Source organism: Epinephelus lanceolatus, chromosome 19 (assembly GCF_041903045.1).
Source record: "Epinephelus lanceolatus isolate andai-2023 chromosome 19, ASM4190304v1, whole genome shotgun sequence".
Taxonomy (NCBI): domain Eukaryota; kingdom Metazoa; phylum Chordata; class Actinopteri; order Perciformes; family Serranidae; genus Epinephelus; species Epinephelus lanceolatus.
The window spans coordinates 41,894,994-41,967,082 of record NC_135752.1 but is presented as its reverse complement, the minus strand read 5'-3'; the positions used below and the strand labels follow the sequence as shown (position 1 = coordinate 41,967,082).

Here is a 72,089-nt window from a genome sequence, read left to right as displayed (position 1 = left end):
CTCAGTAGTACTAACAGTACTCTCAGTAGTACCTACAGCACTCTCAGTAGTACCTACAGTACTTTAAGTAGTACCTAGAGCACTTTCAGTAGTACCAACAGTACTCTCAGTTGTACCAACAGTACTCTCAGTAGTACCTACAGCACTCTCAGTAGTACCTACAGTACTTTAAGTAGTACCTAGAGCACTTTCAGTAGTACCAACAGTACTCTCAGTTGTACCAACAGTACTCTCAGCTGTACCAACAGTACTCTCAGTTGCACCAACAGTACTCTCAGCTGTACCAACAGTACTCTCAGTAGTACTAACAGTACTTTCAGTTGTACTAACAGTACTCTCAGTTGTACCTACAGCACTCTCAGTAGTACTAACAGTACTCTCAGTAGTACCTACAGTATTTTAAGTAGTACCTAGAGCACTCTCAGCAGTACTAACAGTACTCTCAGTAGTACCTACAGCACTCTCAGTAGTACCTACAGTACTTTAAGTAGTACCTAGAGCACTCTCAACAGTACTAACAGTACTCTCAGTAGTACCTACAGCGCTCTCAGTAGTACCTACAGTACTTTAAGTAGTACCTAGAGCACTCTCAGTAGTACTAACAGTACTCTCAGTAGTACTAACAGTACTCTCAGATGTACCAACAGTACTCTCAGTAGTACCTACAGTACTCTCGGTAGTACCAACAGTACTCTCAGTCGTACTAACAGTACTCTGAGTTGTACCAACAGTACTCTCAGTAGTACTAACAGTACTCTCAGCTGTACCAACAGTACTCTCAGTAGTACCTAGGATAGTGAAAGTAGTACTAACAGTACTCTCAGTAGTACCTACAGTACTCTCAGTAGTACTAACAGTACTCTCAGTAGTATTAACAGTACTCTCAGTAGTACCTCTCCTTCTCCAGCTCTTCCAGGCAGCGGTCATGGCTGTCTCTGCCTGCAGTCGGCAGCCCTCTTCTGGGCAAGCCGGTGGTGGTCGGGGGTCCTGGAGCTATGGAGCCTCCTGCTGCTCCTCCAGGAGCTCCTGAACCAGAAGAGGCCGAGCTGGAGGAGGATGAGGGGGGCAGAGGAGGCCTCGATCTGGGTTTAAACCCTGCAGAGTCCAGGCTCATCTCTGGAGGAGGAGACACACTCAGTGTTACAAGTTTATTTCCTCTGTTGGTTTTTAATGAAACACAAGCAACACAGTAACTAATAAACAAATAAAAAAACTTCTGTGTTGTGCTGCTTCTCCTGCGGTTGTTGTTAAGTAATAAATAGTGCTGCACGATTAATCTAATCGCAGTCGCAATCGCGATGTCAGGCTGTGCGATTACATAGCCGCATTAAAGGCTGCGATTTGCGATTTAATGTAGGCTAAATAAATGTTAACATGTGTGCCTGTGAACGTGACTGCCTCTCCTGTAGTGTGTGGAGTTTGTTGACATCACGCCCACAAGCTATCCTGGTGCGTGCAGCCGGCGTGCAGCAGTGACCAACACAGACGCTGAAGAAGAGCATGAGCTCGACCATGAACAGGCTGAGTTGGTGGCGAAAAAAACGTTTGTTACATGGCGATACTTTGGATTCAGGTACGACGACGTTGGACAGACTTTTAAACTTTTACACAGCACGTCTTTCTGTCCAACGTCGCCGTACCTGAAAGACGTGCTGTGTAAAGTTTAAAAGTTAAAGTCGCCACGTCCCGCGGCAACACGACCAATCTATATCAGCACTTGAGACAGCACAGGGAAAAGTAGGAAGAGTGCATGTGAGAGAAAGCCGAGCCGTGTAACGTTAAAGACAATGAGATAACTGAAAGCCGCCAGAGCCTCATAAAACAACATCCAAGCACAGTTACGCAAACATTTGTAAGTGTCACAGGGAAATCACGGACTCCATAACAAATGAAAAATTGAGCAACTCTGCTCGGTTTCAGCCCACTTAACATGCTGCTGTGTTGTGCTATGGCGCTGGAATTTGTCATTTACGTGACAACGCCTGAACGCAACACAGGCTCGCTCTGCTGTGTGTACAGTGTCGTGCTGCGCTGCTGTGTGAGCAGCGTGTTTGACTGTGCTCAGTCTGTTGATGGTCATTGACACACTGTCTGTCCATAACAATAACTCTGTCAGGTCAGTGCCCCCTGATATAATGTAGGGAAACACTGAGTCAAGCAACAAGACTCATGATACCATTTATTACATTTTATTGTAATTATATTGTAATCGCAATCGCAAATCGCAATATTGTCCACCATAATCACAATCGTACATTTTTACCAAATCATGCAGCACTAGTAATGAACAAAAAAGTTTGTTTTGTTTTTTTGGGGGAATAGGCAGCGACACTTACGTTACTGTGATTTAAAGAACCCTGATGTGTGTGTTCTCTGTGTGCGTTTGTTTTGTTCACCTTTCAGTCTCTCGATGAGCTCAAGCTGAGAGCCAGATGCCTCTCCAGACTCTTCTTCTATGGTACCCTGTAGCTGCTTCAGCACTTCCTGTTTCACATGAGTGGAAACAATAAAATGAACACATGATTAAATGAACACATGACTGATCACAGTGATTCTTACTCTGTCTCGCCCAGTTTGACTCACCACAATGAAACGACAGCGATCGTACAGCGACATGATGCAAACTAACAACACTCACACCGTCCATGTGTGTTTTCTGCTCATCCACAGTAAACAGGAAACAGGAAGTGTGTGTGTGTGTGTGTGTGTTAGCACGGGAAGGACAGGACAATAAAAAAACTAACTACAGGTACAAGAATGGACGACAAAAACATGAGGACACAGAAACAGAAATAAAAGATACAAAAGATCAGCCGTGAAAAAAAAAACAGGACGAAGGAAACAGGACGAAGGACACAGATCGAAGGACACAGGATGAAGGAAACAGGAGAAAGGAAACAGGATGAAGGACAGAGGACGAAGGTACTGTGTGTAGTGTGTCAGTGGTACTGTGTGTAATGTGTCAGTGGTACTGTGTGTAGTGTGTCAGTGGGACTGTGTGTAGTGTGTCAGTGCTACTGTGTGTAGTGTGTCAGTGGGACTGTGTGTCGTGTGTCAGTGCTACTGTCAATCAATCAATCAATCAATTTTATTTATAAAGCCCAATATCACAAATCACAATTTGCCTCACAGGGCTTTACAGCATACGACATCCCTCTGTCCTTATGACCCTCACAGCTGATCAGGAAAAACTCCCCAAAAAAAAACCTTTAACGGGGGAAAAAAACAGTAGAAACCTCAGGAAGAGCAACTGAGGAGGGATCCCTCTTCCAGGACGGACAGACGTGCAATAGATGTCGTACAGAACAGATCAGCATAATAAATTAACAGTAATCCGCATGACACAATGAGACAGAGAGAGAGAGACAGAGAGAGGGAGAGAGAGAGAGATGCAGGTAATGACAGTAGGTTACAACAACATTATTGAAAGTAATAATATTATAGTTATAGTTCTGGCTACTGTGGTACAATATGTTGAAAGTATGTATGTCAGTGTGTGTGTAGTGTGTCAGTGGGACTGTGTGGAGTGTGTCAGTGGGACTGTGTGTAGTGTGTATGTGGGACTGTGTGTAGTGTGTTAGTGCTACTGTGTGTAGTGTGTCAGTGGGACTGTGTGTAGTGTGTCAGTGGGACTGTGTGTAGTTTGTCAGTGGGACTGTGTGTAGTGTGTCAGTGCTACTGTGTGTAGTATATCAATAGGACTGTGTGTAGTGTGTCAGTGGGACTGTGTGTAGTGTGTCAGTGCTACTGTGTAGTGTGTCAGTGGGACTGTATGTAGTGTGTCAGTGGGACTGTATGTAGTTTGTCAGTGCTACTGTGTGTAGTTTGTCATGGGACTGTGTGTAGTGTGTCAGTGGTACTGTGTGTAGTGTGTCAGTGCTACTGTGTGTAGTATATCAACAGGACTGTGTATAGTGTGTCAGTGGGACTGTGTGTAGTGTGTCAGTGCTACTGTGTGTAGTGTGTCAGTGGAAGTGTATGTAGTTTGTCAGTGCTACTGTGTGTAGTGTGTCAGTGGGACTGTGTGTAGTGTGTCAGTGGGACTGTGTGTAGTTTGTCAGTGGGACTGTGTGTAGTGTGTCAGTGCTACTGTGTGTAGTATATCAATAGGACTGTGTGTAGTGTGTCAGTGGGACTGTGTGTAGTGTGTCAGTGCTACTGTGTGTAGTGGGTCAGTGGGACTGTATGTAGTTTGTCAGTGCTACTGTGTGTAGTTTGTCATGGGACTGTGTGTAGTGTGTCAGTGGTACTGTGTGTAGTGTGTCAGTGCTACTGTGTGTAGTATATCAACAGGACTGTGTATAGTGTGTCAGTGGGACTGTGTGTGTAGTGTGTCAGTGCTACTGTGTGTAGTGTGTCAGTGGGACTGTGTGTAGTGTGTCAGTGGGACTGTATGTAGTTTGTCAGTGCTACTGTGTGTAGTTTGTCAGTGCTACTGTGTGTAGTGTGTCAGTGCTACTGTGTGTAGTGTGTTAGTGCTACTGTGTGTAGTGTGTCAGTGCTACTGTGTGTAGTGTGTCAGTGCTACTGTGTGTAGTGTGTTAGTGCTACTGTGTGTAGTTTGTCAGTGCTACTGTGTGTAGTGTGTTAGTGCTACTGTGTGTAGTTTATCAGTGCTACTGTGTGTAGTGTGTTAGTGCTACTTTGTGTAGTGTGTCAGTGCTACTGTGTGTAGTGTGTCAGTGCTACTGTGTGTAGTTTGTCAGTGCTACTGTGTGTAGTGTGTCAGTGCTACTGTGTGTAGTGTGTTAGTGCTACTGTGTGTAGTGTGTCAGTGGGACTGTGTGTAGTGTGTTAGTGCTACTGTGTGTAGTGTGTCAGTGGGACTGTGTGTAGTGTTTCAGTGGGACTGTGTGTAGTGTGTTAGTGCTACTGTGTGTAGTGTGTCAGTGGGACTGTGTGTAGTGTGTCAGTGGGACTGTGTGTAGTGTCAGTCGGACTGTGTGTAGTGTGTCAGTGGGACTGTGTGTAGTGTGTTAGTGCTACTGTGTGTAGTGTGTCAGTGCTACTGTGTGTAGTGTGTCAGTGCTACTGTGTGTAGTGTGTCAGTGGGACTGTGTGTAGTGTGTCAGTGGGACTGTGTGTAGTGTGTCAGTGGGACTGTGTGTAGTGTGTCAGTGGGACTGTGTGTAGTGTGTCAGTGCTACTGTGTGTAGTGTGTCAGTGGGACTGTGTGTAGTGTGTCAGTGCTACTGTGTGTAGTATATCAATAGGACTGTGTGTCGTGTGTCAGTGGGACTGTGTGTAGTGTGTCAGTGCTACTGTGTGTCGTGTGTCAGTGGGACTGTGTGTAGTGTGTCAGTGGGACTGTGTGTAGTTTGTCAGTGGGACTGTGTGTAGTTTGTCAGTGGGACTGTGTGAAGTGTGTTAGTGGGACTGTGTGTAGTTTGTCAGTGGGACTGTGTGAAGTGTGTCAGTGGGACTGTGTGTAGTGTGTTAGTGGGACTGTGTGTAGTTTGTCAGTGGGACTGTGTGAAGTGTGTCAGTGGGACTGTGTGTAGTGTGTCAGTGGGACTGTGTGTAGTGTGTCAGTGGGACTGTGTGTAGTGTGTCAGTGCTACTGTGTGTAGTTTGTCAGTGGGACTGTGTGTAGTGTGTTAGTGGGACTGTGTGAAGTGTGTCAGTGGGACTGTGTGTAGTGTGTCAGTGCTACTGTGTGTAGTTTGTCAGTGGGACTGTGTGTAGTGTGTTAGTGGGACTGTGTGAAGTGTGTCAGTGGGACTGTGTATAGTTTGTCAGTGGGACTGTGTGTAGTTTGTCAGTGGGACTGTGTGTAGTTTGTCAGTGGGACTGTGTGTAGTTTGTCAGTGGGACTGTGTGTAGTGTGTCAGTGGGACTGTGTGTAGTGTGTCAGTGCTACTGTGTGTAGTGTGTTAGTGCTACTGTGTGTAGTGTGTCAGTGGGACTGTGTGTAGTGTGTCAGTGGGACTGTGTGTAGTGTGTCAATGGGACTGTGTGTAGTGTGTCAATGGGATGTGTGAAGTGTGTCAGTGGGACTGTGTGAAGTGTGTCAGTGCTACTGTGTGTAGTGTGTCAATAGGACTGTGTGTAGTGTGTCAGTGGGACTGTGTGTAGTGTGTCAGTGCTACTGTGTGTAGTGTGTCAGTGGGACTGTGTGTAGTGTGTCAGTGGGACATGTACAGACCTTCATGTTAGAGGCCTCAGTCTCCAGTTTGGTCAGGTGGTTGGAGTTGTCCTGCAACTCCTGTCTCAGGTTGGAGTTCTCCATCTTTAACACCTCCACCTGCCTCAACAGCTGGTCGTACGACGCTGCCGCCATATTGGAGGACCCACGTCTGACCTGCACCACACAAACAAACCAGGAACCATCACTCTGTAGTACTGGAAAACCTCGGTCATGTGACCATACTGTGGCGATGAGGTCATCCCTGACGGGTGAAGTTTGAAATTTTCTAAACATCAGATATGAAATAAAACCAGCTGTGTTTCTTTATATCTGAACTAGGCTTGTGCTGGTTTGAAAATTTTCCAACCGGTTTGATTTAAAGCCAAATATCTAACCGAACCGATATATCGAATTACATACCTAATTTTACCACTGGGGGTCGCATTTGAGCTATTTTTCCCAATAAAAGCCCATTATAGGTGTAATGCATTTCCAATCCACTAGGCGGCGATAATGCTGTATTAACTGCCAATACGCACAAGGTTACACAAGAAGAAGAAGACGCAGAAGGACACCTAAGGCTATTCAAGAGAAGGCTGAGACACGAGGTCAAACATGGGGGGATTGCACATGCGCAGTAAAATCTGGTCTGCACTTCCTCAAAGGCTCAGTAGATGGCGTGAGACCGCGAAATAAGGGAAATGTGCATGCATGTCATTTTCACAGCTTATTACTGGACTGTCACTGGTGGCCTGCGTTGTGGGTGAGAATGACAGAGATGCAATTCCGACAACTTCAGGCAGCCACCGTCCAAAAGTCCAAGCAGACCACACCAAGTGCACTCCTTGATCGCCTGAGAGGATCCTGCGCTTTTTATCTAGCGCCCCTGCTGTCACCCTCCAGCATCGCAGCTCAAGTTACACTGCGCATGTGCAATCCCCCCATGTTTGACCCTGTGTCTCAGCCTTCTCTTGAATAGCCTTGAGGACACCACGTTCCTGTAGCAGTTCCAGCCGCCCAAATAGTACCAGGAACTTCTTCAGTGGAAACGGGTTACTAGGGCAACAAACTGAATGACTGCTGACTCCCTAGTACTTTTCCCCGCCCCCAATGAAATTTGATCTCTCGCAGCAGCAGCAGACAGCTGAGCGGAGCGGAGCTGCGGACTCCCTCTGCAGCCTCTGAGACAAACTAAACAAAACACTTGTAGGCTCCTCCACTTCATTTATAAACAAACATAAACCTTATTAAGTTGTCATAATGCATGTTATAATGCAAGATAAGTTGAATATTGTCCCTTGACATGCCGCCGATATGAAAAGCTTTTTTTCCCCTCTGGTTTATCCGGTTGACGTGAATTAAACCAGGTGGAGCTCTTAAACCGGACCGAACCGGTTAAACCGGAAATCGGCACAAGCCTACTCTGAACATCCTGACTCCAGGTAAGGTGAACCTCTGAGCAGAGAACCAAGGCAACTGTCGACCATTCCCTGAAAATGTTGGTACAGACTGCAGTGTTTCCCATACATTGACGAGACTATGGGGGCCCGCCATAGTCTCCAAGAATCGGCCAGATATAAAATGCCTCTGGTAAATGGACGTCTCTCTGTAGCTCACCGGCTAGAACACCTACTGAGAATTCTTTGGCTCCCCAAAAACATCAGCAGAGCATTCAGTGGCTGTATTTAAGACAACTCTGAGCCTGCACGGCAACACACAACACCACTTAAGTAAGCTCTGAAAACTTATTCTTTCTCATTTGGCTCATGGTAGTTACGTTCCATTCCAGGTCAAAACTGATCTCCACAACAGGCTGCAGGGAGAGCACCTAGCTGCCTGCCGGATGTCCACTGGATCCATCGCGTGGACTCGCTCCATCCTGTGCCGAGCAAATGTCCACTGGAACTATAGCGACGAGCACGTGAGCAGCTGGAATTTGCGGATTGCGAGATCATAATGTCACGCAATAATCTGCGGAAATCTCCTGTCAGCCACTCTTCGTGTGTGACTTCAGGCCTGGGGCCACCCACTTTGACGTCATGTTGATGTAGCAATGCGAAATACGATCCGGAGTTTTCACGGATGTTTTATTTTGAAAATTAACAGGATACTCTCGTCTTCTCTTCGCCTAACTTCCTGTTTGACTCGGAGCGGAGCACCAAGACGCTTCTAGGACACGGCTAGGACATGCCGCGGCGCTTCTGGTGGCGCAGCTTACATTGACTTGAATGGCCGCGATTAGCTCTGGCACCCATAGCTGTATTTTGAGTGTAACCTTTCACCATAACATACTACTAGTGTGTTTATCAGTAAAAATACAACATTTCTCACACATAAAAAGCACAAAGATGTTGAAATCTAGGCATATTCTGCCACCATAACTTGGCTCTCAGAATTCACCAGATTGATGCCTTTAAATACTACATTTTCTCCCAGGAGAGCATGCCCTCAGACCCCCCTAGAGGATTCGGACACTACAACAACACAACACTACACTACAACAACACTAGAATAACACAATACTACACTACAACAACACTACAACACTCGATACAACACCACAATACTACACTACAACAACACTACAACACAATACTATACTACAACAACACTAGAACAACACAATACTACACTACAACAACAACACTACAACACTTGATACAACAACACAATACTACACTACAACAACAATAATACACTACAACACAATACTACACTACAACACTACAACAACACAATACTACACTACAACAACACTACAACACAATACTACACTACAACAACACTACAACACAATACTACACTACAACAACAACAACACTACAACAACACAATACTACACTACAACAACACTACAACACAATACTACACTACAACAACACCACAACACAATACTACACTACAACAACACTACAACACAATACTACACTACAACAACACCACAACACAATACTACACTACAACAACACAATATTACCCTACAACAACAATACAATACTACACTACAACAACACAATACTACACTACAACACAACAATACACTACAACAACACTACAACACAATACTACACTACAACAACACAATATTACACGACAACACCACAACACAATACTACACTACAACAACACAATACTACACTACAACAATGCTACACTACACTATTATAACAACAACAACACTACAACACTGCAACAACATTACACCACAACACTAAAACAAAACTACACTACAAGAACACTACAACAACACCACAACACTAAAACAACACCACAACACCACAATACTACAACAACACTACAGCACAAAACTACAATGCTACACTACAACACTACGGTATACTACAACAGTACAGTGCAATACTACACTACAACGCTATGCTTCAACAACGCTACACTTCAATGCCACACTACAACTAGGGCTGCTCAATTATGGAAAAAATCATAATCACGATTATTTTGTTCAAAATTGAAATCATGACTATGCAACATACTTGATGACTTATATTGTTTACATGGGCATGTCATTTCTGTCTCTAAACGGTCGTGTTTTTACAGTTCTCCTCTGCTCTCTGTATCGCGCACAGAGTTGGGCCCCATTGCGCACAAACACACACACAGACACGTGTGCGCACACACGTACACACACGTGCACGCACATGCACACACACACAAACACACACACAGACCAACCTCTCTTGCTCTCCCTCTGCCATTTTCTTCCGCAATCACCTGCCCCTCGCATTAGGGATGCACCGAATATATTCGGCCGAATATTGCAAAAAAAACACACATTCGGTATTCGGTGGAATAAGTTAAAAGCAAGGCCGAATAATAGCAGCGCGGATTTGATAACGCAATCAAACAGCGTGCCATGACAGGCGGATTAAAATGTCGGCAGTGTGGCGATCCATCCATCACCGCACTCGCATTTGCGACTAAAAATAGTTTTGAGCGAGCAAAATAGGCTTAAATCATTCAGCACGCTGTGCGAGCAGTCTACAGATTTCAACCACCAGCAGAAACGAAAGGCGAATCCCATCGGTTGTGGGTTGAACGGGGGTCACAGACACAGACAGTAATGTATTCCTGTCAAATACGGCGGCCATTGACTTGACATTGGAGAAGTCGGCTCCAATAATATCCTCTTCTTGGTGTCATGACTGCCCAGAAGTACCTGAACAGCCGAGCCAGCCTAACACAGGTATGTGACGTGTCAGAGGAGAAACGAGCCATTCACGGCCCACAAACCTCACCACACTTTAGGGACTGTTCTTTATTTGTCAGGGGAGGAGGGTGGCTGGTTGACTTTTATTTTATTTATTTATTTTATTTTGATCCCCCCCATGTTAATCACTTATTGATGCTGTTTTTTATGTATGAATAAGTCAATAAGTAATTTATTCCATTGAAATATCATTGATATATTATAGAAAAGTGATTTATCTTTTTATAAATGACAAAAGGCACATCTGCCTCATTTTCGCTGTGGTATCGTAATACTACTTAGAACCATGATATTTTCATTGGTACCGTACTGTGGGTCCCAATTTTGGTACAGTGACAACACTAATCTGGAGGGGGTTCATCTGCAAAAACTAATGAAAAACTAAACAACGATATTTGGTATTCGGTACTCGGTATTCGGCCAAGCGTTTAATAATATTCGGCTTCGGCCACAAATTTTCATTTTGGTGCATCTCTATTATTCATAGTTCAACTACTTGAATGGCTCATGGAGTGAATAGAGGAGAGGGGAGGGGGCAGCATTGCGCATGCTACAACACTACACTACAAGGCTACGATACACTACAACACTACACTACAACAGCACACTACAAGGCTACGATACACTACAGCAGTACACTTCAACAGTACGCTACAAGGCTACGATATACTACAACAGTACACTACAAGGCTACGATACACTACAACAGCACACTACAAGGCTACGATACACTACAACAGTACACTTCAACAGTACGCTACAAGGCTACGATATACTACAACAATACACTACAAGGCTACAATACACTACAACACTACACTACAAGGCTACGATACACTACACCAGTACACTATAACACTACACTACAAGGCTATGATACACTACACCAGTATACTACAAGGCTACGATACACTACAACAGTACAGTACAACAGTACACTACAAGGCTACGATACACTACAACACAACACTACAAGGCTACGATACACAACAGTACACTTCAACACTACACTACAAGGCTGCAATACATTACAACACAACACTACAAGGCTACGATACACTACAACACTACACTACAAGGCTACGATACACTACACCAGTACACTACAAGGCTACAATACACTACAACAGTACACTACAAGGCTATGATACACTACAACAGTACACTACAACACTACACTACAAGGCTACAATACACTACACCAGTACACTACAAGGTTACGATACACTACAACAGTACACTACAACACTACACTACAAGGCTACAATACACTACACCAGTACACTACAAGGCTACGATACACTACAACAGTACACTACAACACTACAATACACTACAACAGTACACTTCAACCGTACACTACAAGGCTACGATACACTACAACAGTACACTACAACACTACAATACACTACAACAGTACACTTCAACAGTACACTACAAGGCTACAATACACTACACCAGTACACTACAAGGCTACGATACACTACAACAGTACACTACAAGGCTACGATACACTACACCAGTACACTACAAGGCTATGATACACTACAACAGTACACTACAACACTACAATAAACTACAACAGTACACTTCAACAGTACACTACAAGGCTACGATATACTACACCAGTACACTACAAGGCTACGATACACTACAACGCTACGATACACTACAACAGTACACTTCAACAGTACACTACAAGGCTACGATACACTACAACAGTACACTAAAAGGCTACGATACACTACACCAGTACACTACAAGACTACGATACACTACAACAGTACACTACAACGCTACGATACACTACAACAGTACACTTCAACAGTACACTACAAGGCTACGATATACTACAACAGTACACTACAACACTACACTACAAGGCTACGATACGCTACACCAGTACACTACAAGGCTATGATACACTACAACAGTACACTACAACACTACACTACAAGGCTGCACTACACTTCAACACTACACTACAACGCTACGATACACTACAACAGTACACTACAACACTTTACTACAACGATGTTTCATTACACTAACACTACACTACAACAATACTACAATACAAGAGCTGCTGACAACATGTGGTATATGTCACACTAGAGGCCGACGCTGTTGTGTTACATGTCACGCCTCTTGATTCTGTGATGTCATCATGCTGTCTAATATCAAACACTGGAGCCACAAGATGCTGCCGTCATTTGGTTCCGTGAGAACATATAAAGGCAGTACATCTTTGTGGCTCTGAAGTGCCATCTCTGGAAAAGGCTTCAGACTTACCCCGGGTCTGCAGCTGCCTGAGACCTGGGTCTGCAGCATTGTAAGAGTCACCCTGGGTCTAAAGCTGACTCAGACTCACCCTGGGTCTAAAGCTGACTCAGATTCACTCAGACTCACCCTGAGTCTAAAGCTGACTCAGACTCACCCTGGGTGTAAAGCTGAATCAGACTCACCCTGAGTCTAAAGCTGACTCAGATTCACCCTGGGTGTAAAGCTGACTCAGATTCACTCAGACTCACCCTGAGTCTAAAGCTGACTCAGACTCACCCTGAGTCTAAAGCTGACTCAGACTCACCCTGGGTCTAAAGCTGACTCAGATTCACTCAGACTCACCCTGAGTCTAAAGCTGACTCAGACTCACCCTGAGTCTAAAGCTGACTCAGACTCACCCTGGGTCTAAAGCTGACTCAGATTCACTCAGACTCACCCTGGGTCTAAAGCTGACTCAGACTCACCCTGAGTCTAAAGCTGACTCAGATTCACTCAGATTCACCCTGGGTCTAAAGCTGACTCAGACTCACCCTGAGTCTAAAGCTGACTCAGACTCACCCTGAGTCTAAAGCTGACTCAGACTCACCCTGGGTCTAAAGCTGACTCAGATTCACTCAGACTCACCCTGAGTCTAAAGCTGACTCAGACTCACCCTGAGTCTAAAGCTGACTCAGACTCACCCTGAGTCTAAAGCTGACTCAGACTCACCCTGGGTCTAAAGCTGACTCAGATTCACTCAGACTCACCCTGGGTCTAAAGCTGACTCAGACTCACCCTGAGTCTAAAGCTGACTCAGATTCACTCAGATTCACCCTGGGTCTAAAGCTGACTCAGACTCACCCTGAGTCTAAAGCTGACTCAGACTCACCCTGAGTCTAAAGCTGACTCAGATTCACCCTGGGTCTAAAGCTGACTCAGACTCACCCTGAGTCTAAAGCTGACTCAGATTCACCCTGGGTCTAAAGCTGACTCAGACTCACCCTGAGTCTAAAGCTGACTCAGATTCACCCTGGGTCTAAAGCTGACTCAGACTCACCCTGAGTCTAAAGCTGACTCAGACTCACCCTGAGTCTAAAGCTGACTCAGAGTCACCCTGAGTCTAAAGCTGACTCAGAGTCACCCTGAGTCTAAAGCTGACTCAGACTCACCCTGAGTCTAAAGCTGACTCAGATTCACTCAGATTCACCCTGAGTCTAAAGCTGACTCAGACTCACCCTGAGTCTAAAGCTGACTCAGACTCACCCTGAGTCTAAAGCTGACTCAGATTCACCCTGAGTCTAAAGCTGACTCAGACTCACCCTGAGTCTAAAGCTGACTCAGATTCACCCTGGGTCTAAAGCTGACTCAGACTCACCCTGAGTCTAAAGCTGACTCAGACTCACCCTGAGTCTAAAGCTGACTCAGACTCACCCTGGGTCTAAAGCTGACTCAGACTCACCCTGGGTCTAAAGCTGACTCAGATTCACCCTGGGTCTAAAGCTGACTCAGAGTCACCCTGGGTCTCAAGCTGACTCAGACTCACCCTGAGTCTAAAGATGACTCAGACTCACCCTGGGTCTAAAGCTGCCACAGACTCACCCTGGGTCTGCAGCTGCCTGCACCAGAGAGCTGTTTAAAGAGGGGAGTGCTCACTCTGCAGTGTATTTCTGGGGACTGAAACATCCCCACATGTGGCTGCACACAGCTGACCCAGCAGACTGCTGGACTGGAACGAAGTCCCTGGACTGCGGGGTCTCCGACTGATGAAGTGAGTTGTTAAATTTCAGAGTGCAGCTCTATAATGGTGCTAACGAGGCAGCAACATGTTGCTTGGTTCATATTGCTCCTGATAGGACGAGAAGGAGCATGCTGTTGCTGTGGCCCGTCCAACCTGGTCTCTGTATTTTACGTCCTTGTGATGCATCACGTCATCATGGCGCTTTCAGACGCTCTGCAAGCCACTTCCTGCAGGCTCTGAAGGACCGCCACTACTGTGACGGCCCACCAAAATTTCTGACGTGAGGAATCTGTCCTCTCGCTCTGTCCTGAACACCGCACAGCAAACTACACCTAACAAAGCAGAAATTCGGTCGGACTCTAAAATCAGTTGTGTGGTTAAAAAATATATATATCAGAAACAGGCTGAAATGATAATGTTTATTAACAGATCAATAATCGATCAGCCCGCTGTGACTCATTTAACACAGTGAGGAGACAGCCTCTGCCCTGCTCACCGTCCTCTGCCTCCATCCTCCATCACCGCACCGCCATTTTCTCTCCCCCCATCATCCCTGACGCCCCCCCCCCCAAAACCACCACCCATCCTCCCTTACCCCCCCGCCCCCCCATCTCTGGAAACACACTAAATAGATCAGATCCACCACAGAAGAAGAAAACACACCCAAGAACAGACAATGGAAAAAGAAAAGATCAACCTCCCGCTCATCCTCCATCCTCCCTCCGTCCTCCACCCGTCCTCTCCCTCTCCGCCTACCTCCCCCTCCCCCATCTCAATAATCCGTGGACATGAAATAAAGCCAGGAGGAGAGGAGGACGGATGAATAGAGGATGAACAGATTGTGGATAAAGAAAGAGAAAATGGCAGCTCACCCCATTGCCGTCGCCTCCATCACCCTCCCTGTCTCTGCCTCTCTGTCTGACAGAGGGCAGTCAGCTGGGCCCGCCAGCAGCCAATCAGGAGGAAGGGAGGGGGAGGGGGCCACTCTCCCTCTGCCTCCTCCTCCCAGCATGCTTTGCAGCAGCTGCTGCAGGCAGAATGGGTTACTGAAGACACACACGCGCGCACTCTCACTCACTCACTCACTCTCACACACACTCACACACACACACTCACACACACACACACACACACACACACACACACCAGGGCTTGAAGCTAACTTTTTTCCCAAGGAGCACATGTGCTCCTAAGTTGAAAAAATAAGGAGCGCACAAAGAACTTTAGGGGCACAATGTAAATTGATCAAATGTGTTTTCCATAATAAACGTGATGCAAATAGACATTTACAAGCAAAATTATTTAATGAATTTGTATACAAAATGTACAGAAAGGTAAAATCATCAAGTTTTGAAAAAGTATTGCAATTTAATTTTGTTTTTAATGTTATTATCTTATATATATTATCTTTGCAATATGATTATTTTATATAACGTTATTACTATCCTAAAACATTCTCCAGGTCCTCTGAAACTCTGCAGGACTTATTTCCACCCTACCCAGCAGTGGTACCATGGCGAACGGTCCCTAACTGCGGGGAGAACGGGGCAGGCTTCCCCGGAGGTCCGCCGCTTTTCCCGGTCCCTCTTCTCCGCCACACTTTGACTTATTTCCACGCTGTCGACAGTGGGACTTATATTCATTGTGCCGACAGTGGCTTGGAAACCGCCCATAACCGTGTAACACAGGGAAGAGGGAAGGGGGAAGGCGGCTGGAGTTCCTCCAACATTTGCAGTTAGATTATCATATTTTTTTTATTGACAAAAATATAGGCTGCTTCGGCTGATTTTTTTATGCGCGCATGTGCCCCTAAATATTTTTTACAATTTGCACACACCTATTTTTAGTCGCAAATGCGAGTGAAACGCTCGCACTGTCGAGCGTTGCACACACACGCACGCGTGCACACACACACACACACACACGTGAAAAAAAGGCAGTCATTTCTACGGTCTTTAAATATCGTTAATGTTACTGATGAGCGATTACAGCTCACCACCCCTTCGTTATACGCAGAGATGTACCGGTACCACTTTTTCCTTCCTGATACCGATTCCGATCCCTGAACCTTAGGTATCTGCCGATACCGAGCACCGATCCGATACCAGCGCGTAAAATAAAAATGGATGGGATATGAATTGTTGTATGTCTCAACTCCTAAAACTCTGTGTAAAATATTAAGAAATAAATACATAATAGTAGAATGAATATCATAAAACTTTTTTATTATTATTATTATTATCCAGTGTTGACACAGATCAAGACACAGGTTAAAGTGCAGCCACACAATTTGGTAAAAAAGACATTTTAAAGGCTACAGTAGAATGCTTTTTAAACTCTGCTCCGTTTCCGTTTCGTGTGCCTGCAGCGTGTGTATGCGTAATGACGTGAGGCATTACGTGGTATCGGACTGGTCATAGGCTGCACTCGCCGATAACCGATACCGCATTTTAGGCATTATCGGAGGCATTTCTGATACTGGTATCGGTATCGGTACGACTCTAGTTATACGTGTGTGTGTGTGTGTGTGTGTGTGTGCGCGCACACCCAACACGTGTGTGTGTGTGTGTGTGTGTGTGCATCAGGGGTGTAACACCACACATATTGGTATTCATCCATTTAACATTACAAACTGAACGACTGGTTTAACTGCCCTGTTACATTTGGGAAATAAATTCTGTAACTTAAACTGTGTTTAATAAAATGTTGTTAACGAGGCGTCCCCCGCGAAGCTAACAGCACATAGTCTGTGGAACCCTCTGAACCAGAGACCGAGAGCTGCTGTTTGTTAGCAGCTAAAAGAAGCTTACAGAAGCTAAAAGCAGCTAACAGAAGCTAACAGCTGACGGGCCGGTAACGACTGCGAGGTTCGTCAGCTGATGATCTGATGTTTATCTGTGACATTCAACAGAGGTGTTTATTCATGTGTTCATCACATTGAGATCAGAATGACATCAGTGGCATCAGAGAGCTGCAGGGACATAACAGACTGAGTGCCCACACACAGTGGGGGGTCAGAGGACGGGTCAGAGGATAAATAAATTTAATAACATCTAATTAAAAACTTAAAACAATTTACAGTAAAGAAAATTGATCTTCTGGCATCTCTACCACCACAAACCACCGTGTCACATCCAACCAAACTGTGAAGTCAGACGGATGATTGGGTCATGTGATTAACAGGTGATCTGATCCTGGAGAGAAGACCTAAGACTGCATGATCCAAAAATCTGTTTTTTTACCTTCCTAAAGGGTTAATGTGTCATCTGCTTCATCACCATGACAATGACCTGATCAGTTGAGTTTTATAAGGTTCTGTTCCTGACGTCCATCCTGGGGTCAGCCTCATGTTTTGGATCAAAGTGTCTCAGTCAAAGTAAAAAGTGTTCTCCATCATCACCATCACCATCATCATCATCATCATCATCATCTGACTGGTCACATGATCTCATTTTGTCTCACAACAAACCACATTAAAGACCTGAGGTGATCAGCTGACCCAGAGACCAGGACGGGCAACAGTCTGAGACAGAGGACATGTCCACAGGTCAGAGGTCAGACTGACTCCAGGTCAACAGTAACGTTACAACCCACCATACAACAACCGCACCACAGCAGAAGAACACACACACTGCTGTCAGCTGACAACTAAGCCTCAACCGCACCACAGGAGAAGAAAAAAATGACATCTGAAAGTCTCAGTTAAGGTGGAGGAAAGGACCCATCTTGCTGTACAGTCACAGTGTGACTGTGGTACTGTCACTGTACAATGGTACTACAGTACTACAGCAGTACTACAGCAGTACTGCCGTAGCAATGAACAGTAAAGGTACTACAGTTGTAATGTAGTTTACTATTGTACAGTCACAGTACGACTGTAGTACTGTATAGAAGAGATGTACTGTAAAAGTACTACAATAGTACGACGGCAGTACTGTATTAGTACTATAATACAGTAACAGTGCTACAGTAGTGTCAGTGTGAGTCCTCTGGGACAATAGCAGCAGCAGCTCTGTTAGCTATTAGCTGTTAGCTCAACATGACAGTCCGGCTAACACTGACCCGTTACTTTAACGTTATTTTCCCAGAATCCATCCAGAAATATCGGCTGTCTGTCGATTGATCAAACACCGGGTTATTCTTCTGGTCTCCGGTAAAGCCGGTAGCCGTCACCGGTCGGTCCGCAGACCCGTCCAAACACTGACATTCAACATAAACAAACTGTTAACACGGAGCTAAGCTAACAGCACGGCCGTTCTTACCTTCCAAAGTCCGTTCAGACGGCGGAGATTCAAGGGAACATTACCGGGAAACACACAGCTGGTAAATGGACCGTCAGGGGCGGCGGGGGCCGCTCATGTCTCCGGTCAGAGCGGGAAAAGTAGAGTTTAACAAAGTCAAGAGAAGTTTTAACTACTCGGCCTTTTTGTTCTGGAGAAACTGCTACTGCTGCGGTCCGCCATCTTGTGTCTGTCTGTGACAAGTACTCACTGAAGTACGAGTACTCACTGAAATACAAGTCGTCACTGAAGTACGAGTACTCATTGATGTACAAGTACTCACTGAAATACTTTTACTCACTGAAATACAAGTACTCACTAAAATACAAGTACTCACTGATGTACGAGTATTCACTTAATTACGAGTACTCACTGAAATACAAGTACTCACTGAAATACTAGTACTCACTGAAATACAAGTACTCACTAAAATACAAGTACTCACTGAAATACAAGTACTCACTGAAGTACAAGTATTCCCTGAAGTACAAGTACTCTCTGAAATACAAGTAGGCTACATGTGTGCACAGTATGAGCAGGTGAAATGTCTGTCTAGCTTACATATGAGGTGTCTCAAGGTTCCATTTAGGAACATACAATTGTACTGAATATAATAAAAGTAAAAAGTCACTTGACATGCTGCTGTTTTGTGCTATGACCTGTTTAAGTGCTGGAAGTTATTTACGTGACAACGCCTGAACGCAACACAAGCTCAGCATGAGTGCCGTGCTACGCTGCTCGGAGTGCAGCGTGTTTGTCTGTGCGTAACAGCAATCTGATGGTTATTTACACACTGTCCATAACAATAACTTTGTCAGCTGACAAACTGCACCGGGCTCGGGGTCAGGTTTGGTCAGGAAAATGCGGCCCGAGCCACTCTAGCGTGCTCACCTGTGTGTGTGGCGGAACTCCGCCGAGCACGATACAGAGAGCAGAGGAGAATTGTTAACGCGTGACCATGTAGAGACAGAAATGACACGATGACATAACACCATAAATAGTATGTTGTTATGTTATTATATGAAGCGTCCGTCGCGCAAAATAATATCAATGGGGGCTGTGGGCAGGACATTGTTACACAGCTGTGCCTGTGACTTCAGGCAGAGAGACCGCTGCATCAGAGCCGAAGGAGCACGTTTTAAAATACATTTATTTTATCAAGTAGTTATTAACTTTTACTATTTTTAGCAACTTGCCCGGTCGGGCAAGTGAGTTGTTAGTTTACATGCCCGACCTTGAGTTTTACTTGCCCCGGGCAATCGGGCAATCCTTATTGTTGAGCCCTGAATTCTGTTACTCATATCAGAGTATTAATCAGAGTAATATTGTTACTCATATCAGAGTATTAATCAGAGTAATATTGTTACTCATATCAGAGTATTAATCAGAGTAATATTGTTACTTATATCAGAGTATTAATCAGAGTAATATTGTTACTCAAATCAGAGTATTAATCAGAGTAATGGGTCAATGACATGACGCCTAAATTTTCTGTCCAACTGCATTTATTTCAGTTAAAAAAAGGTCTAAATGCATAAAAAGATAACATATATGTAGTACTTCTATATATGCATTCACTTTGAATTTTCAAAAAACATTACTTATCTGTAATTTATTCTTTTATTTAAAGTGTCAAAATATCATGTGGTGCAACTGTCCAGCCACGACTGCTGTTTCAAAAACATCTTTAAAATGACTCTAAATCTATTCAAATTTATTTTCTGCCCTATTTGGCATAATTCTTTAAGTGTTTTGTAGTCCTGTATAAAATTTCAAAGTATTTCTATTTCTATTTCCATCATAATATTCATGCAAACTTTGTCCGATGATGCCCATTTTATGAAATATCATGCGGTGCCAAATTACCACTTTGGGACTTTTATTTTTGAAATATGTTCAAGGACAGGAAGTTGCATCATACACAAGATGGTCAAGGACCCATGGGAGCAGCTAGCAGGTTTGTTACTGTGCATTCACACCAAAACATTCAAAATCGCCAGCAGTCGCTCAGGTCGCTGGCATTGCGCTGCCTGGCAGCTCTGGCAGGGCTTGCAGAAGGCTGCCAAGAGGCGGGGCTTTAAAGCTGTGCTGCAGAAGATCTCTTTCTTTCCTTCATTCACTGTCCCGCCTTGAGAATATTCACGGTCTGCAACTGGCTGCTGCTCGCTGCTGCTTCGGCGGCGCTGCTCATTCGCATAAAGTTCAGCTTCTCTCAACTTCAGCTTGACGCTCTGGTCACTGGCATCGCGCTGCTCGCAGTCGCTTGCTGCAGCCGGCGTGAGTGATGCTCTTCGTCGCGAGTGTTCATTGAAAATGAATGGCTGCTGGCTGCTTATGACGCTCATGAATCTTTTGGTGGGAACGCACAGTTACTCTCTCTCAACTTTGGAAAAAAGGACCCTTGTAACAGTTCGTATGTAGTTTCCATATTTGGACATCATGCGGTATGACCTTAAAAAAACAATGAATATTACGTTTTTTCTACAAATATTGATTTTGATTATAAATTTCACAGTAACCTTTTGTGGGTAGCTAGCTTGTTTTGTTTAGGTGGCTAATTCTTAGCCTCTTAACTTTGATTTAACTTGAAAATGTCATGTGGAGCGACCAAACATCATGTGGTGCGACCATTGCAGAGAGCTTTCCCTGATAGATGTATGTCCTAAATTGGCCATTTTTGTGCTTTTATATTCAATTGATAATTTCTATAAATAATATACTTTATTTTGGTGTCATTTGTAATTTTTTTTTTTTTTTTTTTTGCAAATTGAGTATTTTTTTCCTAGTATTTCAAAAACTTAATTTTAGCTTAATTTTTGTACAATACGAGAAAAAATAAAAAATAATAATTTAGAGCATGTAATCTAACTTTGGTAATTATACATTTATTACTAATTTATTACTTATTTATAACTTTTAATCTATTTTACCAGATGCCGCTGTCAAGCAAAGTCAAAACCGTATTAATTCTGACAGAGCAGAGTACCTTTCAAAGAGAAGAAAAAGGTATCTGACAAATGAAAACTATACATAAAGCAACATGAAGTGTAAATTGCCCGTGTGTGTTTAATTTCCTGAGAGGAATTCATTTTTTGTTAACATATTCATCTGCTGTCATCATTAGTCCAAAATAAAATTGACTCCAGCACCAAATGGCATGATGCTATCATGTTACTTCTTCAGCTACCAGAGAAGAAAACAACAGGGAAAGATTCTATATGTGAAGTCAAGTGAGCTGCCAGAGAGAGAGAGAGAGAGAAGAAGAAAAAGAGAGAGAAATGGAAGGCTGCATCCTGTACCACAGAGAAAGGAAAACGATGGCAAATGCTGTCTTAGACATCACACCACCATCTATGGAGGACATCCCAGCAGTTCTGGTTGATGTAAATGTAGCACAAGAGCAGCCACAAGAGTAGCCAGAAAATGCAGGTCAAGCTGTGGTAGACCCCATAGCTCTGAATGAGGATTTTAATCCAACAGTGTCCTCCACACCAGACAGAGATCAGAGAAGGAATACATCTTCAGCTGAGACACGTTGCAAAAAACTGCAGGAAGAGAAGTGTCAACTGAAAAAGCAGGTCTTACTTCTGAGGAACCAGCTAGCAGAGATGAAGAAAGAAAAAGATAAGTTCAGAAAGAATGAGGAGAGGTTAAGGGCAAGACGAAGGGTAGGCCTAAGTGAAAAATTTAAGCAAAGGGGGACATTCACGCGGACATTCCAAATCATCAGCTTGATGATTAGATTTGATTAAATGTTAGTTAAGTTTGCTTAAATGTTTGTTAAGCTTGATTAAATGTTTGATTAAATGTTTGTTTTATTTAAAAAGTGTTCATGAAATGTTTGATTAAATAGCCTATTTGTTTTATTAAAAAACGTGTTTAAGAAATGTATGATTACATGTTTGTTTTATTTTAAAAAAAAAGTGTTTATGAAATGTTTGTGGACCAGAGAACATTTAATAAAATATGGTTTGAACTATTTTTGCTTGGAATTTATTGTGTTGATCTTTTTAAATGGATTTTCAAGGATATTCATAACCTTATGTCATATTTTTGTCATTTGGAGTGACCACTCATCATGTGGTGCAACCAATAACAGCAATAACTGTAATTAATTCAAAATAAAATATCTAATTTCTGTAGCAGAAATAATAATTTCTGATACACTATGTTTAAGTGAATGGTATTCTTAGAAGATTTTTATCAGTTTTATGCGATTTACAGAAAAAATAAGTCCGTGAACTACATTTAAGAGGGGGATTGTGACATTATAGAACAAAATGTGACATCATTACTAACATAAACTCAAAGAAATACAAATACTTTGTTTTTAAACACTTTAAATTACAGAGAACTTGTAAAATAAAATTTAAGTATATTAAGGAAATTAATTAATTTTAAGATAAATCACGGTCGCACCACATGACATTTTTTAAGGCCACAGCCAATTCATTGAGATGAAAAAACACTAAAATCATTTAATTTAAAGAATTCATATGAATTTATGGGTACAAAACATTCTTAATGTTTGAACAATTGCATTAGATATTCTTATTTTTTCTGTTTTAAAATTGGCCTGTTGAAAATCCTTATACGTCATTGATCCTAATATTGTTACTCAAATCAGAGTATTAATCAGAGTAATATTGTCACTCAAATCAGAGTATTAATCAGAGTAATATTATTAATCACTGTTTCACCCTCATTTGTTTGTTCAGGATTTTATTTAGTTAATTAATATATAAATAATTTAGAATTATGGGCTCTTTTGTTTAATAACCACTTGATGGTGCTGTTGTGGAACCGGAGCTTTATTTTGAAACAGCTTCCACAGGATTTTACTTCAGTGATCCAATACAAAAGAGCACAAGCATTAGTTCGGAAAACAATAAGATCAGCAAAACGGATATACTGGAGACAATACTGCAATAAAATTGGGGGAGAAACACAGTTGGCAGATGTATGGGGAATGATTAGGAAAATGAATGGCATAAAGAGTAACTTTGAAATACCAGCGATGCATTAGCGATAACATATGTACTGTAGAAAAGGCAGAGCTCCTAGTGAAGACGTTTGTGAAGGTTCACAGCTCAGATAATTTATCTATAAAAGCTAAGCAGTGTAGAAAATATATATACAATATATACAAAATACAGGAATTACAGAAAGAAGGGCATCATCAGGAGAAGACCTAGATTTACTGTTCACTGGATTTGAAATGAAGAGAGCAATATTAAATGCACGACAAAGGTCACCAGGGAAAGATGGTGTATGCTACAGTATGTTAGCTCATATGACAGACAGTGCGCTTGAAGCAGTGTTAAGACTGTTTAATAAAATATGGCACACAGGTAATCTCCCATCAATATGGAAGGAATCAGTTATAGTACCTATACTAAAACCAGGTAAAGACTCATCAAATCCCTCTAGTTACAGACCCATCGCTCTAACATTGCAGTTAGGGAAAACTTTGGAACGGATGGTGACAGAGAGACAAACACACTTTTTAGAGAGTAAAAAACTATTGTCAAATTATCAAAGTGGATTTCGTAGGGGAAGAGGGACGTTGGATAGTGTCTTATGTCTAGAATCAGCAATAAGGAAAGCTCAGACCAACAGAGAAATGGTGATTGCTGTATTTTTTTGATATTGAGAAAGCGTACAATATGTTATGGAAAGAGGGACTACTCATCAAACTCAATAAATTAGGTGTGAATGGGAAACTGTACAACTGGGTATCAGAGTTCATGTATGGGAGAACAATAGAAGTTAAACTATCAGTTGCAAAGACACAAGGAATATGTTTTTCCAGACATCACAAAGAGATCTCCTTGAAACTGTATGGCCAAACAATTGAGCAGGTCAGGGTCATTAGATTACTGGGTATGTGGCTGGATGAAAAGTTGACTTGGAAGTATCACATTGATAAAATAAGGGATAAGACAAGTCAACAACCTCTTACGATGCTTGTCAGGAAGAGACTGGGGAGCAACCAGAGTATCACTGTTAAATATATATCAGACTATTATGAGAGCAACACTAGGCTACGGGTGTATAGGGTATTTATCAGCAGCAGAAAGTCATCTTAAAAAGCTGGATGTACAGCAGGCACAGGGACTGAGGATATGTAGTGGAGCATTTAAATCCTCTCCAGTAGCAGCCATACAAGTGGAAATGGGGGAACAAACTTTACGGATCAGAAGAATGAAACTTATGTTAGCATACTGGGTCAGTCTTCAAGGGCATAGCATTTCCCACCCTGCTAAAGCCATCCTGGAGGACTGTTGGGAACATAATGACATAATGAAAAATGGATAGGGAACATAAAGGCAGAACAAGCAGGTTTAGGTCATATACAATTCAGTCCAACAATCCCTTATTCAAATACTTCTCCCTGGCTATTTGTAGAACCATCAGGAAACCTAGAAATACAGCAACAGCTGAAGAAAAGGAGTAAGCAAGTCTCTCCTGGGAGGGTAGCTCAGGGTTATCTGGAACAACACTTCTCAGACAAAACAATGATTTTCACTGATGGGTCAAAAGACCCTGATACTGGACGAACAGGAGCTGCAGTTTTCATTACATATCAAGAAAAGAACCACAGATCATTTATCAGTATATACAGTGGAGCTTTCAGCTATTAAATTAGGTTTGGAGTGGACAGAAGAAAACAACCATAACAACACACTAACAGCATCAGACAGCTGGGCAGCACTTACAAGTATCAAAACCATGAAGTCATGTAGGCAAGGTGTCATAATTGAAATACACAATCTGCTGTACAGAATACACAAGAGGGGTCTGATGGTCTGCTTTATTTGGGTTCCTGCCCATGTAGGAATAGAAGGAAATGTAGGGGTTGATATTCTGGACAAACAATCACTTAAATCACACACTGTAAATGCAGAAATTCTGCTAAGTAGGGCAGAGGGTAAATCAATAATTAAGAAACATGCGAGAAAAGTATGGCAAGAACACTGGGACATCCAAGACACGGGAAGACACGTATATAATATACAGAAACAGGTTGGGTTGGGAAGAAGGATGGGCAGGGGCCAGATGGAAGAGGCAGTCATCACACGACTTAGGATAGGGCACACAGGACTGAATAATACACTACATAAAATAGGTAAACACCCTGATGGCAAATGTAATCACTGTGGTCAGTCTGAATCTGTCCAGCATGTTGTGTAGAGCATATGAGGAGGAAAGGAGGGCACTGATAACAGCAGCAGAGAAGGCCAAGATATGTTCATGATAAGTGTAGGGAACCTGCTCGGAGTAGAGTCAAATAATATACTCAAACATTTAATCATATATATAAAAGATACAAGGCTGATGGAGAGGATTTAATTTCCCTTTTTTTTTTTGGTTTGGTTTTGTCTGCAAATCTACTGTCCCCCACTCCAGTCCAGTAGGTGGCGGTAATGCACCTTCAAGTTGGTTGCCAACCGTCAATAAAGAAGACGAAGAAGAAGAAGAAGGAAAAAGAAGAAGGGTACGTCCCAGGTCCCTTAAATTTACTGCTAACCACCTAACCTAGCCACCTTACCTAACTGTTTAGTCCCTCCCACTTAGGAAAACATTTAAGGAGTCAGGAGTTAGGAGTGACGAGCGAGGATTGCTGATTAGAGACATGAGACAGCCTTACTCTGAAGCGTCACGTAAAGTGACGTCCTTTTCTGGTGACGGCGGCACAGCTGGATCTGCTGCATAACGGAGCCAGCGTTTGGCGTACATCCCAAGTCACATTATATTCTGTTAATTTATTATGCTGATCTGTTCTGTACGACATCTATTGCACGTCTGTCCGTCCTGGAAGAGGGATCCCTCCTCAGTTGCTCTTCCTGAGGTTTCTACCGTTTTTTCCCCGTTAAAGGGGGGGTTACGGCTTTGATCAGCGAATATAATGTGACTTGGGATGTACGCCAAACGCTGGCTCCGTTATGCAGCAGATCCAGCTGTGCCGCCGTCACCAGAAAAGGACGTCGCTTTACGTGACGCTTCAGAGTAAGGCTGTCTCATGTCTCTAATCAGCAATCCTCGCTCGTCACTCCTAACTCCTTAAATGTTATCCTAAGTGGGAGGGACTAAACAGTTAGGTAAGGTGGCTAGTTTAGGTGGTTAGCAGTAATTTTAAGGGACTTGGGACGTACCCCAAGAGGAGGAGAGGAGAGAGGAGGAAAACAGTAAAAGAAAACAGTGTAGTGCAATTAACTGTAACAACTATCAGTGGAACACCCCGCACCTGGCCTTCCACCATTTCCCGAAGGATACCGACAGGTAAGAACTCCTGACGTGTAAGTTTTAAAGTGTTTTAATATCAATTTAATATGCCAGTTTTGTTTTGTTGTGTATATATATGTATGTGTGTATATACATATATATATATGTATATATACAGTACAGGCCAAAAGTTTGGACACACCTTCTCATTCAGTGCATTTTCTTTATTTTCATGACTATTTACATTGTAGATTCTCACTGAAGGCATCAAAACTATGAATGAACACATGTGGAGTTATGTACTTAACAAAAAAAGGTGAAATAACTGAAAACATGTTTTATATTCTAGTTTCTTCAAAATAGCCACCCTTTGCTCTGATTACTGCTTTGCACACTCTTGGCATTCTCTCCATGAGCTTCAAGAGGTAGTCACCTGAAATGGTTTTCCAACAGTCTTGAAGGAGTTCCCAGAGGTGTTTAGCACTTGTTGGCCCCTTTGCCTTCACTCTGCGGTCCAGCTCACCCCAAACCATCTGGATTGGGTTCAGGTCCGGTGACTGTGGAGGCCAGGTCATCTGCCGCAGCACTCCATCACTCTCCTTCTTGGTCAAATAGCCCTTACACAGCCTGGAGGTGTGTTTGGGGTCATTGTCCTGTTGAAAAATAAATGATCGTCCAACTAAACGCAAACCGGATGGGATGGCATGTCGCTGCAGGATGCTGTGGTAGCCATGCTGGTTCAGTGTGCCTTCAATTTTGAATAAATCCCCAACAGTGTCACCAGCAAAACACCCCCACACCATCACACCTCCTCCTCCATGCTTCACAGTGGGAACCAGGCATGTGGAATCCATCCGTTCACCTTTTCTGCGTCTCACAAAGACACGGCGGTTGGAACCAAAGATCTCAAATTTGGACTCATCAGACCAAAGCACAGATTTCCACTGGTCTAATGTCCATTCCTTGTGTTTCTTGGCCCAAACAAATCTCTTCTGCTTGTTGCCTCTCCTTAGCAGTGGTTTCCTAGCAGCTATTTGACCATGAAGGCCTGATTGGCGCAGTCTCCTCTTAACAGTTGTTCTAGAGATGGGTCTGCTGCTAGAACTCTGTGTGGCATTCATCTGGTCTCTGATCTGAGCTGCTGTTAACTTGCCATTTCTGAGGCTGGTGACTCGGATGAACTTATCCTCAGAAGCAGAGGTGACTCTTGGTCTTCCTTTCCTGGGTCGGTCCTCATGTGTGCCAGTTTGGTTGTAGCGCTTGATGGTTTTTGCGACTCCACTTGGGGGCACATTTAAAGTTTTTGCAATTTTCCGCACTGACTGACCTTCATTTCTTAAAGTAATGATGGCCACTGGTTTTTCTTTAGTTAGCTGATTGGTTCTTGCCATAATATGAATTTTAACAGTTGTCCAATAGGGCTGTCGGCTGTGTATTAACCTGACTTCTGCACAACACAACTGATGGTCCCAACCCCATTGATAAAGCAAGAAATTCCACTAATTAACCCTGATAAGGCACACCTGTGAAGTGGAAACCCATTTCAGGTGACTACCTCTTGAAGCTCATGGAGAGAATGCCAAGAGTGTGCAAAGCAGTAATCAGAGCAAAGGGTGGCTATTTTGAAGAAACTAGAATATAAAACATGTTTTCAGTTATTTCACCTTTTTTTGTTAAGTACATAACTCCACATGTGTTCATTCATAGTTTTGATGCCTTCAGTGAGAATCTACAATGTAAATAGTCATGAAAATAAAGAAAACGCATTGAATGAGAAGGTGTGTCCAAACTTTTGGCCTGTACTGTATATATATATATGTCTATAGTCTGTTGCTATGGCGTGGTGGTTGGTGACAAATTCTGTCTTAATAACAAGGTAAAAGAAGTTTCGTTTAAAATTTTACATCAAATCTACCCTGCAAAAAAAACACTAGAAAGATTTAAACTGGACATTGAATATGTGTGTGATTTCTGTGGATGAAACCATCTCTCACTTATTTTATCAGTGTACTTACAGTAGAACTTTTTGGAAAAATGTTCAATATTTTGTGCAAGAGAAAACAGGAAGAACGATCAGTTTCCAGGAAAAACACATTTTTATTTATTTTGATGACCAAGACAAAGATTTGTGTTTTTTCTGTCAGCTGATCTTGAGTTTGGGGAAATTTCACATCCATAAAAATGGGTCAAATCTAAACCAAACATTGTACCCTTTCGACAAGAACTGCACCATTATGCTGCCACAATTAAGGACCTTAGAAATAAGAAAGCCGCAAAAACATAATCTATTATGGAGAAATTTTGTGGAAGTGACCTGTAAAGGCCTCTGGCTGTCTTTTGTTTTTTGTTGTTTTTTTTACCCTTGCTTTGTGTGTATCTCTGCACCCCATGTAGGTTTGTAAGTATCTATGAGTGTATGTCTGTATGTAAGGTTTTGTGTGTCGCACAATAAAAAAAAATAAATAAATAAAAAAGTCTGTTGCTATGGGGCGTTCTATTGAGTTTCGCCTCTTGTTATCCATGCTTTTTGATTTTACTTCGAAAGTCCCCGCAGGAAGCGGTCATTTCAAAGATGGCGCCGGTTATTGTCGCTGCTGACAGCTCGGAGTTTTTCGCGTCGTTGTTCAGTTTTTCCGCCGTTAGTCCCGAACACAGAGTTCCGGTTTGGGTGTCATGAGGAACCGGTTACCGTGCAGTGTTACCGGATGCCTCGTGTGAACCGGACGGCCGTCTTATCGCTGCTGATCGTCAGTAGCTCCGTGTTCCTGCTGTTCCAGTTGTATTACTACCGGAAGTACGTCAGTAAGGTGAGCCACACGTCAACAACACAGCACGCCACAACCAAGGATTTCGATACATTTATTTGGATTCATGTTTTTATCATCATTTACACTTTCCAACATGTCCACTGATGAATAATGACATTCATAAAATAACCTGATTTAGATCAAACAGAAAAGTTTTAAATGACGTCACAGGTCATCTGTGTCAGAATTCAACCACTCAGAGACGATGTGGCTCAGTAGGCTCGTTAGAGATGAACTGCGCCTGGACAGTAGATGAGATCAGCAGGAGGCGGTGACACAAAGCTGCCTCAGGTCAGACAGTTTCCCGACAGTTGCCTGCAGCCTTCAGTCCGTATAGGAAGTCACAGAGATTTTTTTTATTTATTTTTTAATAGCTTTATGTACATATTAAGGTACAATCAAAAACTGTTTATGCCAGGGGATTAAAAAAACAACAGAATACAAAAAAACAGACAATTAAAGGATAATAGATCAATAAACGTACACAGTCATCAATCTTTATAGTACTTACCAAAAACAGAAGTAAACGAGAGCAGGCGGCTGCAGCAGGAGGCGGTGACAAAAAGGTGAAGTTGGACAGTTTCCCAACAGTTTCCAGCAGCCTTCAGTCCGTACAGGAAGTCACAGACACACTAACATCCTGTCTGGAATGATGTCAATTCATTAAAGAAGTGATCAGACCCATATATCAGTTTGTTTTCAGTCTCCAGTTGTTTTAATTATGATAGATTAATTCATTAAAATGCTTTACAGGTGATCTGTAGTTTATGTTCATGGTTTATCCTCCATTTGATATGAACTCTCCTGTAAATCAGCATCATAACAGTCTGACCTGTCCCCTCAACTACACAGGCTGAATAAACTGTGTTTGACTATAAGCTTCATATTTTATACAAGACAACAGCTTTCATTAAGGCTCAGTCAGATACAGTCAGGGTTTCACATCTGTACACATGTTAGTTTAAGAGTCCTCACATCCCACTGACCACCAGTCTCTGTGTTGCTAAATACTTCAATAATTAAAACAGTCCAGTGTTAATATACAGTAGACTCTGTACAGTTTATGATGAATGTATTCAGTCTGTGACGACTAAACTTCATCAGTCACACAACATGTTTCTGTTCACAGAATAAACCTTCAAATCAGACAAATACAATCTTAATCTCTAAAATTCAACAAAAATGAGTAGTTTATCTAAAACGTCATCTTGTTGAGTCGACATCTGAACCAATCAGCTGTTAGATCAGGTGAGAGCCAGGCGGTGCAGTCGGTGGAGAGCAACTGCAGCACCTTAAATAATTGACTTTATTGTAGTATGTATTCAACAGCATTTTAAATATTGATTATCTGATATGAATCGTATACCTGATGTCTGAATAAACTTTTCCTCTTAACATCTGACCTGTTTGATCCATTTATATTGGTGAGGACAGACTGAATGACAAACTGCTGTCAGTGTAATCCAGTACAGTTCAACAGCACCACAATCTACAACTCAACACTTCAATAAAATGTCAGACTGAATATTAAACTGCTGTTGTTTTTTCTAGGTGCACCAAGTAAACTGTCACGTCTCCATAAAAATGTAGACAGAAAGCATAATGATGAGACAAATGCAGTGAGGGACAGTAACTAAGTATATTTACTCAAGTAGCTACTGTACTTAAGTACAAATCTGATGTACTTGTACTTTGGGTATTTCCATTTTGTGCTACTTTATACTGAGAGGGAAATACTGTACATACTACTCAAGCTACATTTATTTGATAGCTATAGTTACTTTTCAGATAGTTTGTTTTATATGTTGTTGTTTCATATTTACAAGTTGCTGTGGGTTGTTATAGATCAGACTAGTGCACCAGTGACAGCTGTTAAAATTAGTTCTACCATGACAACATTTAAATGCTGCTCGCATGTAGCCTATGTGTAAATTGATTAATTAATACTCAATACGTATTCATGTATATGATGATCACAACACTTGAAATTGGGTCACTCTGCATCATGAGTACTTTTAACTCTTCATTTGAAGTAGTCCTACATTCTGCTGACAATACCCAGATACTTTTACTCAAGTCAGATTTGCAGCACTTTGACTTGTGACTGAGTTTTTGTTCTTTGTTGTGATATTAAAACTTTTTCTGGGTACTTTGTCCACAACTGGACAAACATACCAAACAATAGAGACATGCAAGCATCGCACGTCTCATCCTCATCCTCAGCTGTCTTTCTGGGATCTGCCTCCTCAGCTGAGCAGCCTCCTCCTCCTCAGCCTGCAGGTACAGCAATCCTGCTGCAGTAACTGCGCCAAGACGCCTTCTCCGATCCATGTCAATTATTGATTTTTGATTTCCATCTCGCCAATGCTCACGATCACAATAACCACCAACTCTCCACAAACTTTTCCCCCCCACACCTGGCTTTTGATTATAATCAGAAGCTAGGTGTGGGAATTGGATACAGATTAAATATGATCAAAAGCCAGCTGCGGGGAAAAGGTTTTATAAGACATGTTATGAAAATATTTTGGCTATTTATATGTTTTTGTGTGTCAGTTATGTATGTTGAAACATTAAAAACATGTACATATTAATTTCTTACAATGACAATGAAAAGCCGCAGGGCTGTGTTTATATTGTTTTATTCTAAATGCATGTATACAACACAGTACAACAGCCAAGGCGAGCGGAGGTGGTGACATCATCAAGTTCGCTGCTGTTCCAAAAGCAGAAATGACTGTACTCCCGTCCTCCTGTTCTTTGGAAGTCCGGACTCTTGCATGGACTTGCCAAGTTCTGACTTTGAGAAACACCCAGGAAGCTGATGCTTTTTATTTTTCCTCACATTTCCCATCATTCCTTTCTCCTGCAGCCTGGCCCTCACATCCTGAGTAGAACAGGTCACCTGACCGCCAGCGACATACAATGGGTGAGTCAGCGCTAACATTCACAGCCGCACTGCAGTTAGCATCCCTGCTACCATTGCTGTCAGCTCCACTGTTAGCAACCCTGCTGCTATTACTGTCAGCTCCACTGTTAGCAACCCTGCTGCTATTACTGTTAGCTCCACTGTTAGCAACCCTGCTACCATTGCTGTTAGCTCCACTGTTAGCATCCCTGCTGCCATTGCTGTTAGCTCCACATCACCCTCACTGTTAGCATACCTGTGAGTTTCACTGTGAGCCTCGCTGTTAGCTTCACTGTTAGCATCACCCTCGCTGTTAGCATCACTGTTAGCATACCTGTTAGCTTCACTGTTAGCCTGTCAACCTCAATGTTAGCCTCATTGTTAGCCTGTTAGCATCTCTGTTAGCAGTTCTCTCAGTGGTGTTGTATCTTGTTTTATTTTGAAGGGTTAAAATGTCCAACACCTTGTTTCCTTCCCTTTTCTGGTAGCCGTTGCCATGGTAACCTTCTCTGTCTGGTTTCTGCAGCAGACGGTGAAGCAGTTTCTAGCATTAGCTCGGCGCTACAGGCTGCCACTGTTCCTCGCCGACACCGCCGCACTGACGCTGCTCTCCCACGATGCTTTGCGGCAGCATGACCGGCTGGTGCATGAGCCACACTGCAGCTTCCTGTGCACCGGCCGGCCAGTCACATCATTCGCACTGCATGCGAATCTGTGGAAGTATGAAGTGAGTGATGCGTTCACGACAACACGTAACATTAACATATAACAGTGGTCATCTGTCGTGTGGAGCTAATGCTAAAATAAAAAATATAACATTTATAAATAAAAGTCTTATGATTAGCTACAGGTTAATATTTAGTTTTTTGTCCATTAGCCCGGCTTCCTATTGGCTGCAGAGCAGAAAGGCTTCGAGCTGCTGGAGCTGCGAGGAGAGGACCCACGATTAGCCAGTCTGGATACCCTATCAGGAGAGGAGATCCCTCTGCACTTCCTGCTCCGCCTCCATGGTTACATCATTCAGGTGGGTGGGGCCACAACACCAAAAAACATAGAGGCTGCGGTCGAAAAGTCCCTCCTATTGTCTTTTCCTAACCACTTTTCCTTGACCTCAATGGAAAACGTCACGAGGTCAAGGGAACATGTGAAGGAGAATTCATAAGGACTCGGGAAAAGACAACTGTGGTGCTGAGAGAATCCGACCGCACTTACACTGGGCTACGTAATGATGCAACGGCGGATGTTATTGACGTGGGTCTGCTGTGGTGAAACTACAGTGTTCTGAAGATGGACTACAAAAAGCGCATCTTAGATATTGCGCCCCGTACGTTCTTATCATGTTGATTCATGCAGGATATATAAACGTGGACAACACGGCGAAAGAATTGCTGCAGGTATTTAATAACCTCAGGCAGATATCTTTTAACGTTACAGTCTTTTGTATTTTTTGTTATGATGCTTCCGCTGTAGCTCTGCAGGGAAACACTGTACAGGGGAATACAAAGTGGGAAGCTGCACATTTACGCACGAGGCACAGCAATGTTACTTCATTGATTATCTATCTATTATTTTCAATTCAATTTTATTTATATAGCACCAAATCACAACAAAAGTCATCTCAGGGCACTTTACACATAGAGCAGGTCTAGATAATACTCCTGAATCTATCTATCTATCTATCTATCTATCTATGCCATAAGCATAGCCGATGCCAATGTTTTGAGATGCAGTAGGGGCAGATAATATAGATATAACAATAAAGGCGAAAAACAAGTAGGATTCTGGTTTTGGTTTAATTTCTATATCAATTAGCCATTTGAAGATGAAAACGGGAAAAGCACGTGGATTTCCGTTTTTTCTCATTCACACGAAAATCGGAAAATTAAAATAATGCATTGTATATTTGTATATTTGTTTATCCTGTTATAAAACAAGTTAAACAAAGCTGTGGACGGAGGGTACACCAGTAGTAGCGAAACGTTCATAGTTCGCATCTAAGTTTAACATAATGTTGAAAGTTGAAAACATACAGCATATGAAGAAGTTATGGCATCATAATGTTGATCTTTATCTTTCCTAATCATTGGAGTTTGTGAATGGTGTGTCGCTTGGTCGCTTTAAATATTGCCGCCGTAAGGACTTGTGGGACGGAATCATCTCCTTTCCTTTCATAAAGGATGGTCCAGTGTACCCCATGCTAAAGGAGATTGGAAAGGAAGCAGTGAAGCACCTTTCCTTAAAATTTTGAGAGTTCGACCAGCTCTTAACATGGCTGCCACTGAGATGCTTCCAGGTCATTTCACGCAGTTAGGGAACCTTCCTAAGCAAAAAAGACTATTCGACCGCAGCCACAGTAACCACATAGAATCCAGTACAGCAACAAACACTAAGTGGGCGGCCATATTGAATATGATTGTTCCAGGTGGTGTCAGTAAATATATTTAGTCTCACGTGGTGTCAGTATTTAGTCTTAGGTGGTGTCAGTAAATATATTTAGTCTCAGGTAGTGTCAGTAAATATATTTAGTCTCAGGTGGTGTCAGTAAATATATTTAGTCTCACGTGGTGTCAGTATTTAGTCTTAGGTGGTGTCAGTAAATATGTTTAGTCTCAGGTAGTGTCAGTAAATATATTCAGTCTCACGTGGTGTCAGTAAATACATTTAGTCTCACGTGGTGTCAGCATTTAGTCTTAGGTGGTGTCAGTAAATATATTTAGTCTCAGGTGGTGTCAGTAAATACAAAACCCAAAACCAGTGAAGTTGGCACATTGTGTAAACCGTAAATAAAAACAGAATACAATGATTTGCAAATCCTTTTCAACCTATATTCAATTGAATACACTGCAAAGACAAGTTACTTAATGTTCGAACAGGTAAACTTTGTAATTTTTTGCAAATATTAGCTCATTTGGAATTTGATGCCTGCAACATGTTTCAAAAAAGCTGGCACAAGTGGCAAAAAAGACTGAGAAAGTTGAGGAATGCTGATCAAACACTTATTTGGAACATCCCACAGGTGAACGGGCTAATTGGGAACAGGTGGGTGCCATGATTGGGTATAAAAGCAGCTTCCCTGAAATGCTCAGTCATTCACAAACAAGGATGGGGCGAACAAATGCGTGAGCTGATTGTCGAACAGTTTAAGAACAACATTCCTCAACGAGCTATTGCAAGAAATTTAGGGATTTCATCATCTACGGTCCGTAATATCGTCAAAAGGTTCAGAGAATCTGGAGAAATCACTGCACGTAAGCGACAAGGCCGAAAACCAACATTGAATGCCCGTGACCTTCGATCCCTCAGGCGGTACTGCATCAAAAACCGACATCAGTGTGTAAAGGACATCACCACATGGGCTCAGGAACACTTCAGAAAACCACTGTCAGTAACTACAGTTCGTCGCTACATCTGCAAGTGCAAGTTAAAACTCTACAATGCAAAGCGAAAGCCATTCATCAACAGCACCCAGAAACGCCGCCGGCTTCGCTGGGCCCGAGCTCATCTAAGATGGACTGATGCAAAGTGGAAAAGTGTTCTGTGGTCTGACGAGTCCACATTTCAAATTGTTTTTGGAAACTGTGGACGTCGTGTCCTCCGGACCAAAGAGGAAAAGAACCATCCGGACTGTTATAGGCGCAAAGTTCAAAAGCCAGCATCTGTGATGGTATGGGGGTGTATTAGTGCCCAAGGCATGGGCAACTTACACATATGTGAAGGCACCATTAATGCTGAAAGGTACATACAGGTTTTGGAGCAACATATGTTGCCATCCAAGCAACGTCTTTTTCATGGACGCCCCTGCTTATTTCAGCAAGACAATGCCAAGCCACATTCTGCACGTGTTACAACAGCATGGCTCCATAGTAAAAGAGTGCGGGTACTAGACTGGCCTGCCTGTAGTCCAGACCTGTCTCCCATTGAAAATGTGTGGCGCATTATGAAGCGTAAAATACGACAACGGAGACCCCGGACTGTTGAACAACTTAAGCTGTACATCAAGCAAGAATGGGAAAGAGTTCCACCTGAAAAGCTTTAAAAATTGGTCTCCTCAGTTCCCAAACGTTTACTGAGTGTCGTTAAAAGGAAAGGCGATGTAACACAGTGGTAAAAAGGCCCCTGTGCCAACTTTTTTGCAATGTGTTGCTGCCTTTAAATTCTAAGTTAATGATTATTTGCAAAAAAAAAATAAAGTTTCTCAGTTTGAACATTAAACATCTTGTCTTTGCAGTGTATTCAATTGAATATAAGTTGAAAAGGATTTGCAAATCATTGTATTCTGTTTTTATCTACGATTTACATAACGTGCCAACTTCACTGGTTTTGGGTTTTGTATATTTAGTCTCAGGTAGTGTCAGTAAATATATTTAGTCTCAGGTGGTGTCAGTAAATATATTTAGTCTCAGGTGGTGTCAGTATTTAGTCTTAGGTGGTGTCAGTAAATATATTTTGTCTCAGGTGGTGTCAGTATTTAGTCTTAGGTGATGTCAGTAAATATATTTAGTCTCAGGTGGTGTCAGTCAATATATTTAGTCCCAGGTGGTGTTAGTAAATATATTTTGTCCAGGTGGTGTCAGTAAATATATTTAGTCTCAGGTGGTGTCAGTAAATATATTTAGTCTCAGGTGGTGTCAGTAAATATATTTTGTCCAGGTGGTGTCAGTAAATATATTTTGTTCAAGTGGTGTCAGTAAATATATTTAGTCTCAAGTGGTGTCAGTAAATATATTTAGTCTCAGGTGGTGTCAGTAAATATATTTTGTCCAGGTGGTGTCAGTAAATATATTTAGTCTCAGGTGGTGTCAGTAAACATATTTAGTCTCAGGTGGTGTCAGTAAATATATTTTTTCCAGGTGGTGTCAGTAAATATATTTTGTCCAAGTGGTGTCAGTAAATATATTTAGTCCCAGGTGGTGTCAGTAAATATATTTTGTCCAGGTGGTGTCAGTAAATATATTTTGTCTCAGGTGGTGTCAGTAAATATATTCAGTCGCAGGTGGTGTCAGTATTTAGTCTTAGGTGGTGTCAGTAAATATATTTAGTCTCAGGTGGTGTCAGTAAATATGTTTAGTCTCAGGTGGTGTCAGTATTTAGTCTTAGGTGGTGTCAGTAAATATGTTTAGTCTCAGGTGGTGTCAGTAAATATATTCAGTCTCAGGTGGTGTCAGTAAATATATTCAGTTTCAGGTGATGTCAGTATTTAGTCTTAGGTGGTGTCAGTAAATATATTTTGTCTCAGGTGGTGTCAGTAAATATATTTTGTCTCAGGTGGTGTCAGTATTTAGTCTTAGGTGGTGTCAGTAAATATATTTTGTTTCAGGTGGTGTCAGTGAATATATTTTGTCTCAGGTGGTGTCAGTCAATATATTTAGTCTCAGGTGGTGTCAGTAAATATATTTAGTCCCAGGTGGTGTCAGTAAATATATTTAGTCTCAGGTGGTGTCAGTAAATATATTTTGTCCAGGTGGTGTCAGTAAATACATTTTGTCCAAGTGGTGTCAGTAAATATATTTAGTCTCAGGTGGTGTCAGTAAATATATTTAGTCTCAGGTGGTGTCAGTAAATATATTTTGTCCCAGGTGGTGTCAGTAAATATATTTTGTCCAGGTGGTGTCAGTAAATATATTTAGTCTCAGGTGGTGTCAGTAAACATATTTAGTCTCAGGTGGTGTCAGTAAGTATATTTTTTCCAGGTGGTGTCAGTAAATATATTTTGTCCAAGTGGTGTCAGTAAATATATTTAGTCCCAGGTGGTGTCAGTAAATATATTTTGTCCAGGTGGTGTCAGTAAATATATTTTGTCTCAGGTGGTGTCAGTAAATATATTCAGTCGCAGGTGGTGTCAGTATTTAGTCTTAGGTGGTGTCAGTAAATATATTTAGTCTCAGGTGGTGACAGTAAATATGTTTAGTCTCAGGTGGTGTCAGTATTTAGTCTTAGGTGGAGTCAGTAAATATGTTTAGTCTCAGGTGGTGTCTGTAAATATATTTAGTCTCAGGTGGTGTCAGTAAATATATTCAGTTTCAGGTGATGTCAGTATTTAGTTTTAGGTGGTGTCAGTAAATATATTTTGTCTCAGGTGGTGTCAGTAAATATATTTTGTCTCAGGTGGTGTCAGTAATTAGTCTTAGGTGGTGTCAGTAAATATATTTAGTTTCAGGTGGTGTCAGTAAATATATTTTGGCTCAGGTGGTGTGAGTCAATATATTTAGTCTCAGGTGGTGTCAGTAAATATATTCAGTCGCAGGTGGTGTCAGTCAATATATTTAGTCTCAGGTGGTGTCAGTAAATATATTCAGTCTCAGGTGGTGTCAGTCATTATATTCAGTCTCAGGTGGTGTCAGTAAATATATTCAGTCTCAGGTGGTGTCTGTAAATATATTCAGTCTCAGGTGGTGTCAGTTTTCAAATAAAAATAAAAAGAAAAAATAAAATAAAAAGTTTGTGCTCTAGAGAAAGGATCAGCACTCAGTGAATAACCTCCTAAGCCCTATGATGAGCTAATATGGCAAGGCTTAACTATACAGACCAGTGAGCAGTGATAACTAGCATGTCTTTGGGGTCATCAGGTGGGAACCTCCTTTCACCAGTGTTTCGTCTACTTGGTCCCACGACACCTCCAGGAGGCTAGACAGTGATCTCTGGCGTCCCAGAGACACTCCCCTAATGTCAGGTCTCACTGCTCCTCACACCAACCCAATAATCTCCTTTACCTTACTTACACATGGCTTTCTCAGCCCAAACAGCACTGCCACCTTCAACCAAACCCAGGCTCCATACATGCGAGCTCCAGGCAGAAGCAATGCTGATACTACCTTTCCTAGCACATTCACCATACTCTATTTCACACGCTACATAGCATAACTCCAATATAAGCTAACGTTAAAGGAGATAGATAAAGTCACAGGATCAGCAAACACACTCACCTTGCAGCATGGTCTCAAACAAAAGGGATTCAAATAGGCCACTCCCACACTTAAATGGTAAATGGACCTGCATTTGTATAGCGCCTTTCTAGTCATCTAGTGACCACTCAAAGCACTTTTTACACTACGAGTCACGTTCACCCATTCACACACACATTCATACACTGGTGGCCGAGGCTACCATACAAGGTGCCACCTGCTACTCAGTTTTACCACACTCACACACCGATGGAACAGCCATTGGGAGCAATTTGGGGTTCAGTATCTTGCTTAAGGATGTTTCAACATGCAGCCTGGAGGAGCCCGGGATCAAACCACTGATCTTTCAATTGGTGGACGATTGCTGTGGCTCTACCTCTGAGCAACAGCCACCCCACAAGCTAACAGCACCAGGTATTCCCAGGAGGTCTCCCATCCAAGTACTGGCCCGGCCCGACCCTGCTTAGCTTCTGAGATCGGACGAGATCGGGCGTATTCAGGGTGGTATGGCCGTAAGCACAAGAAATAACCTTCCTCTTCCTGGATTTTCTCCTAAGAGGAAGTGGATCTCTCCACCTGATCTCAAGGAGTTCTCACCCAGATCCATTGGCTTGCTCTACCTGCTTCATCTGACATTTCCTTCACTGTCTTCCTCAAACTCCCAGGAGTGAGACAGCTGATCTTGCTATGAATCCCCTACACCCCACTTCCACTGGACAAATCCTAGTCTTCCATCCTCGCTGCTCAGCTTCTGCTCCTAAGTCTGCATATCTAAGCTTTTTTCTTTCATAGGCTTCTTCCACTGAGTCTTCCCAAGGAACTGTCAGCTCAATGAAATAAACTATCCGTTGACTCACTGACCACAACACTATGTCAGGCCTCTGCTTGGTACAGACTATTTCCTGAGGAACAACAAGCTTTCCCCCTAAATCTACTTGCATTTCCCAATCACAAGCACCTTCTAGGCGGCCACACCCTTGCCTCCTCACTAACTTATCCCTTCTGTATTTCTCTCCCTCACAGACAAACTGAATTACTAAGCCCCTATCCTTAACACCTTCTGAATTCACCTGTCTTCATTTCCCTTCGATGCCTGCAGCTAAACATTTCAACACCTGGTTATGTCGCCATGTATATCGGCCTTGTGACAAGCTAACTTTACAGCCTGACAAAATATGCTTTAAGGTTGCGGTACCTGAACACAATGGGCATGATGGGTCCTCATTTACCCACAGTTTTAGGTTCTGGAGGGTTGGTAACACATCGTATGTAGCCCCTACCAGGAATCTAATACGATTCTCCTCCATACTCCACAGGTCCCTCCAACTAAGCTTCCTCTTCTCTGCACTTTCCCAATTCAACCACTGTCCCTGTTTAGCCTGGGCCACTACCTTTGCACCTCTTAATACCTCTATCTAGTAAATATATTTAGTCTCAGGTGGTGTCAGTAAATATATTTTGTCTCAGGTGGTGTTCCTGTACGAGCGCAGTGGGAACTACCTGTGGCACGGAGCGTTACGCCTCAAAGCCAACATGGACCGAAGCTTCGCTCCCTTCAAACGTCTGGACTTCGGACGCCATGCTGGCGCCTACGACAGGTGAAACTTTATGTTCCGTGTCATCAAGTGTCGTTAATGAAACAGCTGATGGATTTAACATGTTTGTTTTGTGTGGTTGCCCCCTGCAGGCCAGAGCTGGTTCTGACTGTCCTGGACGGCCTCGACATTCGAATCCCACGGAACGTTTCACGTTTTCTGTCAGAGCAGCGACACGCTCGCTTCCTGGAGTGCCGGTACCGTGACGCCCGCAATTTCCTGCAGGTCAGACAGAGCACCGGGCTTTTATTATGAAAGGGTGTAAAGGAAACACGTGTGTTAAAGGTGCAGTAAGTGATTCTGAGGAAGGATCGGTTATAGAAAGACATCTGAACGGTAAAATAAATTTTATAAATTGTTAACGATGTTTATTATAACGTGTTAACAATGTTTATTATAATATGTTAACGGTAGCTGCTGTGTACCAAAAAGCTATGATAACATTGATGAAACCATGTCATCCGAATCTTCATGGAGTATTCATTCAGGCTCCTACACAGACACACGTGACGCGAGTTGACAAACCCCCCTCCTCACTATGCTGGCTGTGTTTACAATGTAGGACTGTTGGGGCGGGTGTAAATCCAAACAAACCAGTCACGTCTTGTCTTTTGACAACTGACAAGTGGCTCAACCTCACACAAGAATAAGTCAGACTATTGGTGGAGGTAATAGTACACCAATGATGACATATTTATGTATGCAGACATCGATTTTTGCCAATAAACTGAAAATGTTACACAGTGTCCCTTTAATGATGTTTATTATAACATGTTAATGATGTGTATTAAAAGGTGTTAATGATGTTTATTCTAATGTGTAAACAATGCTGAGTATAAGGTGTTAACGATGATTATTATTAAGTGTCAATGATGTTTATTGTAACATGTTAACAATGTTGATTATAAAGTGTTAAAGGCTCTCTAAGTCTTCTTAAGCTTGAAAAGTTTTTTCACATACAGCAAACATCTCCTCACAATTCGCTAGCTACATGTCCTCTGAATATGCTGTGGAAAAAGTCTGGTCTCTGTAGGCAGCCCAGGCTCCGCACATGGCAACAAAGACATTGTGGTCCAGGCTGCACCAACCAGCCAGCGCGAGACCAGTGAAAGCAAGCACACACACATGAACGTGGTGCCCATGTCTCACCGTCTCGCGCAAGCGTGCACACGTGAACACGGTGCCCAGAGAGGCAGTTAGAGCTACAGGCTACAATGAGGCTAAAAGGCGAGCAAGCTCCGTTGTGTTTGATAACATTGTTGAACGTAAACAGAAGTGTCTTTGTTGCCATTTGCGGAGCCTGGGCTGCCTACAGAGACCAGACTTTATCACAGTATATTCAGAGGACATGTAGCTAGCGGATCGTGAGGAGATGTGTGCTGTATGTGAAAAAAAACTTTTAAAGCTTAGGAAGACTTAGAGAGCCTTTAATGATGCTTATTATAATGTTTTAATTATGTTTATTATAACATGTTAACAAGTCAACGAAATGTAGAAAAACATCTCATAAATGTATCTCTGTCCGTTGTGTGTGAACGTAGCTCTACCCTGACGACACATCAGCGGACGCTGTCGATTTTCGGAGAAAAGTGAAGTCATTGCTTCATTTGGCTGCTCAGACACTCGCTCACCTCAACATCCCCTTCTGGCTCAGCAGCGGCACCTGTCTAGGTAACATGCTAACGTAACAGGACAACAACATGCTGAATTCACAGAATGACCACATATAACATGCTAACTTTGCAGTAAAATAACATATAACATGTTAACTTTACAGTCTTACAACATGTAACATGCTACAGGATAACAACATGCTAACTTTAGAGTATAACAACATGCTTACGTGCTAACTTTAGAGTATAACATGTTAACTTAATATGCTGGTGAAAGGGTGTAAGTGGCTTACTTTGTTTTTTAAGTGTCAGATCACTGTATCATGTCCATAGTTATGGTCTGTGGTGGTTTGCAGTGGTCGGTAGTTATACATATATATATATGTATGTATATGTGTGTGTGTGTGTGTGTGTATATATATATATATATATTATATATATATTATATAATATATATTAGGGATGTCCCGATCACATTTTTTTGCCCCCGAGTCCGAGTCCGAGTCATTTGATTTTGAGTATCTGCCGATACCGAGTCCCGATCCGATACTTTGGCAATGCAGTAAAATTTTTTACTGTAGGTTAACTGTATCATCCCTAACCCTTGTATCAAAATTTTCAAGAGTGACCTGGCCAAGAGGGCAGCATACAACATTGTTACAAGTTACAAGGCAAACAGACACATACAACTGTCTCACACATAACAAATGATTAAAAAAACACAGTATGCAACACGAGATACAAGGTCAGGACAAGAATAAATATGATTTGAGTACAATTTCTGAAATGATTTAGGAATAGTCACATTGACTTAAAGAGCAAATTTCTCGATCCTTTAAAATCAACTTTAACTCCCCCACAGTGATCAGCTCTGCCAATTTCATATCCTTCTGAAGATTATTCCAAGACAAATGAGCAGCATATTTAAAAGCTTTTTTGCCGAGTACTGTTCTCACCCTCGGAACCAGCATTTGAAGAATACTATGAGAGCGAAGGCCATATTGATTTTGGTTTCTGCACATGTACAGTACAGGCCCAAAGTTTGGACACACCTTCTCATTCAATGCGTTTTCTTTATTTTCATGACTATTTACATTGTAGATTCTCACTGAAGGCAACAAAACTATGAATGAACACGTGGAGTTATGTACTTAACAAAAAAAGGTGAAATAACTGAAAACATGTTTTATATTCTAGTTTCTTCAAAATAGCCACCCTTTGCTCTGATTACTGCTTTGCACACTCTTGGCATTCTCTCCATGAGCTTCAAGAGGTAGTCACCTGAAATGGTTTTCCAACGGTCTTGAAGGAGTTCCCAGAGGTGTTTAGCACTTGTTGGCCCCTTTGCCTTCACTCTGCGGTCCAGCTCACCCCAAACCATCTCGATTGGGTTCAGGTCCGGTGACTGTGGAGGCCAGGTCATCTGCCGCAGCACTCCATCACTCTCCTTCTTGGTCAAATAGCCCTTACACAGCCTGGAGGTGTGTTTGGGGTCATTGTCCTGTTGAAAAATAAATGATCGTCCAACTAAACGCAAACCGGATGGGATGGCATGTCGCTGCAGGATGCTGTGGTAGCCATGCTGGTTCAGTGTGCCTTCAATTTTGAATAAATCCCCAACATTGTCACCAGCAAAACACCCCCACACCATCACACCTCCTCCTCCATGCTTCACAGTGGGAACCAGGCATGTGGAATCCATCCGTTCACCTTTTCTGCGTCTCACAAAGACACAGCAGTTGGAACCAAAGATCTCAAATTTGGACTCATCAGACCAAAGCACAGATTTCCACTGGTCTAATGTCCATTCCTTGTGTTTCTTGGCCCAAACAAATCTCTTCTGCTTGTTGCCTCTCCTTAGCAGTGGTTTCCTAGCAGCTATTTGACCATGAAGGCCTGATTGGCGCAGTCTTCTCTTAACAGTTGTTCTAGAGATGGGTCTGCTGCTAGAACTCTGTGTGGCATTCATCTGGTCTCTGATCTGAGCTGCTGTTAACTTGCCATTTCTGAGGCTGGTGACTCGGATGAACTTATCCTCAGAAGCAGAGGTGACTCTTGGTCTTCCTTTCCTGGGTCGGTCCTCATGTGTGCCAGTTTCGTTGTAGCACTTGATGGTTTTTGTGACTCCACTTGGGGACACATTTAAAGTTTTTGCAATTTTCCGGACTGACTGACCTTCATTTCTTAAAGTAATGATGGCCACTGGTTTTTCTTTAGTTAGCTGATTGGTTCTTGCCATAATATGAATTTTAACAGTTGTCCAATAGGGCTGTCGGCTGTGTATTAACCTGACTTCTGCACAACACAACTGATGGTCCCAACCCCATTGATAAAGCAAGAAATTCCACTAATTAACCCTGATAAGGCACACCTGTGAAGTGGAAACCATTTCAGGTGACTACCTCTTGAAGCTCATCAAGAGAATGCCAAGAGTGTGCAAAGCAGTAATCAGAGCAAAGGGTGGCTATTTTGAAGAAACTAGAATATAAAACATGTTTTCAGTTATTTCACCTTTTTTTGTTAAGTACATAACTCCACATGTGTTCATTCATAGTTTTGATGCCTTCAGTGAGAATCTACAATGTAAATAGTCATGAAAATAAAGAAAACGCATTGAATGAGAAGGTGTGTCCAAACTTTTGGCCTGTACTGTATGTAGAAAGATAAGAGGGAACAAGGCCAAGAATAGATTAATATATAAAAACCAACCAATGTGAGAGCCTGTGGACATACAAAGACAGCCATTTAGCAGTGGCATACAGAGTACAATGGTGTATGCGATTTCCGCAACCAGTAAAAAAGCACAAAGAACAATGGTACACAGTGTCTTACGTCTTTAGATACTGGTCAGCTGCATTCATGAAAAGCAGATTCACCAATCCAGCAGAGGTAAAAAAGTTGCACATATCAAGTGTCTTCTTGCCTGAAGGGAGAAGTTGGATTTATTTCTAAAGAAGAAGACCAATTTAACCTTCAGCTTGGCGACAAGGTTTTCGATATGTGCTTTGAAAGACAAGTTCTGATCAATGATAATACCTAAATACTTGAACATTGTAACAATTTCAATTTCAACCCCTCGAGTAGTCAAGACCTTTGGAAGATCAGATGTTAAGTCTTTGCCATTTGAAAAAAGCATAATTTTGGATTTTTCTGCATTTAACACCAGCTTAGGTTGAGTTAAGTGGGTCAGACTGCAGGTCTTACACAGCTTTAACGACTGAAGGGGATGAACAATAGATGACGGTATCATCTGCATAAAAATGATAAGCAGCATTTGATAAATTATCACAGAGATTATTTACATATATAGAAAACAACAATGGCCCCAGTATGGAACCCTGAGGAAGACCTTTTAACACTGGGAGGAATGCAGAGGAAGACCCAGCAAACTGAACGCTATGTGTTCTGCCTGACAAATAATTAGCAAACGAGTGTACAGCATGCTTAGATAGGCCAATTTTACAGAGTCTATCTGCCAGGGTAACATGATCTACTGTGTCAAAGGCCTTGATGAAAAGAGTTGCACAATATTTTTTGCAGTCCAGTGCCTCGATAATGTCATTGACCATCTTAATAGCAGCTGTTGTCGTGCTGTGTTGTTTTCTAAAACCAGACTGATGTGGTGATAAAATGATATTTATTTCTAAAAACTCTTTAAAGGGATAGTGCTCCCAAAAATGAAAATTCAGCCATTATCTACTCACCCATATGCCGAGGGAGGCCCAGGTGAAGTTTTAGAGTCCTCACATCACTTGAGGAGATCCAAGGGAAGAGGAGGTAGCAACACAACTCCACCTAATGGAGACCGGCGCCCCGGATTGCGCAGTGATTATGGTCTTTGGTGGTCTGTAGTAATAGTCTTTGGTGGTCAGTTATGGTCTTTGGTGGTCTGTGATTATGATCTGTGGTGGTCTGTAGTCTGTGGTAATGGTCTGTGGTGGTCTGTGATTCTGGTCTGCTCTGTGTTTAACGTGTTGTTAACCTGGTCAGTAAATGTCTTCTGTGGCTGTCTGTTGCTCCCTGCAGGCTGGTTCAGGCAGTGCAGCGTTATCTCATACAGCCGTGACGTCGATATTGGCATATTCAGCGTGGACTTCAGGTCTGACATCATCACGGCGTTCAGGGACGCCGGCCTGGCGCTCAAACACAAGTTTGGAAAGGTGAAAACTTTGTTTTTGTTTTTTGTGTTCTGTTCTGTTATTTTGACATTTATTTTGACGTGTTTCTTTAATTTGTGTGTTTTAATTTGATGTGTGTTTTACTCTGTTTTATAGGGATGCACCGAAATGAAAATTTGTGGCCGAAGCCGAATAATATTAAACGCTTGGCAGAATACCGAATACTGTTGTTTAGTTTTTCATTAGTTTTTGCAGATGACCCCTCCAGATTAGTGTTGTCACGGTACCAATATTGGGACCCACTGTACAATACCAATGAAAATATCATGGTTCTAAGTAGTATCACGATACCACAGCAAAAATGAGGCAGATGTGCCTTTTGTCATTTATCAAAAGATAAATCACTTTTCTATAATACATCAATGATATTTCAATGGAATAAATTACTTACTGACTTATTCATACTTCAAAAACAGCATCAATAAGTGATTAACATAGGGGGGATCAAAATAAAATAAATAAATAAAATAAAAATCAACCAGCCACCCTCCTCCCCTGACAAGTAAAGAACAGTCCCTTCATAAGTAAAGAACAGTCCCTTCATAAGTAAAGAACAGTCCCTACAGTGCGGCGAGGTTTGTGGGCCATGAACGGCTTGTTTCTCCTCTGACACATCACATACCTGTGTTAGGCTGGCTCGGCTGTTCAGGTACTTCATTCGCCAAGAAGAGGATATTATTGGAGCCGACTTCTCCGTTGCCAGTAAGCCGATGGCCGCCGTATTTGACAGGAATACATTACTGTCTGTGTCTGTGACCCCCGTTCAACCCACAATCGGTGGGATTCGCCTTTTGTTTCTGCTGCTGGTTGAAATCTGTAGACTGCTCGCACAGCGTGCTGAATGATTTAAGCCTATTTTGCTTGCTCAAAACTATTTTTAGTCGCAAATGCAAGTGCCGTGACGGGCGGATTGCCACACTGCCGACATTTTACTCCGCTGGTCACAGCACGCTGTTTGATTGCGTTATCAAAACACGCCACTATTATTCGGCCTTGCTTTTAACTTATTCCACCGAATACCGAATATGTGTTTTTTTGCAATATTTGGCCAAATATATTCGGTTACTGAATATTCGGTACATCCCTACTGTTTTATTTGACATGTGTTTTTATTTTGATGTATGTTTTATTTTGACACGTTTTTTATTTTGATGTGTGTTCTATTTTGACATGTGTTTTTATTTTGATGTATGTTTTATTTTGACGTGTTTTTATTTTGATGTATGTTTTATTTTGACATGTTTTTTATTTTGATGTGTGTTCTATTTTGGTGTGTTTATTTTGGTGGGTGTGTTTTATTTTGGTGAGTGTTTTATGTTGTGTGTATTTAATTTTGAAATGCAGGTGGAGGACAGTCTAGAACTTTCATTTCTGAGTGACGACGTCAAACTGGACATTTTCTTTTTCTATGAGGATGGAGACGTTGTGTGGAACGGAGGGACACAGGCGAAGAGCGGCAGGAAGTTCAAGTAAACACCATTCATTTTTCTTCCCGTCAGATGTCATGACTTTTATTTGCCGTCAGATGAAACCGACCACCAGGCAGCTTCTAACATCATTCTGTGTTATCATTTTATTAGGAACCCCTATAGCTACAGTGCGGCCATGACAACTGACATCATGACATCCCATAATACACAGGCGTGTGAGTTCAGGTTAATATGGGCAGTCTGTAGGACTGTAGGCTCAAACTTCACTATGATGTCAGAGACGGTAAAATGATGACGTTCAGTTCAATTCTATCAATTTTATTTATAAAGCCCAATATCACAAATCACAATTTGCCTCACAGGGCTTTACAGCATACGACATCCCTCTGTCCTTATGACCCTCACAGCTGATCAGGAAAAACTCCCCAAAAACCCTTTAACGGGGAAAAAAACGGTAGAAACCTCAGGAAGAGCAACTGAGGAGGGATCCCTCTTCCAGGACGGACAGACGTGCAATAGATGTCGTACAGAACAGATCAGCATGATAAATTAACAGTAATCCGTATGACACACTGGGTGCGGTTACATGATGGTTTTTCATTCAGAATGAAATAAATCTAAATGGAATCATTCGGAATTAAAGTTTTTCCAGGTAGATGACATGGGAAATATTCATTCCGAATGAGGGTTTACATGGCGATCAGTTTAATCACCTTTATTTGGGTCCGCGCAAGGTTTGGGGCAGGGAAGGTTTCTGATTGGTTAGGGGGCGGGGCGGATGTGACGTGTAACAGAAGAAAACACTGTAGTCCTCACTCCGGATAACAAGACGCTTGACGACGCCGTTCTTAGTGCCTTTTCGGGCTTGTTTTGCTTATATTCTTGAAGCAGCAGTACGACAACAACCTTGTTCTTCATTTGTTGAGGAGGAGAATGGAGGTAGAAGTCCGTGCTGTGGAGAATGGAAACCGATTAGTGCAACAAGTCTGACTGCTCTGTCTCAGCCCGTTGCTATGCACACTGTATATGTCATTGCGCCACAAGGGCAAGGAAACGAGCATGCGCAGAAAGACCGGAATGGCTGCAATCGGGTAGGAGGTGTATAGAAGACAGAAAAATTCTTCCATTCGGGTTCTGAAAAGGAATATTCCACTCCTGTGCACCCGATTAGATTTTTTTTCGGGTTGGCTGTTTTTATTTGGGTTGAGGTGTTTACAAGGAGCATTTAAGTTTAAGTTAAGTTTAAGTGTATTTACTTTATTAATCCCCCTGAGGGGAAATTCAATGTTTTCACTCTTGCTTGTCAATTACACACAGGTCCGAAAGACACACACATGCACAAACAGGACCTATACATGCACAGATTGGAGAGATGTCAGAGTTAGAGGGCTGCCCTTGGTGAGGCGCCCCGAGCAGATGGGGGGTTTGGTGCCTTGCTCAAGGGCACCTCGGCAGTGCCCAGGAGGTGAACTGGCACCTCTCCAGCCACCAGTCCACGCTCCATACTTTGGTCCAGACGGGGACTCGACAGGCGACCCTCCGGTTCCCAACCCAAGTCCCTATGGACTGAGCTACTGCCGCCCCCAGTACCCTATTCGGGTAGGGCTTCCAACCCGAATGCAAAAGGAATACATGGATCCATGCAAACGCACGTATTGAGACGGAAAGAGACGGTTATTGAGACGGAAATTGAGAAGGTTACTGTGGTACAATATGTTGAAAGTACACTGAACAAAAATATAAACACAACACTTTTGTTTTTGCTCCCATTTTTCATGAGCTGAATTCAAAGATCTAAAACATTTTCTATAAACACAAAAGACCATCTCTCACAAATATTGTTCACAAATCTGTCTAAATCTGTGTTAGTGAGCACTTCTCCTTTGCCGAGATAATCCATCCCACCTCACAGGTGTGGCATATCAAGATGCTGATTATACAGCATGATTATTGCACAGGTGTGCCTTAGGCTGGCCACAATAAAAGGCCACTCTGAAATGTTCAGTTTTATCACACAGCACAATGCCACAGATGTCGCAAGTTTTGAGGGAGCGTGCAATTGGCATGCTGACTGCAGGAATGTTCACCAGAGCTGTTGTCCGTGAATTGAATGTTCATTTCTCTACCATAAGCCGTCTCCAAAGGCGTTTCAGACAATTTGGCAGTACATCCAACCGACCTCACAACCACAGACCACGTGTAACCACACCAGCCCAGGACCTCCACATCCAGCATGTTCACCTCCAAGATCGTCTGAGACCAGCCACCCAGACAGCTGCTGCATAACCAAAGAATTTCTGCACAAACTGTCAGAAACCGTCTCAGGGAAGCTCATCTGCATGCTCGTCGTCCTCATCGGGGTCTCGACCTGACTGCAGTTCGTCGTCGTAACCGACTTGAGTGGGCAAATGCTCAGATTCGATGGCGTCTGGCACGTTGGAGAGGTGTTCTCTTCACGGATGAATCCCGGTTTTCACTGTTCAGGGCAGATGGCAGACAGCGTGTGTGGCGTTGTGTGGGTGAGCGGTTTGCTGATGTCAACGTTGTGGATCGAGTGGCCCATGGTGGCGGTGGGGTTATGGTATGGGCAGGCGTATGTTACAGCGAACACAAGTGCATTTTATTGATGGCATTTTGAATGCACAGAGATATCGTGAAGAGATCCTGAGGCCCATTGTTGTGCCATTCATCCACGACCAACACCTCATGTTGCAGCATGATAATGCACGGCCCCATGTTGCAAAGATCTGTACACAATTCCTGGAAGCTGAAAACATCCCAGTTCTTTGCATGGCCAGCATACTCACCGGACATGTCACCCATTGAGTATGTTTGGGATGCTCTGGATCGGCGTATACGACAGCGTGTTCCAGTTCCTGCCAATATCCAGCAACTTCGCACAGCCATTGAAGAGGAGTGGACCAACATTCCACAGGCCACAATCAACAACCTGATCAACTCTATGGGAAGGAGATGTGTTGCACTGTGTGAGGCAAATGGTGGTCACACCAGATACTGACTGGTTTTCTGACCCCCCCAATAAAGCAAAACAGCACATTTCAGAGTGGCCTTTTATTGTGGCCAGCCTAAGGCACACCTGTGCAGTAATCTGTAAATACAGATTTAGACAGATTTGTGAACAATATTTGTGAGGAAATTTTTTTTTGTGTATATAGAAAATGTTTTAGATCTTTGAGTTCAGCTCATGAAAAATGGGAGCAAAAACAAAAGTGTTGCATTTATATTTTTGTTCAGTGTATATATTAATATCTGATAGTATACATGTGTGACAATAATCATGTGTATAATAACAGTAGAAGTATGACTAATGACTAATGATGGCAGCAGCAGCAGGAGGCATCTGGCAGGACCACGGCAGCAGCACAACCACACACGTCACGCTGTCCAGGCACCGCTGTGATATGAGTTAATCTGAGAGACAGTGGAGCACAAAGGCTCCGGAGAAGAAGCCGAGTTAGTGACATGCAGTAACAGGACATGAGAGAGAGACGGAGTGAAGGTGCCCGGTGTATTATAGGGGGGTCCTCCGGCAGACTAGGCCTAAGTCAGCCTAACTAGGGGCTGGTACAGGGCAAGCCTGAGCCAGCCCTAACTATAAGCTTTATCAAAGAGGAAAGTCTTAAGTCTAGTCTTAAATGTGGAGACGGTGTCTGCCTCCCGGACCGTAACAGGAAGATGATTCCACAGGAGAGGAGCCTGATAGCTGAAGGCTATAAGTTACAATAATCCAGCCTAGAGGTAACAAAAGCGTAGACCAATTTTTCTGCATCTTTTCGGGTCAATTTTCGCAATATTACGCAGATGAAAAAATGCAGTCCGTGAGGTTTGTTTTAAATGAGAATTAAAAGACAAATCTTGATCAAATATTACTCCGAGGTTTCTTACGGTAGTGCTAAAGGCCAGAGCAATGCCATCTAGAGAAACTATGTCATCAGATAAAGAGTCTCTGAGTTGTTTGGGGCCAAGAACAATAACTTCAGTTTTGTCTGAATTTAATATCAGGAAATTGGTGCTCATCCAGGTTTTTATGTCTTTAAGGCAGTTATGGAGTTTAGTTAATTGATTACTTTCTTCTGGCTTCATAGATAAATACAACTGTGTATCATCTGCATAACAATGGAAATTTACAGAGTGATTTCTAATGATGTTACCTAAAGGAAGCATATATAGAGTGAAAACACAAATGACGTTATGTCACATTGGACGTCACAGACACGTCCCCCACCCACTGTGAGAGGTTTTCCTTTTCCCCTATGATCAGCTGCTGTCAGCCATTTTGTCTTCGTCTCACACACACATACACACACACAGACAGAGACACACACACACAGTCACACAAACAGACACACACACACATTCTCATTGACTGATGAATTGGCACTGGTTATTTATTGTGGCGTATTGATTATGAATACAGTCCATCTGATGCTGGTTTTGTTTCATCACTGTAGCCAGTATCTCACTATCACTATCCTCATTCAGATTTTAAGAAGCTACAAATTATATTCAGCCACAAAATAAGTCTGAAAAGCTGCAAATTAGAGCAGAAGCACAGAGAGTTGTTGACTAGAGATGATACGCCGTCTCATGGTGGTCACTTCCTGTCAACGTTACAGATCAGAAGCACAGAGAGTTGTTGACTAGAGATGATACGCCGTCTCATGGTGGTCACTTCCTGGCAGCGTTACAGATCCAAAGCCCAGAGAGTTGGTGACTAGAGACGATACGCCGTCTCATGGCGGTCACTTCCTGTCAACCACCAGCTCTGACAGCAGCGTCCTGTCTGAACTCGTCTGGTCGTCAGTCTTCGGTCTGATCTGGACTTTATAGATCTGAACTCATCACGCTCCTCTGTGTGCGACGTGTGTAGCTTATCTCTGTCTGTGAGGCGTTTCATGTTGTGCATGATTGTTTCTCTCTGGTGTTTCAAGCACCCAGTTTATAGACTATGAGGCCGCCTGTGGACCTGTTTGTGCTTCTTTGTGTTCTGCTCCTCGGTCTCTGTATTGGTACGGAGTGAACACACATCACGGCGTCTTCCCCGGCAGGATTACATGCTCTCTGGAGTTTCTCTTGTAACTTCAGACAAGTAACAGTGTTGTGCCAGTGAATATTTCGTCGCAGCTCAGCAGAACCGATGCTAGAGCCAAACCCACTTTTCAGAAAACAGGTGGAATTCGTCGGAGACTCAAGAATATGAGCCTTCATGACCGCCGCAAGCTACCTGCTCTTTCTTCGATTCTGCTCTATAATGCACAGTCTCTCTGCAACAAGTTGCATGAGCTGGAGGCCTGGGCCAAATTTAAACACAAAGTGAGGGGTACCTGTTTACCGGCCTTCACCAAGACCTGGCTAAGTGATTCAGATTGGGACAAGGATCTGTCTCTTAGTGGGTTCGGCATTCCGCTCTGACTGGACCGGTCACCGGAGATCACCAACACGCGAGGTAGTGTGTGCCGCTATGTCACACTGTCGTGATTCGGGAGAAGATTTGTTCCCCTGACATTGAACTTTTGACCATCTCACTCCGGCCTTTTTACTTGCCTCAGGAGTTTCAGTAACTGTTCTTCACCATTGTTTACATCCACCCTCGTGCTAACACATCAGCTGCTGCTCAGCTGATTGCTGACGTAACAAGCCGTCTTGACACCATATGCCCGGATGCTCCGAAATTCGTCCTTTGTGATTTTAATTACTGCTGTTTGAACACTATTCTGAGGACTTATGAACAGTATGTGACCTGTGCCACCACACAGAGGAACTCTACCTTAGACCTGTGTTATGGCTCTGTGAGCCTGCTTACAGATTGCTGCCGTCTTTGGGATCTTCCTACCACAACAGTGTGTATGTGATGCCTCTGTACACATCTACCTTCAGGCAGCTCCCGCGTGTGGAGAAATCAGTGAAATGCTGGTCTGCGGACAATATCTCCTCTCTTCAGGCCTGCTCCAAGTGTACAAACTGGGAATGTTTCTTTGATGCATGTAGTGATGACATGAATGATGTCTGTGACACGGTCTCATCATACATCTCATTCACTGTGCTGATCAGCTCAGTGGGGTGTTCTCTAGACTTTTCCAGATGTGTGCTGATCTGGGTCAGATTCCCATAATCTGGAAGACGTCAACCGTCATACCTGTCCCCAAGTCAAAGGATTCAAAAGAACTGAAAGACTTCAGACCAGTGGCACTTACTTCACTGGTAATGAAAAATTTTGAGAAAATTATAAAGAACTTTGTTGTGTGTTCTGTAGCAGGAAAACTGGATCCTCTGCAACTCACTTACCAGCCAGGTAAAAGTGTGGAGGACGCTAAGCTTTTTATTTTGAACACTCTGCACAAACACTTGGAAACACCTGGAGCTCATGCAAGACTTGTATTTGCAGATTTTTCTTCTGCTTTCAATAAAATGCAGTCTCACATTTTAATTGAGAGACTTGACTCTTACTTTAATCTCCCACACGAGCTTCTCATTCTGATTATAAATTTTCTCACTGAGAGGGTCCAGCAGGTCTTTGTCAATGGACAAATGTGTAACATGTCCATTTTTACCACTGGCTCTCCTCAAGGTTGTGTGTTGTCACCTCTCTTATTTATTATTTATTCTGTATACTGACAGCTGCAGATCTTCTCAAGTCAACAGGCATCTGGTGAAGCTTTCTGATGACACTGTCCTCTTATCTTTACTGCAGCGCTCTGACAGTGATCATGGTCCTGCATTACACGATTTTGTGAAATGGTGAGATGGCAGTTAGCTCGATTTAAATGTTTCTAAAACCAAGGACATGATAATTGACTTTAGGTTTCACAGTGATCATCAGGTCAGTGTCATTCATGGTGGAAATGTTCAGATTGTGGTGTCTTACAAACACCTGGGTGCTGTGTCTGACTGTAAACTGAAGTTCAATATGAACACAGAGTCTATTGTCAAGAAAGGTCAGCAGAGGATTTACCTGCTGAGGAAGTTGAATTCCTTTAATGTCAATGGGAAAATCTTGAGTTGTTTTTATTGTTCTTTCATTGAAAGTCTTTGAACTTTTTCTTTTATCTGATGCTTTAATATTCTCTCTGTTAAGGATAAGAACAGCATTCAGAGCAGAGTTAAGGCTTGCTCCAAAATACCTGCATTGCCTCTGTCCCTCTGTTCTCCTGTCCCTCTGTCCTCCTGTCCCCCTGTCTGTCCCTCTGTTATCCTGTCCCTCTGTCCTCCTGTCCCCCTGTCTGTCCCTCTGTCCTCCTGTCCTTCTGTCTGTCCCTCTGTCCTCCTGTCCTTCTGTCTGTCCCTCTGTCCCTCTGTCCTCCTGTCCCTCTGTCCTCCTGTCCCCCTGTCTGTCCCTCTGTCCTCCTGTCCTTCTGTCTGTCCCTCTGTCCTTCTGTCCCTCTGTCCTCCTGTCCCTCTGTCCTTCTGTCTGTCCCTCTGTCCTTCTGTCTGTCTGTCTGTCCTTCTGTCTGTCTGTCTGTCCCTCTGGGAGAATCAGATGGTTGAGAAGAGGAAGAGCATTATTAATCAACGTCTCCATGTCCTGTCTCAAGAGTTTTCACTGTTGCCTTCTGGTCGTCGATACCTTGTACCTCTGAGCAAGACTAATGGCTACTCTAAATCTTTTATCTCTTCAGCTATTCGAGTATTAAACTTAGATGGTAGTTAGTTTAGCAAATAATGTCCTGACAGAATAGAAGGTCTTTCTTTCTTATATTTATATTTAGGGTGGACCCTATTGAAATGCAAGGAATTCTTCTTCTTCTTCTTCTTCTTCTTCTTACAAATAAATTTCATGAAACTGCAGATACATCAGAACCTGTGAAAAATTTCATATTTTAAGGGTCTCACCCTTCAGTTCCAAAAAATGGCTCAGTAGCGCCCCCCACAAAATTTCAACAAAACAGCCCCCAAAGCTGGTTTAACCCAGGAGTATGAAACTTGGTAGGCATATGTAACACTCCGAGACATAAAAAGCTTCTTGGAGGCATGCTCTAAACCCAACAGGAAGTCGGCCATTTTGAATTTACTGTGCAATTTTGGTGCATTTTTGGCCATTTCCAGGGGTCCTAAATGAACGAACTAGTCCTAGAGATTTCATCCGATCGACTTCAAACCTTGGTCTGTCCCACCCCAAGACCTTGAAGATGAAAAGTTATCAAAAGCTTGAGTTTTCGTCAATGCGTGTGACAGTGGGATGGCGTCAAAGTTAGGGGACTCGCCACGAAACAGGAAGTAGTTTATAACTCTGGCTTACATGGTCCAATCTTGCCCAAACTTCACAGGATTGATGACAGTCCCATCCTGAACACATCTACATGTCAATAATTAGAGATAAATATAGCGCCCCTTACTGGCAACAGGAAATGTCATGTTTTAGACTTTGATGAATGTCTCCTACAAAGTTGACCACATCGTACTCAAACTTGGTCAAAAAAGCCGTAAGACCTTGATCATGCTTTATTGTGGAAACTGAGTTTTCGTCAAAGGGCGTGGCCACGGCCTGGACTGTGCTTGGTATGGATTAGTGTGTTGTTGTTTGTATATTGTGGGATGGGGAAGCTACAAACGAATTGCCCCTCGTGGGATCAATAAAGTTGGTTCTATTCTATTCTATTCTACTATTCTATTCTATGTTGTTTTGAAGGGACAAGGGATGCTTGAAAACTCACCAAACGTGGCATACACATCACAGGTCGCAGGTCCTGTTGTCTGATGTGATTTTTGTGCTTTGATGCACCAAGATGGCTCAACAGCGCTCCCTTGAATATTTCAATTAAGCAGCCCCCAAAGCTGATTTGACCTGCATGTATGAAACTTGGTAGGCACCTGTAACACTTTAAGACGTACAAAAAAGCCTCTTGGACCCATGCTCCAAACCCAACAGGAAGTCCGCCATTTTGAATTTGCTTACTACCACTTTTGTGCATTTTTGGCCATTTCCAGGGCTTGTAAATTAAAGAAGTTGTCCTACAGATTTTATTCAATTGACTTCAAATGTTGGTCTGTCCCACTGAAAGACCTTGAAGAAGAAAAGTTATAGCTAAAAAGCTTGAGTTTTCATCAAACCATGTGACCGTGGCAAGGCGTTAAACTTGCATGTGTCGCTATGCAACAGGAAGTAGTTTATAACTCCAGCATACACGGTCCGATCTTACCCAAATTTCACAGGATTGATGAGAGTCCCACCCTGGACAGATCTATGTGTCAATATTCAGTGATTAGTACAGAGCCACCTAGCTACAACAGGAAGTATGTCTTTTCGAACATTTATTTTTTGATTTATCTGACATTTACATGCTGTGGTCTATATTTTATATATAGGAACATCATATATCATTAGTTCCTTCTCTGACTCCCTCTAGTGGGAAGAGGAAGTGGTACAAAATGTGAAATAGTCATCTCAGGACTGAATGAAGGATATGCCATCTCACTCCTTTATGTACCGTCTGACTTTGACAGAAATGAACTGATGCGTTAGCCTGCGTCCTGCCAGCACCCCCGAGTTGTGTGAAGGTGCGAGGGCCCGTTCATTGCTGCTTGCAGCTTTAATATTTTGTTTATTTCATTAATTAATTAATATTCATGTTATTAATATTCGACTGGTCATTTGTCGCCTGTCAATCATCTGTCACCTGTCAATCATCTGTCAACTGTCAACTGTCTGCGGCTCAGTCGATGTGACGTGTCGTCAGCTGCAGAAGATTGTGGGCCAGAACCAAAGAGCATGGATACCAAGAGGCGAAGCTCCGTTGAATTTCTGCCAACAGCCACTAGGGGAGCTAACGCCATTTTGGACTGTTGAGCTTGGACTGTTGCGCCCAGACAACATGCAAAATGTCACGGAGAGAGGAGGAAAAAAGTAAAAGAAAACAGTGTAGTGCAATTAACTGCAACAACTATTGGTGGAACACCCCGCACCTGGCCTTCCACCGTTTCCCGAAGGATCCCAACAGAGGTGTACGTTTTCAAGTGTTTTAATATCAATTTAATATGCCAGTTTTCGTGGGAAGATATATGTATATATGTATATATAGGCCTATATATGGCTTCTTGGATCATTTATATCAGAACTGATTACTGCTTTAGCATTAAAATATATCATATTAAAATATCAATCAATCAATCAATCAATTTTATTTATAAAGCCCAATATCACAAATCACAATTTGCCTCACAGGGCTTTACAGCATATGACATCCCTCTGTCCTTATGACCCTCACAGCTGATCAGGAAAAACTCCCCCCAAAAAAAAAACCCTTTAACGGGGAAAAAAAAACGGTAGAAACCTCAGGAAGAGCAACTGAGGAGGGATCCCTCTTCCAGGACGGACAGACGTGCAATAGATGTCGTACAGAACAGATCAGCATAATAAATTAACAGTAATCCGTATGACACAATGAGACAGAGAGAGAGAGAGAGAGAGAGAGACAGAGAGAGAGAGAGAGACAGACAGACAGAGAGAGAGAAAGAGAGAGAGAAAGAGAGAGAGACAGAGAGAGAGAGAGAGAGACAGAGAGAGAGAGACAGAGAGAGACAGAGACAGAGAGAGAGAGACAGAGAGACAGAGAGAGAGAAAGAGAGAGAGAAAGAGAGAGAGACAGAGAGAGAGAGAGAGAGACAGAGAGAGAGAGAGAGAGAGAGAGAGAGAGAGACAGAGAGAGAGAGAGAGAGAGAGAGAGAGAGACAGAGAGAGACAGAGACAGAGAGAGAGAGAGAGACAGGTAATAACAGTAGCTTACAACAACATTATTGAAAGTAATAATATTATAGTTATAGTTCTGGCTACTGTGGTACAATATGTTGAAAGTATGTATTAATATCTGGCAGTATACATGTGTGACAATAGTCATATGTGTATAATAACAGTAGAAGTATGACTAATGACTAATGATGGCAGCAGCAGCAGCAGGAGGCATCTGGCAGGACCAAAATAGCCTATATGTTATTATTATTATTATTATTATTATTATTATTACTGTCCCCTTACTGTACAAACTGTAAATAAATCTTTATTCCTGACTATGTGACATCACCATTAATGTGTTTCTAGTTAAAATATTTTTTTTTTTTTTTTTTTTTTGGTATTTATTTATTTTTTTTGGTAGATTGGCTTATGGGGTGATTTTGAAGGAGTAATTAAGTTAATCTTCTCATAAGTGGATGTAATATGTAGAGATGCCATCTCGGCCGTTTCTCCTCATTTTGTTTTTTTTAAAGTCTATATTTTGCTTTACAAAAATATGAAAAAGCAGCTGTGACCAAGCTATGACGAGGTGAGTAGCATTGTAAGCATAATTAATAGTGATATACTTCAGTTTGTCTGTGTGTTTTTGTATGCAAGCGGGTCTGCTGCGGTCTGCTGACAGTCCAAAATGGCGGCGGTAGGACGAAACCATGGGCGAGTCTGTTGCTATGGGGCGTTCTGTTGAGCTTTGCCTCTTGGTGTCCATGCTCTTTGAGAACAGACAGTAAACTGTGACCTGCTGCAGAGGAACATCCTGGTACTTTTGGCTTCCCATGGAGGTTCACACCTGTCCGTCTGTCACTCTGCAGCAGGAAACAGCTCTTCAAAATAAAAGCTCTGTTATTAATTCCCTGGACTTCAAAATAAAGATTGTTTTTTACCTGCCATCCAATCAGAGCGGACCTGCGACCACCTGTTGGGAAACATGAGTCAGTGACATCATTACAGTGACGTTGGTGTGTTTGACTGTTTGCAGTTAAAAATGTTTTAAATAAAGTTTTTTTTTTTCTTCAGGTACTTCTTCCCTCGTTTCACACTCTGCTGGGCAGAGCTTCTGGAGCTGAAAGTTCGCGTTCCTTGTGAAACGCTGGACTATGTGACGGCGAACTACGGCGCCACATGGAGTGTCCCGGTGAGGAGCTGGGACTGGAAGTCGTCGCCTAGCAACGTACAGGAAAATGGGGTGTGGCCTCAGACCAAGTGGGCGGAGGTTATCCAAGTTTACTGACAGGGAACGTTTGACTGAAAAATGAAACAAATAAAGACGTGACAAAAAACAGACACTGAGGGGTTTTTTTATCTCGACACTTTCTGACTGTATCTGATTATATAGGCCCGTTTCCACTGAAGTTCCTGGTACTATTTGGGGGGCAGGAACTACTACAGTAACGTCCTCTCGCTCTGCCCTCTCAACCACCGTGTCTCCACTGTGCGGCGGAGTAGGAGGAAGGTTCCTGTAAAGTTACCAGGCTCTGGATGTGATGTAATCGTTGCACGACCATTTTGACCAGGGCGACGCAGCAAAGACGTTTAAGTTAATTTAAGTTTATTTACTTTATTAATCCTCCTGAGAGGAAATTCAGTGTTTTCACTCTGTTGTCATTAACACACAGGTCTGAAAGACACACATGCACAAACAGGACCTTTACATGCACAAAGTAGAGAGATGTCAGAGTGAGGGGGCTGCCCTTAGTCAGGCGCCCCGAGCGGTTGGGGGGTTCGGTGCCTTGCTCAAGGGCACCTCGGCAGTGCCCAGGAGGTGAACTGGCACCTCTCCAGCCACCAGTCCACGCTCCATATTTTGGTCCAGACGAGGACTCGACAGGCGACCCTCCGGTTCACAACCCAAGTCCCTATGGACTGAGCTACTGCCGCCCCCCAGAAACAAACAAAGACGAACAACAACAAAGAAGAAGAAGCATAAGTACGAAGCAGAGGTAAGAAGAAGAAAGCAGACATTAAGAAAGACGATAATCAACATGGAAGGAGCTGAGGTGGTTGCTGGGTTTCTGGCATGTCTCGGCATTTACATGGCGGTGAAAGGTATGAACAAGCTAACCCTCGTCTGCTGAGTTTTAAAAATGCCGGCTATTTTGTCACTTTCTGTTGACGTCACATCCCGCCTTGAGTATATCCAATCAGCACCAAGTAATCCCCAAGCCCCAGCCAGGAGTTTTTCTGGGCCGTTCTGAGTACCTACTCCGAGGCAGGGACTTGTTTAGCCCCTGTAAAAGTTCCAGAACTCTGTCCTTCAGGGGTGGTTCCTGCGGTGGAGACACGCACCAACGGCCCCAGCCCCGTAAAATTACCCCGAAGTTCCTGCGGTGGAAACGGGCCTATTGTATCTGTACCTGGCACCATCACATGTCACATCATCACCTGTCACACCATCACCTGTCACATCATCACCTGTCACATTATCACGTCACATCATCACGTCACACCATCGCATGTCACACATCACAAGTCACACCATCACCTGTCACTTGTCACACCATCACCTGTCACATCCTCACCTGTCACACCATCAGATGTCACACCATCACCTGTCACTTGTCACACCATCACCTGTCACATCCTCACCTGTCACACCATCAGATGTCACACCATCACATGTCACACCATCACATGTCACACCACCTGTCACACCATCACATGTCAGACCACCTGTCACACCATCACCTGTCACTTGTCACACCGTCACCTGTTACTTGTCACACCATCACCTGTCACACCATCAGATGTCACATCATCAGATGTCACACCATCACGTCACATCATCGCATGTCACACATCACATGTCACCTTCACCTGTCCCTTGTCACACCATCACCTGTCACACCATCACCTGTCACATCATCACCTGTCACACCATCACCTGTCTAACCATCACGTCACACCATCACCTGTCTAACCATCACATGTCATACCATCACCTGTCACATCATCAGATGTCACACCATCACATGTCACACCATCACCTGTCACATCATCAGATGTCACACCATCACATGTCACACCATCACCTGTCACATCATCAGATGTCACACCATCACATGTCACACCATCACCTGTCACATCATCAGATGTCACACCATCACATGTCACACCACCTGTCACACCATCACCTGTCACATCATCATATCTCACATCATCACCTGTCACACCATCATGTTACATCATCACCTGTCACATCATCACCTGTCACATTATCACGTCACATCATCACATCACACCATCGCATGTCACATATCACGTCACACCATCACCTGTCACTTGTCACACCATCACCTGTCACTTGTCACACCATCACGTCACACCATCACCTGTCACACCATCACCTGTCACATCATCACCTGTCACACCATCAGATGTCACACCATCACCTGTCACATGTCACACCATCACGTCACACCACCTGTCACACCATCACCTGTCACTTGTCACACCGTCACCTGTCACTTGTCACACCATCACATGTCACACCATCACCTGTCATATCATCACCTGTCACATTATCACGTCACATCATCACGTCACACCATCGCATGTCACACATCACGTCATACCATCACCTGTCACTTGTCACACCATCGCCTGTCACATCATCACCTGTCTAGCCATCATGTCATACCATCACCTGTCACATGTCACACCATCACCTGTCACATCATCACCTGTCACACCATCAGATGTCACACCATCACCTGTCACATGTCACACCATCACCTGTCACTTGTCACACCATCACATGTCACACCACCTGTCACACCATCACCTGTCACTTGTCACACCATCACATGTCACACCACCTGTCACACCATCACCTGTCACTTGTCACACCATCACAAGTCACACCATCACCTGTCACACCATCACCTGTCACATCATCACCTGTCAAACCGTCAGATGTCACATCATCAGATGTCACACCATCACCTGTCACACCATTACGTCACATCATCACATGTCACACATCACATGTCACACCTTCACCTGTCACTTGTCACACCATCACCTGTCTAACCATCACATGTCACACCATCACCTGTCACATCATCACCTGTCACACCATCAGATGTCACACCATCACCTGTCACATCATCAGATGTCACATCATCAGATGTCACACCATCATGTCACACCACCTGTCACACCATCACCTGTCACATCATCAGATGTCACACCATCACCTCTCACACCATCACCTGTCACATCATCACCTCTCACATCATCAGATGTCACACCATCACCTCTCACACCATCACCTGTCACATCATCACATGTCACACCACCTGTCACACCATCACCTGTCACATCACCTGTCACACCATCACCTGTCACACCACCTGTCACACCATCAGATGTCACACCATCACCTGTCACATCATCAGATGTCACACCATCACCTCTCACACCATCACCTGTCACATCATCAGATGTCACATCATCACCTCTCACACCATCACCTGTCACATCATCACCTCTCACATCATCAGATGTCACACCATCACCTCTCACACCATCACCTGTCACATCATCACATGTCACACCACCTGTCACACCATCACCTGTCACACCACCTGTCACACCATCAGATGTCACACCATCACCTGTCACATCATCAGATGTCACACCATCACCTCTCACACCATCACCTGTCACATCATCACCTGTCACATCATCAGATGTCACACCATCACCTCTCACACCATCACCTGTCACATCATCAGATGTCACACCATCACCTCTCACACCATCACCTGTCACATCATCAATCACATGTCACACCACCTGTCACACCATCACCTGTCACACCACCTGTCACACCATCAGATGTCACACCATCACCTGTCACATCACCAGATGTCACACCATCACCTGTCACACCATCACGTGTCACACCATCAGATGTCACACCATCACATGTCACACCATCACCTGTCACATCATCACATGTCACACCATCACGTCACACCACCTGATGTCACACCATCACCTGTCACATCATCAGATGTCACACCATCAGATGTCACACCATCACATGTCACACCATCACCTGTCACATCATTACATGTCACACCATCACGTCACACCACCTGATGTCACACCATCACCTGTCACATCATCAGATGTCACACCATCACCTGTCACACCATCAGATGTCACACCATCACCTGTCACACCATCAGATGTCACACCATCACCTGTTACATTATCTTATGTCACACCATCACCTGTCACACCATCACATGTCACACCATCTGTCACACCATCACCTGTCACATAACTTGTCGCATCATCACCTGTCACACCATCACCTGTCACACCACCTGTCACATCATCACCTGTCACACCATCACCTGTCACATCACCTGTCACACCATCACCTGTCGCATCACATGTCACATCAACACCTGTCACACCATCACCTGTCACATAACTTGTCACATCATCACCTGTCACACCACCTGTCACATCATCACCTGTCACACCATCGCCTGTCACATCATCACCTGTCACACCATCACCTGTCACACCACCTGTCACATCATCACCTGTCACACCATCACCTGTCGCATCACATGTCACATCAACACCTGTCACACCACCTGTCACATCATCACCTGTCACATCATCACCTGTCACACCATCACCTGTCACACCATCACCTGTCACATCATCACCTGTTACACCATCACCTGTCGCATCACCTGTCACATCAACACCTGTCACACCATCACCTGTCACATCATCACCTGTCACATCATCACCTGTCGCATCACCTGTCACATCATCACCTGTCACACCATCACCTGTCGCATCACCTGTCACACCATCACCTGTCACACCACCTGTCACATCATCACCTGTCACACCATCACCTGTCATATCAACACCTGTCACACCATCACCTGTCACATCACCTGTCACACCATCACCTGTCACACCATCACCTGTCACATCACCTGTCACATAATCACCTGTCACACCATCACCTGTCACATCACCTGTCACACCATCACCTGTCACATCAACACCTGTCACACCATCATTGAAGTTATTGTTCTTGGCCCCAAACAACTCAGAGACTCTTTATCTGATGACATAGTTTCTCTAGATGGCATTGCTCTGGCCTCTAGCACTACCGTAAGAAACCTCGGAGTAATATTTGATCAAGATTTGTCTTTTAATTCTCATTTAAAACAAACCTCACGGACTGCATTTTTTCATCTGCGTAATATTGTGAAAATTAGGCCTATCCTGACCCGAAAAGATGCAGAAAAATTGGTCCACGCTTTTGTTACCTCTAGGCTGGATTACTGTAACTCTCTATTATCAGGTAGCTCTAGTAAGTCCTTAAAAACTCTCCAGCTAATTCAGAATGCAGCAGCACGTGTACTAACAGGAACTAAGAAACGAGATCATATTTCTCCTGTTTTAGCTTCTCTGCACTGGCTCCCTGTAAAATCCAGAATTGAATTTAAAATCCTACTGTTAACTTATAAAGCTCTAAATGGTCAAGCTCCGTCATATCTTAGAGAGCTCATAGTGCCATATTATCCCACCAGAACACTGCGCTCTGAGAACGCAGGGTTACTCGTGGTCCCTAAAGTCTCCAAAAGTAGATCAGGAGCCAGAGCCTTCAGCTATCAGGCTCCTCTCCTGTGGAATCATCTTCCTGTTACGGTCCGGGAGGCAGACACCGTCTCCACATTTAAGACTAGACTTAAGACTTTCCTCTTTGATAAAGCTTATAGTTAGGGCTGGCTCAGGCTTGCCCTGTACCAGCCCCTAGTTAGGCTGACTTAGGCCTAGTCCGCCGGGGGACCCCCTATAATACACCGGGCACCTTCTCTCCTTCTCTCTCTCTCTCATGTCCTGTTACTGCATATCACTAACTCGGCTTCTTCTCCGGAGCCTTTGTGCTCCACTGTCTCTCAGATTAACTCGTATTGCAGTGGTGCCTGGATAGTATGACATGTGTGGCTGTGCTGCTGCCGTGGTCCTGCCAGATGATGATAAAAAAGATTTTATTGATGTAAAATAATATGCTGATGTGACATTTTCCACCTGTCCGCTGCACACTGAGTCTGGTGGTCAGCCCTATTACTGTCATTATCGTCTGTCCTGCATCTCTCTCTCTCTCTGTCTCTGTCTCTCTCTCTCTCTCTCTCTCTGTCTCATTGTGTCATACAGATTACTGTTAATTTATTATGTTGATCTGTTCTGTACGACATCTATTGCACGTCTGTCCGTCCTGGAAGAGGGATCCCTCCTCAGTTGCTCTTCCTGAGGTTTCTACCGTTTTTTTTCCCCCGTTAAAGAGTTTTTGGGGAGTTTTTCCTGATCAGCTGTGAGGGTCATAAGGACAGAGGGATGTCGTATGCTGTAAAGCCCTGTGAGGCAAATTGTGATTTGTGACATTGGGCTTTATAAATAAAATTGATTGATTGATTGATTGATTGACCATCACCTGTCACATCATCACCTGTCACATCACCTGTCACATCATCACCTGTCACACCATCACCTGTCACACCATCACCTGTCAACCACACCTCCTTCATTAATTCATCAGATTAAAGTTAGTTAAACACTGTTGATTTATTATGAAGCATATTTACAGTCAATGACCTCTCAACCAAACCTCATTCATTTATCATTCTAACTGTAAAACAGACTGAGATAAACACTGTGTTGTTATTGTTGTTGTTGTTAATCATTTCAGATGTATTTGTGACCTCTCAACCAAACCTCATTCATTTATTTATCATTTTACGTGAACGTGACGTCACCCTGTATCAAACAGTTTTCAGTCAATGTCCGGGTTCGTCCGAAGACGTCACTCCGCCGCCGCCTCGCGCTGCCCCTCCTTGTGGACCACGTGTCCCTTGCTGATCAGGTCCGGTATCTCCACGGCCAGCCAAGGTCCGAGTCCCAGCGCCATCAGGTGCGCCAGGCCGAAGCGCGGCGCGTTGCGCGCCCACAGCGGCGCGAAGTGTTCGGTCAAGCAGATCTTCCCGCCGCGGTACATCTTGGCGGTCTTGCCGTCCAGCTCCGGTACCGCCACCTCGGGCGCGGTGTCCGGATACGTCACCGGAATGTCGAACTCCAGCCGGAACTCGTAGCGCAGTAGCTCGTGGATGAACCAGCACGTACCGGTCCAGCGCGTGCCGTCCGCGTTGCTCTCGAGGCGGAACCAGTCGTTGTCCGCCGCCTTGTTCTGCTCCACGAACTGGATCAGAGCCTGGTACTCCTCCTTCAGCCGCTGCGGCCACAGCGCGCGGTCCCGCGGCCCCGCGTGCGTCTTCAGCAGCGGGATCTGTGACACGGCTCTGCGCGTGGCCTCGTCCGCCATTTGGTCGGCTCTAGAGAGAAGCGGCTCCGGTCCCGGTTCACTGTCTGAGCTGGTCTGAGCACTGACGTGGACTTCCGGTCTGTCACGTTGCGGAGCTGCTTCCTGTACGGGATTTTCAGAACAAAAGCCTCCTTATGTGAATACGCTGAGGCGAACTGACGGTGCACGAGCTCGGGCGGCTGCTGCAGGGGGCGGAAACTTTTTTTTTTTTTTTTTTTATTGTGCGACACACAAAACCTTACATACAGACATACACTCATAGATACTTACAAACCTACATGGGGTGCAGAGATACACACAAAGCAAGGGTAAAAACAACAACAAAAAACAGCCAGAGGCCTTTACAGATCACTTCCACAAAATTTCTCCATAATAGATTATGTTTTTGCGGCTTTCTTATTTCTAATGTCCTTAATTGTGGCAGCATAACGGCGCAGTTCTTGTCGAAAGGGTACAATGTTTGGTTTAGATTTGACCCATTTGTTTTTATGGATGTGAAATTTCCCCAAACTCAAGATCAACTGACAGAAAAAACACAAATCTTTGTCTTGGTCATCAAAATAAATAAAAATATGTTTTTCCTGGAAACTGATCGTCCTTCCTGTTTTCTCTTGCACAAAATGTTGAACATCTTTCCAAAAAGTTCTACTGTAAGTACACTGATAAAATAAGTGAGAGATGGTTTCATCCACAGAAATCACACACATATTCAATGTCCAGTTTAAATCTTTCTAGTGTTTTTTTTGCAGGGTAGATTTGATGTAAAATTTTAAACGAACCTTCTTTCACCTTGTTATTAAGACAGAATTTGTCACCAACCAGCCACACTTTATGCCAGTTAACCTCTCCAAATTGTGCAGTCCAGTAAATTTGACCTCTAGGCAGAATCCTTGCTTGTAAGCAGCTTCTCAAATATGTGTTAGAGCAGGATTTTTTTGTAATGTCTACTTCGCCCACAAAAATATCACAATTATAATTTTCTGCAACAGCAGCATTTCTTTCAGTCCCTTTAAGAAGCTGCAGCACACCCTGTGGTAGTGCATCAAAAATCACAGCATATTTCTTCAACGTGAGTGGCAAGTGAAATTTTAACAAAAATTCTTCATAAGAAAGTAAAAAACCTTGATCATTGATAAGTTGGTCAACTAATAAAATTCCATGCTCCACCCAATCCTTATAAAACAGTGATTTGTTTTTGTAAAGGATGTCTTCATTATTCCAAATATAATACCTGGTTGGTGAGAAATTATGTTTGTAGATCAGTTTCCAGGACAGCAAAGCTTGTTTGTGAAAGTTGGGAAGTTTGGCAGAAAGTTTTTCAACTCTGTAGTTACATTTCAACATAAACTGTATTCCACCTAATGAATTAAATACAGGTGTGGCAAAAGAGTTCCAGAAGTTGTTCTTCTGTCTGCATAAGTTGATTAACCAGTTAATCTTAAAAGAGCGATTTAATGTTTCAAAGGTTAACACATCCAAGCCACCATCCCTCTTGGCGTTACACAAAATATTCTTCCAGATAAAGTTGAATGAGATTTGATCTAGTTTCTTAGAGACTACTGCAGGTATTTCTAGTGCTAGTGACAAATATACAGATCTTGAAATTCCTTCAGCTTTAGATAACAGCGTCCGACCATTTGAGGATAGATCCCTCATTAACCACATATTGAATTTTCTTTGTATTTGTTGAGTTATTGGTTCAAAGTTTACCTCCGAGCGCCTGTTCTCATTTTTGTCAAGCACTACATCCAGATATGTCACAGTTTGTTTAATGGGAATATCACTCAATTCTAACAGATCACAGTGTTTAAGGGGAAACAGCACAGATTTATTAAGGTTCATTGTCAATCCAGAAACCTCAGAAAACTCTCTGATGCACTGCACAGCTGTGTCAAGTTCATTTTGATTGGACACAAAAATTGTTGTATCATCCGCTAATTGAGCCAATTTGAATTCTCTACCTAAAGCCCTTATACCCTGAAAGTTGCTTCTTTTAATATGTGTTGCCATGACCTGTGTGACCAGCAAAAACAAAAAAGGACTTAGTGGGCATCCTTGTCTGATTCCACGACTGATATTAAACCTGGGCGTTGTACCATTTGTTACCTTAATTGAGCTGTTACTTCCTTTATAAAGTGTTTGAACTGCCCTCAAAAACCTATTTCCGGCGGAGACATAGGGCGGAGACGCCAAGCTGTGGTGACGTCATACAGTTTCCCAGCAGCCTTCAGTCCGTACAGGAAGTGACAGAAACACTGACTTCTTGTCGGATTTGAGCCTCTGAGCGGTCATCAGTTTGTTTTCATTATGACGGAGTAATTAGGGTCCGGGCAGCTAAGCTTCCAGACACTATTGTAATCCTAGGTATTCTTCTTCTTTTTCTTCCGAGGAAATCATACTTCCCATGGGTGAAAACTCACCAAACTTTGCACAAAGGTCCAGTCTCATGCCAGATATCCTCAGCTGTAAACTCAAGCCAATAGTCCTGGTGGTGGCGCTACAGCAAGCGTCTAAAGTTCAAAACTTTGAAAATTCATAACAAATCAACCATACGTGCTACAACTTCACAACTTTCATCAAACTGTAGCCCCAATACGGAAGAAACTTTGGTACATTTAAACCTACTAAAAATTATGAAGTTCATCACTCTGTTTTTTTTTTTCAAAAACTGTAAAACTTCTTAAACCTATCTCCTCCCACAATTTTTATTGAAAATTGAGCCTACAGTGCATCAAAATGTTTGACTGTAAACGGTACTGTAAACATATACATGCAAATTCTTGCTAAATAAATCTTCAATGTTCATGAAAAAAATGATAAAATTCTAGAGTCATGGTAGATGATGTGTGGCAAATTTCAGAATTTTATCTCAAACTGAATTTTTGACAGCATTTTGAATTTTGCTCTAATGTGAACAATTGGAGTCAATGTAAAAATGGCAATTTTAAACATCAGTTTTTCGCTTATGGAGCAAATCAATCATTGTTACAAACAAATTACCAACATCTCCATGCTGTCTAGATGCAATATGTGTATTTTCAGATTTTTGTCTTAATAACTGAATTTTTTACAGTGGTTTCAAATCTGCCTTTCCATGCATGTATGGCTGCTTTCCTACACAACAGTGAATGGCTTACTCAATTTGTGAAGCCACTGTTGAGTTGCTACTTGCCAATTAGCTCAGAGCGGTAGATGACCGTCTTAGGTTCCAGAGGTTGCGGATTCAAGCCTCAACTGGTGCAGAATCCACATTGTAATGTAATCATCTTCTTGTGCTCCAGCTTATTGCTTAAAATTGCCTGAGTGTGACTGATCACTGTGCAGCATCTTCAAGTCTTTTTTCTGACAGAAAATCTGCCTTCTCATGCTTGAAAATAAACCAAACTTTGCACAAAGATCCAGTGTCAATACTTCAGTGTGAAACCATCTGAGGCTTCTCACTTTGCACATAGCTCAACTAGTTAAAAATCAGTTTTTCGCTTATGGAGCAAATCAATCATTGTTACAAACAAATTACCAACATCTCCATGCTGTCTAGATGCAATAAGTGTATTTTCAGATTTTTGTTTTGATAACTGAATTTTTTACAGTGGTTTGAAATCTGCTTTTCCATGCATGGACGGCTGCTAAACCTGCACGTCTGGCTTAGTCAGTTTGTGAAGCTACACATGAATTGTCACTGACTAATTAGCTCAGTGAGATAGAAATTGAGTCTTAGTCTCAGAGGTTGTGAGTTCAAGCCTCAGCTGATGTAAAAGGCAGATTGTGTTGCTAAATTCCTAAATGTCTTCCAATTCTTCTGCTTGTTGCTCAGAATTGCCTAAAAATGCCCGGACCCGACCCACCGCTGCGCAGCAGCTATAATTTATTAAAATGTTTCACTGCTTATCTGAAATTTGTCCTCATGAATTCATCTGTAAATCAGAATCACATCAGTCTGACCTGTCACCACAGCAACAGAGACTCAATGCACTGTCTGACTGTACACTTCATATGTTATACAAGATAACAGCTTTCATTAAACATCAGTCAGATACAGTCAGACATATTCAGATACCGTCAGATATAATCAGATACAGTCAGATATATTCAGATACCTTCAGATATAATCAGATACAGTCAGATATAATCAGAAAAAGATATATATAATCAGATACAGTCAGATAAAGTTAGATATATTCAGATACAGTCAGATACAATCATGGGTGCAGATCTGATGACAAATTTGGGGGGGGACACAATCAGTTGTGATTTTTTTTTTTTAATTGCACGCGTGCAAATCATGCCCACAGAGCGCTTGAGATTGCCAGCATATTTCACGATTTCATAGAGGCTCATCACCATCACCAAGTCATTCAAAAAGCACTACAAAGAGAATCATATGCTTATCTTTACTGTTTATTTCTCTTAAACAGCCAGTAGTACATGGAACCAGCCATCACCCTCCTTCGCTGTTAGTTAATGCTACTTCTAGTTTCAGGGTCTCAGGCATGTTATGTCCACTCACGTTCTCATCTCTTGCCTCTCATGGATTCCCATTTCTCCTCATCATCTTCCCTTTCTCCCAGTATATAGGACTACTGTATACATTTGTTCAATTTCAATCATTTAAGCTATTTAGAATTGGGGGGACAATTTGTGTTTTTCAGAATCCCCCCCGGGATATGCACCCATGGATATAATCAGATA

At 42.9% G+C, this 72,089-nt stretch overlaps 3 protein-coding genes and 1 non-coding gene across 9 annotated transcripts in view; 1 reads left to right on the top strand and 3 right to left on the bottom strand.

Moving 5' to 3' along the window:
- The window catches only part of apc (APC regulator of WNT signaling pathway), a 42,719-nt gene extending 23,889 nt beyond the window's left edge, over positions 1–18,830 (bottom strand). For 2 of the 4 annotated variants that reach the window (XM_033646728.2, XM_078161930.1), the window contains exons 1-4: positions 18,615–18,830; positions 6,146–6,301; positions 2,397–2,484; positions 894–1,116 (exon numbers count right to left, since the gene is read on the bottom strand). In XM_033646728.2, the coding sequence (XP_033502619.2) occupies positions 894–1,116; positions 2,397–2,484; positions 6,146–6,280 (446 nt within the window). In that variant the 5' untranslated portion in view covers positions 6,281–6,301; positions 18,615–18,830. Of the gene's footprint in view, positions 1–893; positions 1,117–2,396; positions 2,485–6,145; positions 6,302–15,224; positions 15,373–18,614 lie in introns of those variants that run through there. The other 2 variants (XM_033646727.2, XM_033646730.2) reach the window with 1 other exon arrangement.
- A 10,573-nt stretch (positions 18,831–29,403) lies between these two features.
- On the top strand, positions 29,404–60,319 carry fktn (fukutin). 3 transcript variants are annotated; one of them, XM_033647278.2, is made up of 10 exons: positions 29,404–29,665; positions 32,538–32,594; positions 33,103–33,300; positions 33,451–33,597; positions 40,943–41,073; positions 41,163–41,295; positions 42,612–42,741; positions 46,710–46,843; positions 48,206–48,330; positions 60,053–60,319. In XM_033647278.2, the coding sequence occupies exons 1-10, from the start codon at positions 29,564–29,566 to the stop codon at positions 60,264–60,266; spliced, it is 1,371 nt and encodes a 456-aa protein (XP_033503169.1). In that variant the 5' UTR covers positions 29,404–29,563; the 3' UTR covers positions 60,267–60,319. The 3 variants fall into 3 exon arrangements, with proteins under 3 accessions (XP_033503169.1, XP_033503168.1, XP_078018043.1); XM_033647277.2 differs by having other exon boundaries at positions 33,100–33,300; XM_078161917.1 differs by lacking the exon at positions 33,103–33,300.
- LOC117270241 (5S ribosomal RNA) lies at positions 39,875–39,993 on the bottom strand. Its single transcript, XR_004502779.1, has one exon. It is a non-coding gene; the product is annotated as a 5S ribosomal RNA (ribosomal RNA).
- Positions 60,320–66,627: 6,308 nt separating the features above from the next.
- On the bottom strand, positions 66,628–67,503 carry ufc1 (ubiquitin-fold modifier conjugating enzyme 1). The gene has a single exon (XM_033646481.2). It carries the CDS (start codon positions 67,398–67,400, stop codon positions 66,885–66,887), a length of 516 nt encoding a protein of 171 aa, XP_033502372.1. The 5' UTR covers positions 67,401–67,503; the 3' UTR covers positions 66,628–66,884.
- Positions 67,504–72,089: the final 4,586 nt, after the last annotated feature.

What these genes read in the sequence shown, in the direction of transcription:
- fktn (XM_033647277.2), top strand. Translation starts at nt 29,564, where the DNA reads ATGCCTCGTGTGAACCGGACGGCCGTCTTATCGCTGCTGATCGTCAGT. An exon ending in ACGCCCGCAATTTCCTGCAG is followed by an intron (nt 41,296 to 42,611) that starts GTCAGACAGAGC and finishes GTGTGAACGTAG; the next exon opens with CTCTACCCTGACGACACATC. An exon ending in CAGCAGCGGCACCTGTCTAG is followed by an intron (nt 42,742 to 46,709) that starts GTAACATGCTAA and finishes TGCTCCCTGCAG; the next exon opens with GCTGGTTCAGGCAGTGCAGC.
- ufc1 (XM_033646481.2), bottom strand. Translation starts at nt 67,400, where the DNA reads ATGGCGGACGAGGCCACGCGCAGAGCCGTGTCACAGATCCCGCTGCTG.